This window comes from Vigna umbellata, chromosome 10 (assembly GCF_029865625.1).
Source record: "Vigna umbellata cultivar VRB3 chromosome 10, Vumbellata_1.0, whole genome shotgun sequence".
Classification (NCBI taxonomy): domain Eukaryota; kingdom Viridiplantae; phylum Streptophyta; class Magnoliopsida; order Fabales; family Fabaceae; genus Vigna; species Vigna umbellata.
Window position 1 is genome coordinate 22,420,165 of NC_142174.1, and position 72,089 is coordinate 22,492,253.

Below are 72,089 nucleotides of genomic sequence, written 5' to 3' on the forward strand. Positions count from 1 at the left end.
TTGCACCTCTCCCCCTAGATAGGGTTTGAGACGTTGACCATTCACCACCCAACTTCTCTGTGGATCATCAGCAGTTGGATTAAATATTTCAATTGCTCCATGCGGATGCACTTCTTTTATCACATATGGTCCTGACCATTTTGACTTCAGCTTCCCAGGAAATATCTTCAATCTTGAATTGAACAATAGTACCTGTTGTCCTGGATTGAAAACTCTATTCACCAACTTCCTGTCATGATAAAATTTAATTTTGTCTTTGTAAGCCTTGGATGAATCATATGCATGTAATCGCATTTCTTCAAGCTCCAAAATCTGCCGTCTGCGTGTGCATTGAGTTTCATAAGGATCAAAATTCAAGAATTTCAAAGCCCATAATGCTCTATGCTCCAATTCTACTGGCAAATGGCATGCTTTCCCATAGACTAATTGAAATGGTGATAATCCCATAGACGTCTTCATTGCTGTCCTATAAGCCCAAAGAGCATCATCCAATTTGAGAGACCAATCCTTTCTTGATGAAGTCACTGTTTTTTCCAGGATCCTTTTTATCTCCCTGTTAGACACCTCAGCTTGTCCATTAGTTTGTGGATGATAAGGTGCAGCTACCTTATGTTTTACTCCATAGTGTTTGAGTACTTTCTCTAGCTGATAATTGCAAAAATGAGATCCTCCATCACTGATCAACACTCTTGGAGTGCCGAAACGTGAGAATATCTGCCTCTTCAAGAATTTAATTACCGTGCTAGCATCATTTTTAGGACAAGCTAATGCTTCCACCCATTTACTCACATAATCTACTGCTACCAGAATATATTCATTGTTGAAAAATGGAGGGAAGGGTCCAACAAAATCAATACCCCAACAATCAAAAACCTCAACCTCTAAAATACCTTGTAAAGGCATCTCATGATGTTTAGTGATTGTCCCTGCTCTTTGACATTTATCACAATTTCTAGCATGATTATGGGCATCTTTAAACAAAGTTGGCCAATAAAATCCTGATTGAAGAACTTTTGCTGCTGTTCTTTCTCCATTAAAATGTCCTCCATAAGGTGAATCATGACAATGCCAGAGAATTCCTTCTGCTTCTTCATTTGTAACACATCTCCTCAGAAGATTATCTGCTCCAATTTTGAACAAATAAGGATCATCCCAAACAAACTGCTTGGCATCATGCAAAAATTTCTTTCGTTGTTGCCAAGTTAAGTCTTCTGGCGTGACCCTTGCAGCTTTGAAATTAGCCATATCAGCAAACCAGGGTCTCTGCTGAATATACATGAGTGATTCATCTGAAAAAGATTCCCAGATTTCAGACTCCTTGCTAGTTACCTCATTGTTGACTAACCGTGACAAATGATCAGCAATTAAGTTTTCACTTCCTTTCTTATCACGGATGTCTACATCAAATTCTTGCAATAGTAATACACATCTAATCAGACGTGGCTTAGAATCTGGTTTTGTCAACAAATATTTGATAGCTGCATGATCTGTATAGACACTCACCTTGGACCCAATAAGATAAGGTCTAAATTTCTCTAGAGCATACACAATAGCAAGAAATTCTTTCTCTGTGGTAGCATAATTCAATTGAGCATCATTCAGAACTTTGCTAGCATAATAAATTGGATGAAATTTTTGTTCTTTCCGCTGGCCAAGGACAACTCCTATTGCATAATCACTTGCATCACACATTAATTCAAAATTTTGATTCCAATCTGGCGCTACAATTACTGGAGCTGACACTAACTTCTTCTTCAATGTATCAAAAGCTTTCAGACATTCTTCATTCATTACAAAAGGCGCATCCTTCATCAAAAGATTACTCAATGGTTTAGCAATTTTTGAGAAATCTTTGATGAATCTTCTATAAAACCTAGCATGACCAAGAAAACTTCTAATCCCCTTTACATTTGTTGGTGGAGGTAGTTTCTCAATGACTTCTACTTTAGCTTTGTCTACCTCAATTCCTTTAGCAGAAATTTTATGCCCCAATACAATTCCTTCAGTTACCATGAAATGACATTTCTCCCAATTAAGAACAAGATTTGTCTGAACACATCTTTTGAGGACAGTGTTCAAATTAGCCAAACATCTTTGGAAAGAATCTCCAAAAACTGAGAAATCATCCATGAATACTTCAATGCATTTTTCTAAGAGATCTGCAAAAATTGCCTGCATACACCTATGAAACGTAGCTGGAGCATTACATAATCCAAAAGGCATCTTTCTATATGCAAAGATACCAAAAGGACAAGTAAAAGTCGTCTTCTCCTGGTCTTTTGGATCTACCACAATTTGATTGTGTCAACACTCAATTTTGTCCGGGTTGTAAAAAAATTCTATTTTTATTGGTTATTTATTATTTTCCTTTTTATTATTTTACCTTTTTGTTTTATTCTATTTTTATGTATTTAGATTTTTTGTTTTTAATTCAATTTCTATTTTTCTTATTTTCAATTTGTTTTAATAGAGTTAATTAATCAAAATAATTAAAAAATTGAAAAAATAAAATTAAAATTGAAAACAATTAAAAAATAAAATAAAAATTAAAAAAAAGGGGGAAATAGAAAAAGAAAAAAAAAACGTGGAAAAGGGGATGCGAGGACGTGTCTGGAAGGGGGGGACAAGGTCGTTACAAGGAATATTTTCCAAGATTTTAGGAGGGGGATTTTGGTTGGGATCAGAGGGAGAAAAAGGAGGTTTTGAGAGCTCGGTTGATTATCTTGGATCATCCATCGCTGAGGAATTTTGGACCATTTTTTCTGCACCGGCAGAGAACGAAGAACGCCAGCTACAAAGGTGAGAGATCATCGGAGACGAAGCAGAAAAGGCAAGCAGAGCTACAAGAGGTAAGCACTCACTCGTGTGGATGTAATCATGTAAGTTTGCTGCATTATGCTTCATTTTTATGCTTGAAGTCACCTTGCTTGAATATGTATCGTGGTAGGAGTCTTCCCCTTTCTCTATTCTACATTCTCACTGAAAATTTTCATCACCTTTCTCTAAGAACCCCTGCACATTGGAGCTCTGAAAATCCCTTTGGTGTCAATCCATTTCAAAATACTTGAGCATCACGAGTTCTCCCAATTTCAACATTCTTTAATGCCTCTGTTCACCCCCCAACCAACAACAAGATTGAACCATTAAGCAGAAATTCATACACAACCTATAATTCCTTTCCTCTGCAAGAAGAAGAAACAACCACCACACTGGTCTCACATAGCCAAAAAGCTCCAACTCACTCACTTCCGAGCCTCCACTAGGCTCCCATCATCATCTCGCCAACCCATTTTTACGTATGATCTTCCTAGAGTTAGTAGAGATCTCACACAGAGCACCGCGAAGAGTCATCCCAGGTAGTGCGTTTTCGTCATTCACGAGAAGGGAAAGAGAGAGTTGAACGCCGCAACCGGCGGTAGCTCCGGTGGAGTGTGGTGTCGCTGGCGACGTCGAGACTAATAGAAGGTGGTGTCGCGGTGGCTGGTTCGAAGGCATAGTAGTGCATATGCGAAGGAGGTGGGGAAGCAGAGCTTGGCCGCTGTTAATGGCGCTACGATGTTGAGTTCCGGCGGCCTGGGCTGTGAGGGAGGTGGCCGAAGAGGTAGACGGAGATGCGGCGCGGGGAGGTAAACCCGTCCCTGGGTTGGCGTTTTCGAAGTGAGGAGTTCAGGTTGTCACCGGCGAGGCCAAGTCGTGGTCTTGGCAGAGGTGGCGGTGGCTGGTTCCAGCCGGGTTGGCGGCAGCGTGCTTCCCAGATTTAGGGTTTTCCTGGTCAGAGAGAAAGAAACTTGGGTCCATGGAGAGTGTGTGAGATACGAAAGGGAGCTTACGGAGGGTGTTGGGTCTGAGTGGGTGAGGAGTGAGAATGAGGATGAATCTCTGAACCCCTAGGAAATTCTAGGTTAGAAGCATTGGACTGGGCCAAGCCCAGAAATGAACGTACGTCTAGGAAGCTTTGGCCTTTTTCGAACGTTCGTCATCCCTCCTCATCTTCCCAACGAACGCTCGTCCATAACGAGCGTTCGTCATCCAGCCTAATCTGCCCAACGAACGCTCGTCCCAAACGAGCGCTCGTCATTCGTTAACCATCCAGCCCATATCCTCCCAACGAACGCTCGTTAATAACGAGCGTTCATCATCCAGCCTCATCTTCCCAACTAACGCTCGTCCAAACGAGCGCTCGTCGTTCATCATCCAGCCTCATCTTCCCAACGAACGCTCGTCCAGACGAGCGCTCGTCGTTCGTCATCCCGCCTCATCATCCCAACGAACGCTCGTCCATAACGAGTATGCGTCATCCAACCTCATTTTCCTAACGAACGCTTGTCCCAAACGAGCGCTCGTCATTTGGCCTCCACTCACCTCATCTACCCAACGAACGCTCATCCCCAGCGAGCGTTCGTAGACTAGCCTCCTCTTCTCAGCGTCCGTTCACTATCTTTACCAATGAGCGCTCGTTATTTTGCTTTCGATCCAAGCGCTCGTTATTTTGCTTTCGTTCAAAACGTCCGTTCGCCACATTTCTTGAATGAGCGCTCGTTATCAAGCTTTCGTTCCAAGCGTTCGTTCGCCATTTCCACAACGAGCGCTCGTCATTCAGCCTTCGTTCCCAATGCCCGTTTGTAATTTCAACAACGTCCGTTCGTTTTGTCTCTTAACGAACGTTCGTTTCTTGCACCGAACGTTCGTCGTTTCAGTGCACATTTTTAAACGTCCGTCCGTTATGTTCCCCAATGGACGTTCGTCCTCTCCCCCAACGAACGTTCGTTCCTTACCTAACGAACGCTCGTTATTCTGATACTGTCCCCAACGTTCGTTCAACCTCTCCCATTTCTTTTTTTGTTTGTTTATTTTATTTTTCTTTATTGTCTTATTTTATTCTATTTATTTATTTTAAATATCTACTTATTTTAAAATATATATTTAATAATACAATATTTATAGTTTAATAAAAAAATTACAAAAATATTTTAAAGGTTTAAGCACACGTGTGACCGCTCGCGTCGTCCTTGTGCTAAAAACCTTTTCTTCTTTTCTTAAATAAAATTTCAAAAATATGTTTTAAAGGTTTAAGCGCACGTGTGACCGCTCGCGTCGTCCTTGTGCTAAAAACCTTTTCTTCTTTTCTTAAATAAAATTTCAAAAATATGTTTTAAAAGTTTAAGCACACGTGTGACCGCTCGTGTCGTCCTTGTGCTAAAAACCTCTTCTTCTTCCTTAAATAAATTTACAAAAAGTATACGTTTTGAAGGTTAAGCACACGTGTGACCGCTCGCGTCGTCCTTGTGCTAAAAACCTTTTCTTCTTCTTAAATAAAATTTCAAAAATATGTTTTGAAGGTTGAACACTCGTGTGATCGCTCGCATCGTCCTAGTGTTCAATACCTTTCTCTCTTATTTATGTAATATTAAACGAGGGTATGAGTGCTCGTGCGATCGTCCGCATCAGCCTAGCACTCAATACTCTCGAATCTTCCTAAATAAGTAAATAACGGTATGAGTACTCGTGTGATCGTTCGCATCGGCCTAGTGCTTAATATCGTTATCTCTCTTTTCAAAAATAATTAAAAATATTTAAATATCATTTTAAAGGTATGAATACTCGTGCGACCGTTCGCGTCGGCCTAGTACTCATTACCTTCTTTTTCTCGAAAATATTAAAAACATAAAAATCTCCAAAAATTAAAAACATCTGCTTTTCAAACAAACAAACAGTCTTTCAAGCTAGAACTACGTAACCCTGATTTCTCATTTTGAATGAGAATACGTAGGAGCAAGGTCAATCCTTGTCGGGCCCAAAAAACTAAAAAATATGTTTTGTTTATTTAGAATTTTATTTTAGGGGATAATTAAACATTTTGAAAACCACATCATATTCGCGCATTTAGTTAAAGGTACTGCCTTAGGGCAGGCGTTGTGGGGTGCTAACACCTTCCCCACGCGTAACCGACTCCCGAACCCAATCTTTGGTTTTCGATGACCGTGCTTTATCGTTTTGAGGTTTTTCCATAGTTTTCCATAATAAACTATGGTGGCGACTCCAAATCTCTTTTTTTAAAACCCGTTTCTTTTTGGATCGTCGTCCCGTCGCGATTCCGGTTGCGACAGATGGCGACTCCACTGGGGACATCTAGAGAGTCGGGCCATTTAATTAGATGCGCGAATTTGGTGTGGTTTTGCTTTGTGTTTTTCTTTCCCTTTTCTCTATCTATGGATGATATTTAGAATAACTGCAATAACTGTGGAATATTGAACCCTAGGGTAGACAATATGTTTATATCTGCTTGGGAATTTTTCTGGTTGTTTTGCAGGTGAGGGTTCGGGTGTGCATAATTTCCTCCCTTCACACACACACTTTTGGCATATCATGAGTGGGGCCCTATACCCGGGTCTGAGCGTAGCTTAGAATTAGAGGAGTTGTGTAGCGGTGTCACTCTGGGATGTACTTCCTGTTTGGCTATCGTGAGAACTCCAGCTAGAGTCTGTTCTCTTCATATGTGTTTTCACACCTAGTTGATTACTCGACTGTTGTGGAAATGCTATGAAGGGGGCCATAGCTCTAGTGACCTTTGACCTTTAGGTTCAGGGAACCATCCTTGTGAGATTGCATATACTTGACCTTGAACTCAAAGCAGTGAACCTTTGGTAGGGCACGATGGGAGGAATATATGCTTCTGTAACCCTCACGCTGTTCGTTTTTTTATGATATTACATTTCATATCATGCATGTGTTTTGTTTTGTCATGTTATTTTATTATCATGCATCATATTCATACATCATTTAATAACATGTTAATTTTAAGGGAAATCACAGGTACTTACTTGACTTCATACGAGATGGATGTTAACACAAGATCTGATGCTACACGGCACACCGACTCTTCCGATTTAAGAAAGAAGTATAGTCTAAGGACTCATGTGGGAAACTTGACCGGGCTGATAAATTTGGGCAAAAGGCTTAAGACGATAAAGAGAGAAACCTTTCAGAGAAGATATGGAAATTTGTTGAATTTAATGGAGGTTGAAGTACAAATAACCGCTATCACAGCCTTGGCACAATATTATGATTCTCCGCTTCGATGTTTCACATTTCAAGACTTTCAGTTGGCACCAACCATAGAAGAGTTTGAGTATATCTTGGGTTTGCCACTGGAAGGCACCACTCCCTATCAACATTTAGAGCATCATGCCTCTATACCCACTATTGCTACCATCATGAAATTACATCCCAAGGAGCTTGAAGACAGGATGATGATGAGGAATCAAGTGCATGGGTTATCACAGGGATATCTAGAGCAATATTTACATCACTTGGCTGATAAAGAGGATTGGGAAACTTTCATAGATGTATTAGCCCTCACCATATACGGCATTGTCTTGTTTCCCAAAATAGAAGAATTTGTGGATTACACCGCGATAGACGTCTTCGTGGCGAGTAAAACCAGGTCAGAGAATCCTGTAACAGCAATTCTTGCGGATGTTTATGGGACTTTGAGTTTTTGCCATGAGAGAAAGGGAAAGAAGATTCTATGTTGCTTACCGGCGTTGTATACATGGATGACAACGCGCGTGTTTAGGGAAATGGTCGACGTTAAGAGTCTATCGGAGACTTTGTCACACCAAGGGCTTAAAGGTAAAGGAGGAAACGATTGGGCCCGATTCCTTGCCGGCTTAAGCGAAAGAAGTATAAAATGGCGCCTTCCTTGGCTCGGAAATAAACTGGCTATACAACATTGTGGTAGTTTTCCTAATGTACCTCTCATAGGTGCCCGGTACTGTATCAATTACCACCCTCTTTTGGTGCAAAGACAATTTGGGCATCCTATAAAAGGGGCACCTTCATCAGATTACCTTGCTACCCTATTCATTTATTACGAAGACGGGCATTTCATCGAACTGTTAAGAAAGGTTAAAAGCGCCTGGGAAAATGTTGTTCGAGCAGAGAAGGACTTGAGGGATGGAGTAGGGGATAGCAAGGTTAGTTATCACACATGGATTCTGGAGAGAGTGAAAGTGGTCAAGTTGCCTTTCAAGCCAATCAAGGATCAATCAGCTAGTGAAGGACCATCCCAAGCTCCAGAAAGTGAAGAGGTGCAACAATTGAAGGCTGAGATGAATAAATTGAAAATGAGAAATGCTAAGTTGGAAAACGAATTACAAAGGGCGCGTAATGATCTTGTGGATATGAAAAATGATAATGAAGAAAAGTCGCGGGCTTATGAAAACCTTGTCAAAAGCCAGAAGGCTGAGAGGGATTACACATTTCGAGTGAAACAGGATCTAGCTGCCGCGAGTAAGGAATTATCCATGAGGGTAAATGAGAAGAAGGTGGCTTTAGAAGAGGGAAAGGAGTGGAAGCACCTCTACGAAGAAGCCAAAAGAGATAAACGAGAAGCCCTGAAGAGATTAAGAGAAGCGCAGATTCAGATAGAAAAAGCGGGGCATGAGATGAAAGAGATGGCCATGTCGTTTGAGGCGGATATGAATAGGGAGCGTTGGAAGCTAACAGAAGCAGAGGAAGAGCATCGAACTCTGATAAAACAAATGGAGGAATATATCGAGGAACAGGAGGAGCGATGGAGGTCGATAGATTTTGAAGAAAGGCATCAGGCCTTGATAAAGCGAATGGAAGAGCACATCGCCGAGCAAGAAATGGCTGTAAAGCACTGGAAGGAAAGATTCTCTCAGTTGGCTGCTTTGGCAAACGGGGCAATTGAAGACATCCCCAGGATGGTGTCGAATGCTGAAGCAAGCACTCATTTTTGTAACTCACCAGCGGAAATAGAATTGTTTATTAATCATTGTAAATGGTTGGTGGGAGAGATGAAATCTTTCATTGCCCGGGCACGGGATTGATGTACATCGGAATTATGTGTTTTGTTCCTTAGACTATGTAATGGATCAAATTTCCTTTAAATGAAAGATAAGGGATGTTTGTTGGTATCGGCTTGTGTTAATTTTCCATCAGTATCGTCATCGTTATCCTGTGATTTCCACTTATCACTAGCATGCATCATGTTTTCTTTCGTTTTGCATTTTTCATCGTTATCTAATTTAATTTAATAAAAAAAAATAAATAATAATCGGCAGTACAAGTGAGAAAACAACGGCAAATTTTCCACGACATCCGTACAGGACCAGAGCTAACTCGAAGGTCATGGAGAATTGGGAGCAGTCACACGAATCTATTAAGGCCGATGTCAACCAGTTGAAGGATCAGATGGCCCAAATTTTGGCGGCTCTCGAAGCCCTGAAGACTACGGGAGGGGCGACGCCTGCGCAAGTCGAGGGAAGTGCTCAATATTACCCTCCGGTGTTCAGTTCTGGGAGCCAATCTGTCCCGTTCCCAATGTATGGATTACCTCCAGGTTACACCCCACCTGTGGGAGAATACGCAGAAGGGGAGCAGACTTCATTCTCTTTCCCTACCACTGCTAACGTACCGCCAATCAGTACTCAGGGACCTGTCATAATGTCCGCACCTATGGTAAACGAGGGAATGCATGCAAACATGTCTGATGGAATACGAGTAACTCCGGTGCCACCTGTGATTACCGGAGAGGGCTTTTCTACAAGGGCTGCGCCATATACTTCTTTTCAGGGGGTAACTAGTAATGTTGATGGGGCAAAGGATAAACTGGAGAGCCTATAGGCAAGGTTGAGGGCTGTTGAGGGGTATGAAAGTTATGGATTTGGGGATGTTTCTAGATTGAGCTTGGTTCCTGGCGTCAAAATTCCACATAAGTTCAAGGCGCCAGACTTTGAGAAGTATAAGGGAAATACATGCCCAAAGAGCCATCTAACCATGTTTTGCAGAAAGATGGCTGCATATGCTTATGATGAGCAGCTGCTCATTCATGTTTTTCAAGATAGTTTGGCTGGAGTGGCATTAAATTGGTATACCCATTTGGAGCCGGCTCGAATTCGTTGTTGGGCGGACTTGGCTGATGCTTTTGTGAAGCAGTATATATACAATACACATGTGGCGCCTGATCGTTTACAGCTGCAAAACATGTCTAAGAAAGACAACGAAAGTTTTAAGGAGTATGCTCAGCGGTGGAGGGAATTGGCTGCACAAGTTGAGCCACCTTTGTACGATAGAGAAATGGTGGCAATGTTTGTAAATACGCTCCAACCACCATTCTATGAACATATGGTGGGAAATGTATCTTCAAATTTTGCCGATATCATCGTGATAGGTGAGCGGATAGAGATCGGGTTGAAGAATGGGAAGATTGCATATGGCTCGTCGGCGGGTGCAAACTCCAAAAAACCCAATTTCAACTCAGGGAAAAGAAAGGAGGGAGATGTGCATGCAACATCTGCAACCCCCGTGTGGAGAGGTCAAGCTCCCACCTATAACTATCGACCATACTGGGGTCAACATCCACATGCAGCTAACGCGTCATTTGGTCATCAAATTAGGCCTCAACAACAACCGGGGTACTATCAACCACAATACATCCCGACGAATAATTGGAGGGGAGGGGCAAATGTAGGTTCCAATATGAATGCGGGTCCCAATACTTATCCAAGAAGGAACCAGGAAAGAAATTATGTTAACTTTACTCCAATTCCTACAACTTATACGGAATTATTGCCTCAGCTTATCAAACAAGGGCTAGTTGTCGTTTGTCCCCTGAAGCCTTTGCAGCCTCCGTACCCAAGAGGCTATGATGCAGAGGCAAAGTGTAGTTATCATGGAGGGGCCGCTGGTCATTCCACTGAGAGGTGTCTGGCTTTCAAGCATAAAGTGCAGACTCTAATTGATTCTGGGTGGTTAAAGTTCCAAGAGGATAAGCCTAATGTCGAGGCAAATCCTTTATCTGGGCATGGAAGTGCTTCGACGAATGCTGTCGAAGTGAAAGAGCATGAGCTGGTGAGAAGTGTGAAAGAAGTCAAGAGCTCTAGGAGGTTTATTTTGGAGGCGTTGCTGAAAATGGGTATCTTGAAGGGTGATTATGATGAGAGTATGGCATGCGCGCTCCACCCAGAGGCTGAGCACTCTATTGAGGAGTGTATTAAGTTTGAAGAAATTCTGCAAGACTTGCTAGATCGTGGTCTGATGCAGGTATGTTACAAGAGGGAGGAGGGAGATGTATTTGCACAAACTGGTGATGAATCCGGCATGATTGTACCAGAACCATTGGTGGTTCGTTTCACTAAGACTACCTCTATTCCACCAACTCAAGGAAGGTCGCCTGTGGTTATCCATGTACCAGCCCCTTTTCCTTACAAGAATGAAAAAGCCGTCCCATGGAGATATGGGACGTATGCGTCAGGCGAAACGCAAAGCGTTGACCCTGTCGTCAAAAACATATCAGGGATAGGGGGAATGACTAGGAGTGGTCGAATTTTCACATCACCTGAGTTGGCACGAGAAAGGGTTAATGATAATGAAGCAACGATGTCCGCGAAGGCAAAAGAATCCTTAAAGGGGAAGGGGGCACAGACAGAGGAAATCCCCGACAAGGAAGAGAAGAGAGAGGTTTCTGAAGAGGAGGCTATTGAATTTTTAAAATTCATACAACAAAGCGAATATAAGGTGGTGGAACAGTTAAACCGTATGCCTGCTCGCATATCCTTGTTAGATTTGCTCATGCATTCGGCATCACACAGAAAGTTGCTAATGAAGATACTCAGTGAGGCACATGTGGAGCAAGGTATTTCGTTGAATAAATTCGAGGGTATTGTTGGCAATATTGTTGCTAATAATTATCTCACCTTTACGGATGGAGAGATACCTGCTGAAGGAAGAGGGCATAACAAGGCTCTTCACGTCTCTGTGAAATGCCTGGATCATGTTATGGCGCGTGTTTTAGTGGACAATGGGTCCTCCTTGAATGTCATGCCGAAAGCAACTCTGGAAAAGCTACCTTGCGAAGGAATGCATATGAGGCCGAGTTCAATGATTGTGAGAGCGTTTGATGGTAGCAAAAGAGAAGTGATGGGAGAAGTGGATTTACCAATGCAAGTTGGCCCATGCGTTTTTCAAATAACATTCCAGGTTATGGATATCCTGCCAGCTTATAGTTGTCTGTTGGGACGCCCATGGATTCATTCGGCGGGAGTTGTGCCTTCTACACTACACCAGAAGTTGAAGTATGTGATAGGAGATAAGCTGGTGATAGTATCAGGAGAAGAGGATCTTCTGGTGAGTGGACCATCATCCACGCGCTACATCGAGGCGGCTGAAGAAGCTCTCGAGACAGCCTTCCAATCATTGGAAATTGTGGGAAATGCTTGTGTGGAACCGTTTCCAGTAAATCCTCGCCTATCATGTGCGTCTATTATGATGGCTAAGATTATGATAAAAGAGGGCTATGTATATGGGGAAGGTTTGGGCAAATATCAGCAAGGGCGAGCATTCCCTCTGGAGGTCGTTGAAAACAAGAACAGATATGGCTTGGGGTACAAACCTACCAAGGAAGATAGGAAAAGGATGATTGAAGAAAGAAAAGAGCGCAGTCTGGCCCGTGCAGAAAGACGAGGGCCCAGAGAGAGCAAAATTCACATCGTTGACATCAAGGAAAGCTTCCGCAGTGCTGGGTGGATCAACACTGGCCAGATAGCAGCCGTGGAGGATGAAGAAAGGCCTCAAAGTTCGAGCTTTGTGTGGGCTTGCTCCCCTGATACTCAACTCAACAATTGGGAAACACTGGATTTACCTGTGATGCTTAATGTGAACAAAATGTAATAGTTTTAATTAAGCTCATAGTTTCGATTGGGGCTTTAGAACTAAAGTTTTGCGGATTGATTTTTTTTACTTTTCACTCAGCGTGATAATAAAGTTGCATTTCATCATCATTTGGCATTTTTCTTTGTTTATCTTATTTATTTATACTTTTTCATAAATTTAAATGATGCAGATGTGACAATGATTGTTTTGAAAATAATGATATCAATGTTCCTAATTTCGAGCACCCTATCAATAATACGGAAGATCATTTCGAAGATGATGTGGAACCCTCTCCAGAATTATTGAGATTAGTGGAACAAGAGTCTAAGGAGATAAAACCCCATCAGGAGGAGATTGAAATACTTAACTTGGGAGAGAAAGATGAGATAAAGGAAGTGAAAATCGGTACTAGTATGAAAACGGAAGTGAGGGAAAGATTGCGTGCCCTATTGAAGGAGTTTAAAGATGTGTTCGCATGGTCTTACAATGACATGCCGGGTCTGGATACCGATATTGTGCAGCATAAGCTCCCACTCAAGCCAGAATGCCCTCCAGTCAAGCAAAAACTGAGAAGAATGAAGCCGGAAATGTCACTAAAAATTAAAGAGGAGGTCCAAAAGCAATTTGACGCAGGATTTTTGGCCGTGGCAAGATACCCACAATGGGTAGCGAATGTTGTACCAGTGCCTAAGAAGGATGGGAAGGTTCGAATGTGTGTTGACTATCGTGATTTAAATCGTGCAAGTCCGAAAGATAATTTCCCATTACCACACATCGATACTCTGGTTGATAATACGGCCAAATTTTCGTTGTTTTCGTTCATGGATGGATTCTCGGGATACAATCAAATTAAAATGGCACCGGAAGATATGGAAAAAACGACCTTTATCACGTTATGGGGAACATTCTGCTATAAGGTTATGTCTTTCGGACTCAAGAATGCTGGGGCAACATACCAAAGGGCAATGGTGACACTTTTTCATGATATGATGCATAAGGAAATTGAAGTTTATGTGGATGACATGATTGCAAAGTCTGAATCAGAAGAGGAGCATATTTTCAATTTAAGGAAATTATTTGAGAGACTGAGAAAGTACAAACTCAGATTAAATCCTGCCAAATGCACGTTTGGAGTAAAGTCTGGAAAATTGTTGGGCTTTATTGTCAGCCAAAGAGGGATAGAAGTTGATCCGGACAAAGTAAGAGCGATAACGGAAATGCCTGCGCCCAGAACAGAAAAGGAGGTTCGAGGTTTTTTGGGAAGATTGAACTACATTGCTAGGTTCATCTCCCAATTAACTGATACTTGTGAACCAATGTTCAAGTTACTACGGAAAAACCAGGCCGTAGTCTGGAACGAAGATTGTCAAGTTGCTTTTGAAAAGGTCAAACAATACCTGCAAGACCCTCCTGTATTGCGTCCACCTATGCCAGGAAGACCGCTCATTTTGTATTTGACCGTATTGGATAATTCAATGGGTTGTGTATTGGGTCAGCATGATGAAGATGGAAAAAGAGAGCATGCTATATATTACTTGAGCAAGAGATTCACAGATTGCGAACAACGATATTCGTCGTTAGAGCGAACTTGTTGTGCACTGGCGTGGGCTACTCATCGCCTAAGGCAATACATGTTGAGCCATTCTACTTGGTTGATATCCAAGATGGATCCTATCAAGTATATTTTTGAAAAGCCTGCTCTCACTGGAAGGATAGCTGATAGGCTGTCGTTGAAGCTATCAAATTAATACTACTTTTCAAGGCAACTTCAGTATTGCCAAGTAGTATTCAAGAAGGTAGATAGGGCTAAAGTAACCCTGAGTCGTCTCCCAACGAACACGGAATTGCTTTTGAATATCTGACTCTTATGCTATGCAATGCTTATGAATAAAAATGATGTTTGGAGAATGTTTAAAGAACAAATAATAAACTTAAAAACAGTTATGATTAAATAGGCTAATTCCACTGCTTTTCCAAGATAGATTCATCATCGGTTATTCACGGATAATTGTTCAATTGATTATTGTTTAAGTTTCAAATTAATTAAAGTACATTCTTAATTAATTTGAGGGCGATCATGCATTTAACCAAAGTAAATTCTCAATCAAATGCAAAACCTTTCTAGATTATTCACAATAAATTCAACCAAAGTACATTCTCAATCAAATTCTATTGTGTTTAATCATGTCTATTCTTAAATCTCCTAACCAAGTTAAAAGTTAATCAATCAAAGTAAATTCTCAATTGATTATAGTTGAAATTATTACTACCAACCAAAGTACATTCTCAATTGATAGTAAAAACCATTTAATCATATGAAAGTTCCTAAATTAAATCAAAGTAGATTCTCAATTTAAACCTAGAAACCCTAAAACTCATATAATCAATATGCATGTAGATTCAAACATATTATGATGCAAAAATCTTTGCTTTTAACAAGATAGAGAGATGAAAGACATAGAGAGAACAACTTAAATCAATAACCAAAGTAAACAATTGCATTAACTGAACGTAACCTCAGAATCCGTCATGAAATTACAGCAGAATAGCCCTAGATGCTTAGCTCTCCATGAATGGAGTTGAATACAAGATGAAAGAAAAGTGAGAGGAGTATGAGAGAATGAATGTATGAAGTGAAGTCCTCTGGGTCTCTTTAAATAGGGCTTGATTGGGCTTGGACTCTGAATAGTTTGTTGATAAGATATTTTCTGTTGATATATGATATCTTTCAAATATTCATTAGATTAAATCAGTTTTAAAGAATATTTGATAGATATTAACTTAATTATCTTATATCCTATATCTTCCAAATAACTAAAATATTTAGATAATGATAAAATTATTTGGAAGATATTTTCTGTTGATATTCCCAAATTAAATTCAACAACTGAATTTTATCTTTTAGATTTTCTGACTTTCCAAAATTGCACAAATGCCCTGAAATTTCTTCTATCTGCACTTTAGCCCGTTCTGAATTTTCCAAATAAAATCTGATTTTGGGCCTTGAATTGCCATTTGGACCAATAAAACTTATATTCTCAGCTGCACAAATAAACATTAGAACATCCAAGAATAATTTATGCGCTAAAACTCACTTTTTACGTCTCTTTATTTCTCAAACCCAACAATTCCAATCATCACAAATTCACTTAGAATCAACCATTTAAGCACAATTATCCCATCAAAAATTTGAATTTTAAAGCATAAATGTGGGCATAAATATGCACTCATCACACCCCCACACTTATCCTTTTGCACTCCTGGGCAAAATTGATTAATTCCAAGACTTTGTTCTGAGTCATTTTATTTCATATTTGCACTTGGATCAAAAGAAGGAGTAGCACTAGATATAGATCAATCATTTTAGGCATTACTTTGTCATGGACATGCAAATGGAATCACTTTATTCTTCACACATGAGTTAACCTTTTTGAATTCCCAAGAAAATCAAATATGAAAGACAATACTCAAGTCAACATGTATCTATTTCTCTCCAATTCTCTCAAGTGTTTTTGGCTTGTGTTTACACTCAAAATACCCATGTAAGTAGACACCCTTGATATTTAGCATGACTCTAACATTCACACACTTCAGTAAACATGCAATTATTGATCATGAGGGCTTTTTAAGGTTTTATTGAGGCCAAGGTAAAGGTAGGGAATTTTTCTGGAATTTCTGAGTTTTTGAAATTGACATAGAAAGAGTAATGATATTTGATTTCAAAAACAAATCTATTTCTTGCTCTTTTAAGGAAGATTTACTTTTCTTTCTTCTTCTTTTCCTTTTTTTTTTTTAACTTCAATTTTTCATCTTCCTTTTTACCCTTTTTATTGTTTTGTGGGTGAGATGCTCACCCACACACTTATTCATCACTTACTTCTAACAGAATCCATTACTCCTTCTTCTTTCCTAAGGTAAGGAACATATGATTTTTCTTCTTTTTGTTTCATTTGACAATGACTGGGAACAAGAGAAAAAAAAAAAAGCTTAAGGCTCAAAGAGGGTTCCAATGGATTAATGTTAGGACAAGTTTATTTGGCCAGGTAGATAAAACAAGAAATGCCTCAATCATATCAAATCATGCATATTCTCCTTAGTTGCACAACACAGAATCAAGCTAACTATTAGAGTATCAACAAAACATGGGCAATTCACACAAGAAAAATAGGTATGGCACATGGTGGTCCATCCTTAACATTAAGTTCAAAACTCACATGGTTCAAATTTCTTTCACAAAAGATTTAATCGGGAAATTCTCAAGTCAACTCAATCAGCAAATCATAGAAGCAATCCACTCATATCAACATGACTCATTTTTTTTTTTCCTCTTGAATTCATGATCATTCCAGTTACTGATTCAAACTCTCAAATCCAATGCAAATATTTATTAAAAACAAACAAAATAGGGAACAAAATTAATTGTTTCCCCACACCCCCACACTTAAACTATGCATTGTCCTCAATGTATGCCTTATATATAAAATGCAAAGAAAAAGTATGAGGGAACTTACCTCCTTCATGGTGGAAGGAATGTTGGAGTGGTCAAATTCACTCCATCCATCGTCTTGTTCAGCATGTCTTGATTAAATATCCGCAGACGATGGCCATTAACCTTGAAGATTCTATCAGAAGATTCTTCCTTGATCTCCACTGCTCCATAGGGAAACACTTGTGTTACAATGAATGGACCTTCCCATTTGGAGCGTAATTTACCACTCATAGGTCCTACCCTGGATTTGTACAATAACACCTTTTGACCTATGTTGAAATCCTTCTTGGTCACAAGCTTTTGATCATGAAATTTCTTGGTTTTCTCTTTGTAAAACTTGGAGTTTTCATAAGCTGTGAGCCTAATCTCCTCTAGCTCTTGCAGTTGGAGCTTTCTCTCTTTCCCTGCTCCTTCCATGTCCAAGTTACAAGCCTTTACAGCCCAATAGGCTCGGTGTTGAATCTCCACAGGTAAATGGCAAGCTTTTCCAAATACAACCCTGAAAGGTGACATACCTATTGGTGCTTTGTAGGCCGTCCGATGTGCCCAAAGTGCATCATCCAATCTTGCGGCCCAATCCTTCCTATTTGGCTTCACTAGCTTTTGTAATATCTTCTTGATCTCTCTGTTAGAAACCTCAGCTTGTCCATTAGTTTGGGGGTGATATGGTGTAGCAATGCGATGCGTCACCCCATACTTTTTCAACATATTCTCTAACAGCTTATTGCAAAAGTGGGTCCCCTGATCACTAACGATGGCTCGTGGTATTCCAAACCTACAGAAAATGTTAGATCTGACAAAACTCATAACAACTCGAGCATCATTAGTCCTTGTAGCTATGGCTTCCACCCATTTGGAAACATAGTCTACAGCAAGCAAAATATAAGAAAACCCAGAAGAAGAAGGAAAAGGACCCATGAAGTCAATACCCCAAATATCAAATACCTCACAATATAGCATGGGTTGTTGAGGCATCTCTTCTCTCCTTGTGATGGATCTAGCTGCCCTCTGACATTGTTCACAATTTTCATATATCCTCCGTGCATCTTTAAAGATGGTAGGCCAATATAATCCACAATCCAACACCTTTCTACCTGTCCTTTGCGTGCCATAGTGTCCTCCAAAAGGTGATGAATGACAAAATTCAAGCACATAAGGTATTTCTATATCAGGAACACACCTCCTTACAACTTGGTCACTACCAATGCGCCATAAGAATGGTTCATCCCAAACATAGTACTTCGCCTCACTTTTCAGTTTGGCTTTCTCAGATTTGGAGAAAGATGGAGGAATAGCTGAAACAGCCAAATAGTTAACAATGTCAGCAAACCAAGGTTCAGGATACATACCTTTTACAGAAGTTAATGCTAGCAAGACTTCATCAGGAAAGTCATCTTGAATAGGAATTTCATCTTCTTCTTTTTCAATCCTACTAAGATGGTCTGCTACTAGATTATGGGCTCCAATTCTGTCCCGAATCTCAATGTCAAACTCTTGGAGCAGTAGCATCCATCTGATCAACCTTGGTTTGGAATCTGCTTTCTTTAGAAGGAATTTCAATGCAGCATGATCTGTATAAACAATTACCTTGGATCCAAGTATGTATGATCTAAATTTATCCAAGGCAAATACAACAGCTAGTAATTCCTTCTCAGTTGTGGTATAGTTTGCCTGTGCAGTATCCAATGTCCTGGAAGCATAATATATCACATGTGGTAGCTTCCCATTTCTTTGTGCAAGTACCGCTCCTACTGCAAAGTTTGATGCATCACACATCAACTCGAATGGCAATGTCCAATCAGGTGGTTGAATGATGGGAGTGGTAGTGAGTGCCTTTTTCAAGGAATCAAAAGCGCCTTTGCACTTCCCTCCAAAGTCAAATGTTACATCCTTCTGAAGTAAGTTGGAGAGAGGATTAGCTATCTTGCTAAAGTCCTGTATAAACCTCCTGTAAAACCCTGCATGACCAAGAAAAGATCGAACCTCTCGTACAGAAGAGGGGTAAGGCAATTGTGAAATAACATCAATTTTAGCAGGATCTACAGATATACCATTCCTGGAGACAACATGACCCAAAACTATACCTTGTTCCACCATAAAATGACATTTTTCAAAATTCAAAACAAGGTTAGTTTCCTCACATCTCTGCAAAACTCTTGCAAGGTTAGCCAAACAATTATCAAAAGATGAACCATACACACTAAAATCATCCATGAAAACCTCAATACAATGCTCCAATAAGTCTGTAAAAATACTCAGCATACATCGCTGAAATGTACCAGGAGCATTGCATAAACCAAATGGCATTTTCCGATAAGCATATGTACCAAAAGGACAAGTGAAGGTAGTCTTATGTTGGTCTTCCGGGGCTATACAAATTTGAAAATACCCGGAGAATCCATCTAGAAAACAGTAATGTGACTTACCTGCCAAACGGTCTAGCATCTGATCCATGAATGGCAAAGGAAAGTGGTCCTTTCTAGTGACTTGGTTCAATCTCCTATAGTCAATACAAACCCTCCAGCTATTCTGAATGCGAGTAGGAATCAATTCCTCCTTCTCGTTTTTAACCACTGTAATTCCAGATTTCTTGGGAACCACATGTACAGGGCTCACCCAAGTGCTGTCAGAAATGGGATATATAATACCTGCTTGTAGCAACTTGGTTACCTCTTTCTTGACAACCTCCATCAGTTGAGGATTTAGTCTTCTTTGAGGTTGTCTCACTGGTTTAGCATCCTCCTCCAAAAGTATTTTATGCATGCAAAAAGAAGGGCTAATACCAGGAATATCTGCTAAAGTCCAGCCTATTGCTTTCTTGTGGTCTTTGATAACCTGTAATAGTTGTCTTTCCTGCTCATCAGTAAGCAATGCAGATATAATAACAGGGAGTTTCCCATCCCTCTCAAGATAAGCATATTTCAAATGGGATGGTAAAGGTTTTAACTCCAAAATGGGTGGCTGCACCACAGATGGCAAAATTTTACTGCCTAAGGTAATCTCAGCCACCTCAACATCACACTCGGACGCCACAGAGGTATCATCTATTAATACCGCGTCCTCAATATCACCTGTTTTACAATTTTCTTCGTCGTCCAAAATCAGGCACGACATGTTTGAAAAAGAAAAATCCAAAGATGGAGAAAAAGTTGAAAAAATGTCCAAGAAACTAACAGAAAAATTATTTACAATTTCACTTAATAAATCAATACAAAACAGAGAATGCTCTTCAATTGGGTGCTTCATGGCTTCCAATACATTAAAATGCATCTTCTCATCACCTATCTCCATGGTCAGTGTGCCTGCATGCACATCTATCTTGGTTCGTGCTGTCATCATGAAAGGTCTTCCCAAGATAATAGTGGATGACTTGATTCCATCTTCATCCTTCATATCCAAGATGTAGAAATCGGCAGGAAAAATTAGCTTGTCTACTCGGACAAGGACATCCTCGAGCACACCTGCAGGGTTAACTATGCTACGGTTGGCCAGTTGAATGACCACACCAGTAGTCTTAAGAGGTCCCAAAGATAGAGAAGTAAACACTGATAAAGGCATTACATTAATGGAAGCCCCTAAATCTAGCATGGCATTGTCAAACTTTAAATTTCCAATAGTACAAGGAACAGAAAACATACCTGGATCTTTGCATTTTTGTGGTAGTTCAATGTGTTTCTTAACCAAGCTTGACACATTTCTTCCCAAATTCACAATCTCATTATCCCTAATACGCCTTTTATTTGTGCAAAGTTCTTTCAAAAACTTGGCGTACTTGGGGATTTGTTTAACAGCATCAAGCAAAGGAATGTTGATCTCTACCTTCTTGAAAGTATTTAAAATCTCTTGGTCTAATTCCTCCATTTTTTTGTTTCTCGGTTTTAACCGATTTGGATATGGAGGAGGTGGAGAATGAGATGAAGAAGAATTTTTAGAAGAGTTAGAAGATACTAACCTGGATTTTTCAGTGGTAGATTCAGGTGATGGCTCACTTGTTCCTCCATTGTCATCAATTTGTGCTTCTTCTTTCTCTTTATCTTCATCCTCTAGGGCTCCTTCAGGGCCTTCTACCTGCTTACCCGTTCTTAAAGTAATAGCATTTACATTTCTCGGGTTGATCACTGTTTGTGCAGGCAGTTTATTTGATTCTTTAGCCTCTAACTTATCCACCCTCTGAGTCAACTCTGTAATTGATTTCTTTATTTCTGAATTTTGCTCAACTATTGTTTTCATGAAATCTTGCATTGACATTTCAGGCTGAGATTGCTGCCTTTGTTGAGGTGGAACATAGGGTTGTCTGTTCTGCTGATACCTATTGGAGGACGAATCATGATAATTCTGGTATGGTCTATTTCCTCCAATCATGTTTGCAGCAAAAGCTTGAGATGAGTTTTCCACAGTGGTTTCCACCAAGCTAGGACATTCATCAGTATAATGGTTAGTTGAAATGCAAATTCCACACTTCTTAGCAATTTGTGGAGTTGAGGTTTTAAACAAATTTGCAATCTCGTCAAGTTTGCTTTCTAGCTTATTTAATCTTTCATCTATCTTCTTCCCATCAACTGCACCATTTTCAATTTCATGCACTCCCTTCAGCAAAGTCACTGAATTTTCTCTTGTGCCATATTGTTGATTGTCTACTGCCTTTCGTTCTATTAGATCTATACCATCTTCTGGTGACCTGTCTAAGAAAGATCCTCCACTTGCAGCATCTGCCCATGACCTATCAGTAGGACTTAAGCCTTCATAAAAGCTTAGAATAAAATCTTCCATTTGGAGTTGAGGGCATGAAGAACATAATTTCTTGAATCTTTCCCAATATTCACTAAGATTCTCTCTATCTCTCTGTCTCATATCTTGAATTTCTCTGCGGATAGCTGATAATCTGGATGCAGGAAAATACTTCTCAAGAAAGAGTCTTTCAATAGTTTCCCAATTTGTAATCCGTGCAGAGAGATAATACCACCAATCTTGAGCTGCGCCTTGAAGAGTAAAAGGAAAAGCTCTCATTTTAAGGCTCTCTATTGTGATCCTGGGAGATCTAAAGTTTTCACACAACATGTGAAATTGTCTCAAGTGCTTGTGTGGATTCTCCCTTGATAACCCATTGAACTTTGGTAAGGCATTTAACAGGTCAGGTCTCAACTCCCACTCCTCATTAGGGTATTCAATGTTACTTCGGATAGCTGTATTGTGGGAGGTGGCTAACTGTCTGATGGTTCTTTGTGCCATATTATTTGGGTTAGGATCAGGTAAAGGATTGGATGATATGTTTGTGACTGGAGATAATGAAGGTGGTATGACTTCAGATGTAGGAAGTGTTCCCTCAGTAGAACACCCAAATTTCAATCTTCTCCGCAGCTTACGCAAATTCCTTTCAACTTCCGGGTTAATTTGATAAAATTCTCCCGGGTTAGCTCTGGTCATGCACTACGCAATCTGCTGGAAATTGTTCCTCTGTTACTTATCTTTTTCTTTTGTTCTTGCTTTAGATAAAGATTTCAAATAAGAGATAAGAGAGACTTGTTGGGTCCACTCCCAGGAAAGAGAGGTGCGTCACACTGGACAACTTAAGTACCAAGTCTTTCCTAGCCAGAGTGTATTCAAACTAGCCTCAAGTATTTCTCAAAAGAAATTCTTAATAAAAACAAGAACAAAGATTTTTTCCTAAAATAAGAATGACTAAAGGCTACAAAATAACTCAAATTAAATTAAATGTATGTGCGTTAAATAAAACAAAATAAAGATGAAAAAAAAAATAAAAAAAAAATAAAAAAATAAAAAAAAATAAAAAGAAAAATCAAAATAAGAATCAAAATATTTAAAATACTAACCGTATTCCCCGGCAACGGCGCCAAATTTGATAGGCTGTCGTTGAAGCTATCAAATTAATACTACTTTTCAAGGCAACTTCAGTATTGCCAAGTAGTATTCAAGAAGGTAGATAGGGCTAAAGTAACCCTGAGTCGTCTCCCAACGAACACGGAATTGCTTTTGAATATCTGACTCTTATGCTATGCAATGCTTATGAATAAAAATGATGTTTGGAGAATGTTTAAAGAACAAATAATAAACTTAAAAACAGTTATGATTAAATAGGCTAATTCCACTGCTTTTCCAAGATAGATTCATCATCGGTTATTCACGGATAATTGTTCAATTGATTATTGTTTAAGTTTCAAATTAATTAAAGTACATTCTTAATTAATTTGAGGGCGATCATGCATTTAACCAAAGTAAATTCTCAATCAAATGCAAAACCTTTCTAGATTATTCACAATAAATTCAACCAAAGTACATTCTCAATCAAATTCTATTGTGTTTAATCATGTCTATTCTTAAATCTCCTAACCAAGTTAAAAGTTAATCAATCAAAGTAAATTCTCAATTGATTATAGTTGAAATTATTACTACCAACCAAAGTACATTCTCAATTGATAGTAAAAACCATTTAATCATATGAAAGTTCCTAAATTAAATCAAAGTAGATTCTCAATTTAAACCTAGAAACCCTAAAACTCATATAATCAATATGCATGTAGATTCAAACATATTATGATGCAAAAATCTTTGCTTTTAACAAGATAGAGAGATGAAAGACATAGAGAGAACAACTTAAATCAATAACCAAAGTAAACAATTGCATTAACTGAACGTAACCTCAGAATCCGTCATGAAATTACAGCAGAATAGCCCTAGATGCTTAGCTCTCCATGAATGGAGTTGAATACAAGATGAAAGAAAAGTGAGAGGAGTATGAGAGAATGAATGTATGAAGTGAAGTCCTCTGGGTCTCTTTAAATAGGGCTTGATTGGGCTTGGACTCTGAATAGTTTTGTTGATAAGATATTTTCTGTTGATATATGATATCTTTCAAATATTCATTAGATTAAATCAGTTTTAAAGAATATTTGATAGATATTAACTTAATTATCTTATATCCTATATCTTCCAAATAACTAAAATATTTAGATAATGATAAAATTATTTGGAAGATATTTTCTGTTGATATTCCCAAATTAAATTCAACAACTGAATTTTATCTTTTAGATTTTCTGACTTTCCAAAATTGCACAAATGCCCTGAAATTTCTTCTATCTGCACTTTAGCCCGTTCTGAATTTTCCAAATAAAATCTGATTTTGGGCCTTGAATTGCCATTTGGACCAATAAAACTTATATTCTCAGCTGCACAAATAAACATTAGAACATCCAAGAATAATTTATGCGCTAAAACTCACTTTTTACGTCTCTTTATTTCTCAAACCCAACAATTCCAATCATCACAAATTCACTTAGAATCAACCATTTAAGCACAATTATCCCATCAAAAATTTGAATTTTAAAGCATAAATGTGGGCATAAATATGCACTCATCAATAGCTCGATGGCAGATGCTACTATCGGAGTATGACATTGTATATGTTACTCAGAAATCTATCAAGGGTAGCGCTTTAGCGGAATATTTAGCCCATCAGCCCATTAATGATTATCAGCCAATGCAACCTGAATTTCCTGATGAAGATATCATGGCTTTATTTGCTGAGAATAAAGAGGACAAAGATGAAAAAGCGTGGACGGTATTATTCGATGGGGCCTCGAATGTAATGGGGCATGGAATAGGGGCAGTGCTTATCTCTCCTAAGAATCAATACATTCCAATGACGGCAAGGTTGTGTTTTAATTGCACGAATAATATCGCAGAATATGAAGCCTGTGCCATGGGAATTCGAGCAGCTATAGAGTCTAAAGCAAAAATTCTGGATGTATATGGAGATTCAGCTTTGGTCATCCATCAATTGAAGGGAGAATGGGAGACTAGGGATACTAAATTAATTCCATACCAAGCTTACATCAGGGGATTAATTGAGTATTTCGATTCCATCACGTTTAATCATATACCGAGAGAAGATAATCAATTAGCAGACGCATTGGCTACCTTGTCATCGATGTTTGAAGTTGATCAAGATGCAGAATTGCCAATGATTGAAATGAAGAGTCATGCAAAGCCAGTGTATTGTCATTTCATCGAAGAGGAGGTAGATGGTAAACCTTGGTACTTTGATATCAAGCATTATCTTAGGACCCGAGAATATCCAGAGAAGGCATCAGAAAACGACAAAAGGGCGTTAAGGAGGTTGGTTGGTAGTTTCATTTTGAGTGGGGATATTCTATATAAGAGGAATCATGACATGGTTCTCCTTAGATGCGTAGATGCAAAAGAAGCCGACCTGATACTAAAAGAAGTACACGAGGGTACATTTGGCACGCACATGAATGGGCACTCAATGGCCAGGAAGATATTGAGAGCGGGGTATTTTTGGTTGACTATGGAAAATGATTGCTATACACATGTGAGAAAGTGTGAGAAATGCCAGGTATACGCAAGTAATATCAATGTTCCACCCACGACTTTGAACGTGTTGTCTGCACCATGGCCCTTTTCGATGTGGGGAATAGATGTCATCGGAGCTATAGAGCCAAAGGCGTCAAATGGACACCGTTTCATATTAGTCGCAATCGACTACTTCACCAAGTGGGTTGAGGCTGCTTCTTATGCTAATGTGACTAGAAAGGTGGTGACCAAGTTCATAAAAAGGGAGTTGATTTGCAGATACGGACTCCCTAACAGGATCATCACTGATAATGCCACTAACTTGAACAACCAGATGATGACAGAGTTATGTGAGGAGTTCAAAATTCATCATCTTAATTCTTCTCCTTATCGTCCAAAGATGAATGGGGCAGTAGAGGCTGCTAACAAAAATATCAAGAAGATTGTGCAGAAAATGGTGGTCACGTATAAGGATTGGCATGAAATGCTTCCTTTTGCTTTACATGGTTATCGCACTTCGGTACGAACATCGACTGGGGCAACGCCTTTCTCGCTTGTATATGGAATGGAGGCAGTACTTCCGTTTGAAGTGGAAATTCCGTCCTTACGAGTTTTAATGGAAACCCAATTAGAAGAGGCGGAGTGGGTTCAAGCTCGTTTCGACCAGCTCAATCTCATTGATGAAAAGAGACTAACAGCAGTATGCCATGGACAATTGTATCAAAGAAGAATGAAGAAGGCATTTGACAAAAAGGTACATCCAAGAGAATTTCATGAAGGTGAGCTGGTGTTGAAGAAGATCCTACCTATACAAAAGGATCATAGAGGCAAATGGACTCCAAATTATGAAGGGCCATTTGTAGTGAAGAAAGCATTTTCTGGTGGGGCACTAATTCTCACAAGAATGGACGGAGAGGAGTTACCATTGCCAGTTAATTCTGATGCAGTAAAAAAGTTTTACGCATGATGATTCCGTGATAGTGGTTGCTACTAAAGGGATGTTGATATTGTCTTTAACGCTTATTGTACTCTGTGTTTTATTCCCTAAATAAATTTCACATGAGTTCATTCATATTTTGGTTGTTTGCATTCCATCTGAAATATTGCATGTCACGCTGAGCTGTTAAGTAGTTAAGTGAAAATGAAAATGAAAATAAGTAAACGCGTGTTGATAAAAGCATCACAGGTATATCAGGTTGGCGAGCTCGGTCCTGGAGGATGTCGGAAAGGAAAAACGAAAAAAAAGGAGTTACATGTTGAATTTGTTGTTAATAAAGTTGTCAAAGACATAGTATTTTCGAAAAGAGGGTTTTGAAAAAATACCGTTGGTGAGCCCTTTCCTGATTTAAGGTTTTGGGTGTAACCGGTGTTTCTTTTCTTGATAAAGCATCTGCATTCACATTACTTGAATCCTAATTTTTCGTTTCCCATAAGACGAAAGATTTCGCCATATGCCTAATATTGGGGCAGTTTTCATCATGTTACTATCACCGATAATCCGTTGATTAGGGAGATATTAAAAAAAAAAAAAAAAAAAAAAATGAAATTGATGTGTCAAGCGCTACGTAGTTTAGTTTCAGGGTTAAATTCAAGAGAAAATCAGACAAACAAGATCGGAGTGACGTGTGGCCGTTTTTCGTTATCCAATCGTCAAAAACAGTTCATCCAATTGCACCCCTTTTGAGCCAAAATGCATAATTGTTTTCATCACCTTAGACAAGAATCATTAACAGGTCGACGTCAATTTAAAAGGGTACATCATAAGCATCCAAAGATAAGAAAAAATGAATGAAAAGGAAAGTATCATAAAGGATCACAACAGGGGCAACAAAAAGAATGATCCAAAAGGAAAGAAAAAAGAAAAAAAAAAAAAATAACAACAATAAAATATGCTTGAAGTTCAAATCCCTAAGGACAATTGACTGGGCACCCTGCAAATGATTCTTGTTTAAAGACTTTAACCGTCAAACACTTATTTGGGCCTTTGTTATCCTTTCTTTCAAAACCTTTTGACCTTTAGCCACGGTACAAGCCAATAAAAGTCCACACTGACTGAAGATTGTTGGTCCTAATCTTTCTCACGAATTTAACTTTGAAACAGAATAATGTGGTGAACGACACAATTCAGTGTTATTTTCAAAAAAAAAAAAAAAAAAAAAAAAAAAAAAAAAAAAAAACGTCTCCCTGTCAATCGAAGATCATCCAATTTGGGGGAATCCTTCATACCCAAATCTTTTCACTTTTCCATTGTGCAAAATTGGGGCAGTATGGGAGCACAACATGTTAATAGCACTTTTCCCCAAAGGAGGGACACACATACGTTAATCATTATTCATTTGTTTTTCATAGCCATTCTTCCACATTCTACAGGGTTCAAATTAATTTGGATTGCAAAAAGCGATAAAAAGAATTTTAACTCAGGGTTACACTTTCTTCCTGCTCATCAAAGGGTTCTATACCTATCAACGTTGTTTTTAGGAATGCGTTTTGAACGTACATTGTGTTTGATGACAATATTAACAATGGATTCCAAGCATGGAATTTTCAAAAAAAAAAATAAAATAAAATAAAATAAAATAAAATAAAATAAAATAAAATAAAAAAAAAAAATGATGAAAAGCGAGAGTAAAAGAAAAGACCAAAATGAAGGTCTCATGTGTCCATGCATCCATGCATCATCATGGCATAACATCATCTTAGAGGAAGCGAGGAGAGTTGTTTGCAAAATCTTCATGTTTTACTCAGCATTTATCAACTTTTCAAAGTTACAAATCAGGTTTTAGTTTTTTGTTATCGACCCTCTGCATGGCAATGGTCGGATTTAAATCTCTGTTCTGTGAGTTTGGCCCTCTGCGAGGCAATGGTCAAATCCAGGTTTTAGTTTTTTGTTATCGACCCTCTGCATGGCAATGGTCGGATTTAAATTTCTGTTCTGTGAGTTTGGCCCTCTGCGAGGCAATGGTCAAATCAGGTTTTAGTTTTTTGTTATCGACCCTCTGCATGGCAATGGTCGGATTTAAATCTCTGTTCTGTGAGTTTGGCCCTCTGCGAGGCAATGGTCAAATCCAGGTTTTTAGTTTTTTGTTATCGACCCTCTGCATGGCAATGGTCGGATTTAAATTTCTGTTCTGTGAGTTTGGCCCTCTGCGAGGCAATGGTCAAATCCAGGTTTTAATTTTCTGTTATCGACCTCTGCATGGCAATGGTCGGATTTAAATTTCTGTTCTGTGAGTTTGGCCCTCTGCGAGGCAATGGTCAAATCCAGGTTTTAATTTTCTGTTATCGACCCTCTGCATGGCAATGGTCGGATTTAAATTTCTGTTCTGTGAGTTTGGCCCTCTGCGAGGCAATGGTCAAATCCAGGTTTTAATTTTCTGTTATCGACTCTTTGCATGGCAATGGTCGGGTTTAAATTTCTGTTCTGTGATTTTGGCCCTCTGCGAGGCAATGGTCAAATCCAGGTTTTAATTTTCTGTTATCGACCCTCTGCATGGCAATGGTCGGATTTAAATTTCTGTTCTGTGAGTTTGGCCCTCTGCGAGGCAATGGTCAAATCCAGGTTTTAATTTTCTGTTATCGACCCTCTGCATGGCAATGGTCATTTGGCATCGTGATTTGAATTATTTTGTTCGTTTTCTGTCATGATTGAAACCCGGACAAAATTTGTGTTTTTATCTTTACTTAGCTTTACTTAAATAATACGAAAAGATTAAATTTTCATATTATTTAGTAATATCTAAGTAAAGAGGGGCAGCTGTCAACACTCAATTTTGTCCGGGTTGTAAAAAAATTCTATTTTTATTGGTTATTTATTATTTTCCTTTTTATTATTTTACCTTTTTGTTTTATTCTATTTTTATGTATTTAGATTTTTGTTTTTAATTCAATTTCTATTTTCTTATTTTCAATTTGTTTTAATAGAGTTAATTAATCAAAATAATTAAAAAATTAAAAAATAAAATTAAAATTGAAAACAATTAAAAAATAAAATAAAAATTAAAAAAAAGGGGGGAAATAGAAAAAGAAAAAAAAAACGTGGAAAAGGGGATGCGAGGACGTGTCTGGAAGGGGGGGACAAGGTGGTTACAAGGAATATTTTCCAAGATTTTAGGAGGGGGATTTTGGTTGGGATCAGAGGGAGAAAAAGGAGGTTTTGAGAGCTCGGTTGATTATCTTGGATCATCCATCGCTGAGGAATTTTGGACCATTTTTTCTGCACCGGCAGAGAACGAAGAACGCCAGCTACAAAGGTGAGAGATCATCGGAGACGAAGCAGAAAAGGCAAGCAGAGCTACAAGAGGTAAGCACTCACTCGTGTGGATGTAATCATGTAAGTTTGCTGCATTATGCTTCATTTTATGCTTGAAGTCACCTTGCTTGAATATGTATCGTGGTAGGAGTCTTCCCCTTCTCTATTCTACATTCTCACTGAAAATTTTCATCACCTTTCTCTAAGAACCCCTGCACATTGGAGCTCTGAAAATCCCTTTGGTGTCAATCCATTTCAAAATACTTGAGCATCACGAGTTCTCCCAATTTCAACATTCTTTAATGCCTCTGTTCACCCCCCAACCAACAACAAGATTGAACCATTAAGCAGAAATTCATACACAACCTATAATTCCTTTCCTCTGCAAGAAGAAGAAACAACCACCACACTGGTCTCACATAGCCAAAAAGCTCCAACTCACTCACTTCCGAGCCTCCACTAGGCTCCCATCATCATCTCGCCAACCCATTTTTACGTATGATCTTCCTAGAGTTAGTAGAGATCTCACACAGAGCACCGCGAAGAGTCATCCCAGGTAGTGCGTTTTCGTCATTCACGAGAAGGGAAAGAGAGAGTTGAACGCCGCAACCGGCGGTAGCTCCGGTGGAGTGTGGTGTCGCTGGCGACGTCGAGACTAATAGAAGGTGGTGTCGCGGTGGCTGGTTCGAAGGCATAGTAGTGCATATGCGAAGGAGGTGGGGAAGCAGAGCTTGGCCGCTGTTAATGGCGCTACGATGTTGAGTTCCGGCGGCCTGGGCTGTGAGGGAGGTGGCCGAAGAGGTAGACGGAGATGCGGCGCGGGGAGGTAAACCCGTCCCTGGGTTGGCGTTTTCGAAGTGAGGAGTTCAGGTTGTCACCGGCGAGGCCAAGTCGTGGTCTTGGCAGAGGTGGCGGTGGCTGGTTCCAGCCGGGTTGGCGGCAGCGTGCTTCCCATATTTAGGGTTTTCCTGGTCAGAGAGAAAGAAACTTGGGTCCATGGAGAGTGTGTGAGATACGAAAGGGAGCTTACGGAGGGTGTTGGGTCTGAGTGGGTGAGGAGTGAGAATGAGGATGAATCTCTGAACCCCTAGGAAATTCTAGGTTAGAAGCATTGGACTGGGCCAAGCCCAGAAATGAACGTACGTCCAGGAAGCTTTGGCCTTTTTCGAACGTTCGTCATCCCTCCTCATCTTCCCAACGAACGCTCGTCCATAACGAGCGTTCGTCATCCAGCCTAATCTGCCCAACGAACGCTCGTCCCAAACGAGCGCTCGTCATTCGTTAACCATCCAGCCCATATCCTCCCAACGAACGCTCGTTAATAACGAGCGTTCATCATCCAGCCTCATCTTCCCAACTAACGCTCGTCCAAACGAGCGCTCGTCGTTCATCATCCAGCCTCATCTTCCCAACGAACGCTCGTCCAGACGAGCGCTCGTCGTTCGTCATCCCGCCTCATCATCCCAACGAACGCTCGTCCATAACGAGTATGCGCCATCCAACCTCATTTTCCTAACGAACGCTTGTCCCAAACGAGCGCTCGTCATTTGGCCTCCACTCACCTCATCTACCCAACGAACGCTCATCCCCAGCGAGCGTTCGTAGACTAGCCTCCTCTTCTCAGCGTCCGTTCACTATCTTTACCAATGAGCACTCGTTATTTTGCTTTCGATCCAAGCGCTCGTTATTTTGCTTTCGTTCAAAACGTCCGTTCGCCACATTTCTTGAATGAGCGCTCGTTATCAAGCTTTCGTTCCAAGCGTTCGTTCGCCATTTCCACAACGAGCGCTCGTCATTCAGCCTTCGTTCCCAATGCCCGTTTGTAATTTCAACAACGTCCGTTCGTTTTGTCTCTTAACGAACGCTCGTCATTGCAACAATGTTCGTTCGTCCTCTCCTTGCGAACGCTCGTCATTTTGTGCCCTTTACAACGTCCGATATCTTCCCCAACGAACGTTCGTTTCTTGCACCGAACGTTCGTCGTTTCAGTGCACATTTTTAAACGTCCGTCCGTTATGTTCCCCAATGGACGTTCGTCCTCTCCCCCAACTAACGTTCGTTCCTTACCTAACGAACGCTCGTTATTCTGATACTGTCCCCAACGTTCGTTCAACCTCTCCCATTTCTTTTTTTGTTTGCTTATTTTATTTTTCTTTATTGTCTTATTTTATTCTATTTATTTATTTTAAATATCTACTTATTTTAAAATATATATTTAATAATACAATATTTATAGTTTAATAAAAAAAATTACAAAAATATTTTAAAGGTTTAAGCACACGTGTGACCGCTCGCGTCGTCCTTGTGCTAAAAACCTTTTCTTCTTTTCTTAAATAAAATTTCAAAAATATGTTTTAAAGGTTTAAGCGCACGTGTGACCGCTCGCGTCGTCCTTGTGCTAAAAACCTTTTCTTCTTTTCTTAAATAAAATTTCAAAAATATGTTTTAAAAGTTTAAGCACACGTGTGACCGCTCGCGTCGTCCTTGTGCTAAAAACCTCTTCTTCTTCCTTAAATAAATTTACAAAAAGTATACGTTTTGAAGGTTAAGCACACGTGTGACCGCCGTCCTTGTGCTAAAAACCTTTTCTTCTTCTTAAATAAAATTTCAAAAATATGTTTTGAAGGTTGAACACTCGTGTGATCGCTCGCATCGTCCTAGTGTTCAATACCTTTCTCTCTTATTTATGTAATATTAAACGAGGGTATGAGTGCTCGTGCGATCGTCCGCATCAGCCTAGCACTCAATACTCTCGAATCTTCCTAAATAAGTAAATAACGGTATGAGTACTCGTGTGATCGTTCGCATCGGCCTAGTGCTTAATATCGTTATCTCTCTTTTCAAAAATAATTAAAAATATTTAAATATCATTTTAAAGGTATGAATACTCGTGCGACCGTTCGCGTCGGCCTAGTACTCATTACCTTCTTTTTCTCGAAAATATTAAAACATAAAATCTCCAAAAATTAAAAACATCTGCTTTTCAAACAAACAAACAGTCTTTCAAGCTAGAACTACGTAACCCTGATTTCTCATTTTGAATGAGAATACGTAGGAGCAAGGTCAATCCTTGTCGGGCCCAAAAAACTAAAAAATATGTTTTGTTTATTTAGAATTTTATTTTAGGGGATAATTAAACATTTTGAAAACCACATCATATTCGCGCATTTAGTTAAAGGTACTGCCTTAGGGCAGGCGTTGTGGGGTGCTAACACCTTCCCCACGCGTAACCGACTCCCGAACCCAATCTTTGGTTTTCGATGACCGTGCTTTATCGTTTTGAGGTTTTTCCATAGTTTTCCATAATAAACTATGGTGGCGACTCCAAATCTCTTTTTTTAAAACCCGTTTCTTTTTGGATCGTCGTCCCGTCGCGATTCCGGTTGCGACAGATTGTATCCCGAATATCCATCTAGAAAACAATAGAAAGCCTGCCCTGATAACCTTTCTAACATCTGATCCATGAAAGGAAAAGGAAAATGATCTTTCCTAGTTGCTTTATTTAACTTCCTGTAATCAATGCACATACGCCAGCCAGTAACTGTTCGAGTAGGAATAAGTTCATTCTTATCATTATAAATTACTGTCATCCCACCTTTCTTTGGAACCACCTGTACTGGACTCACCCATTCACTGTCAGAGATTGGATAGATGATACCTGCTTCTAGTAGTTTCAACACTTCTTTTCTGACCACCTCCTTCATAATAGGATTTAACCTTCTCTGTGGTTGAGCACTTGGTTTATAATCTTCTTCCATAAAAATCTTGTGCATGCAATAAGTTGGGCTAATACCTTTGAGATCTGATATTGACCACCCAATTGCTTCTTTGTTGGCTTTCAAAATTTCTATCAACTGCTCTTCTTCTTGTAGAGATAAAGAGTTATTGATGATGACTGGCTTTGTTCCATCTTCCTCTAGAAAAACATATTTCAGATGTGATGGCAATCTTTTTAATTCTGGTGTCTGTGCTTTGACTGCTTCTTCTTTATCAATTATTTCGAATATTGGATCTTCCTCCGGACTCTTTTTCAATGTTTCCAAGTCCATCAGACATTCATCAATCAATTTCTCTTCTTCTTCATCTAAATCTTCACATGCATTAATGAGAGTTTTTTCCAATGGAGAAATATTTCGCACCATCCTTTCTTGCACCATACAAACTTCATCAAGTTCATCAAATTGAAAACATGCTTTGTCATCATTTGGATATGTCATGGCCTTGGATACGTCAAAAGTGACTTCTTCATCATCAACTCTCATTTTAAGCTTACCATTCTCTACATCAATCAGAACTCTAGCAGTCTTCATAAAAGGTCTCCCAAGAATAAGAGGAACATCACTATTCCCTTCCATCTCCATCACAATAAAATCCACTGGGAATACGAATTTGTCAACCTTTACTAGAACATCTTCAACCACTCCAGATGGATATTTAAGAGACCTGTCCGCCAATTGAAGAGCCATTCTGGTTGGTTTAATTTCCAACCCCTGAATTGTTCTGCACATGGATAGCGGCATTAGATTAATGCTAGCTCCCAAATCAATCAATGCTCTTCCAACTTTCACATCTCCTATGGTGCATGGATTAGTAAAGCTTCCTGGATCTTTAAGTTTAGGAGGTAGTTTTTGTATGATTGCACTGCAGTTACCCTGTACATTGATAGTTTCCTTTTCAATATACTTGTGTTTCTTTGTGAGGAGTTCCTTCAAAAACTTTGCATATGCTGGCATCTGTTGCAATGCTTCAGAAAATGGTATGGTGATCTCAAGCTTCTTAAACAACTCCATGAATCTTTCCAACTGCTTTTCTTTCTCCTTCCTTGAATAACTCTTTGGATAAGGAAGTGGCTTTTCATACTCTTTTTCTTTTTGTCTCTCCTCTCTCTCTTCTTCTTTTTTCTTTTTCTCTCTCTCAACTCTTTCTTTCCACTCACATGTTTCTTTTTCACTCTCACTCTCATTTTCTTTCTCTTTTCTTTCTTGTTTTCTCTCTTCTAACACTCTACCACTTTTGGTCACAACAGTTTTACACTCCTTTCTGAGATTATCATGTTTCATCTTGTCAATTATTCTCTTAACATAAACCTCCATATTTTTAAATGCAGCATCTACATTCTGACAATAAGACGCATTTGTCTTCAAGAATCTTTGGAAAGTCTCTTCAAGTTTTGTTGTTTTCTCAATTGGAGTAGATTGCATTTGCCATTTTTGTTGTTGCACTTGAACCATTGAGACCTGTTGTATTTCTTGTGTTATTTGAGAAAGCTTCATAATTACCTCTTCAAGCTGTTGAGATATAATTCTATTTTGAATAAGCAAAGCATCATTTGACTGTAACAACTCCTTCTGACTATGATATCCTCTTTCAATGTTGAATTCGTTGTCACTAATAGCCATATTTTCAATAATTTCAGTTGCTTCCTCTGGAGTTTTCCATTTAATGTTTCCTCCTGCTGAGGCATGAAGCATCATCTTAGTTTGTGAACCAAGACCTCCAAGGAAAGTTAGGACTACTTCTTCTTCTTTGAAACCATGCATGGGCGTTTTTTGTAACAGGCTTTTATATCTGTCCCATGCATGCCCCAGTGATTCTTCCATGCCCTGCTTAAATGAAGATATCTCTTGCTTGCCTTTTATCCTCTTAGATTGTGGAAAGTACTTGTTTAAAAACTTTGTCACCACTGCTTCCCAATCTGTGAAACTTCCTTCTGGAAAAGAATTTAACCAAAGTTTAGCATTGCCTCCCAATGAGAAAGGAAACAAGCTAAGTTTGATAGCTTCGTCTGGCACCCCATTAATTTTAACTGTGTTGCAAATCTCATTGAAGGTAGTGAGGTGCTCATATGGGCTTTCATGAGATAACCCATTGAATTGGTTGCTTTTAACCAGTTGGATCAGTGCTGGTTTGACCTCCATGTTAGCTGCATTGACTCTAGGTCTAGCTATACTGTTAAAGTTCTCTAGATGTTCGGATTCTTCTCCTCCGTCTACTCTCGTCTAGACCTTCAAGAAGAGGTTCTGCTGTTTTCTTGCTCCTAGTTCGAATTGCCTCCTGCATACACAAGAACACAAAACCCTAGAATATTTGGTTAGCACAAAAAGATATAGGAGAAGATAAAAACAGAAAACAGAAAATAAAATAAAATAAAATAAAATAAAAACCGAAAAAATAAAAACAGATAATAAAAACAGAAATTCAAAATTAAAGTCAAAGATAATCAATAATCACACAAATTAACCAGTTAAACCACGAGTCCCCGGCAACGGCGCCAAAAACTTGGTGGACAAATTTATGAACACCAAAATATGATGTCACAAACTTGTTTTTCAATCGGCAAGTATGACCGAATCGTTCAAGTAATAAACTTGGTAAGACCAAGTATCGTTCTTCCCAAAGGACTCACGGCCTAGTTTAGTTGTGTGGTTTATTGATTAGCTAAGACTTAAAGACGAAATATTTGGATTTTTATATGCAAAAAGACGAAAATTAAATATGTATGCATGAAGTTTTGATCAATGGCAAAAAGCAAAAGATAAACACTTTCAATGAAATATGAATATGTTGTTGGGGGTCAATTTCATCTTATCCACTCTCATATATTTTAGGAATTCAACATTCAAATCATCATTGTTAATGCCACTCTCTAAAATACCTTTCAAGAAGGCTTCTCTCTAATCACGAGTTCATACAATTCCTAGCATTCCTAATGATTAGTTCATAAGTGCAGGAGCTTAACGACAACCAATATAATATTGGGAGAAATTCCCCGGATCTAGACTTCCCCGTACGCGCCCGTATCGACAAAACCAATAATCATGCATCGAATGAGTTAAACAATGCAAGCATTACGCAAAGAGGAAAAACCCTAACTAATGATGAAAGAAAGCATAGATCTTAAATAAAAGATGTAAAAACAAATTCCATATATGAGAGCTTCAAAAGATTACATTGATTCCCCAACAAACATACAGAGTTTAGTTCACCATATTCATGCAACAAACATACAGAGTTTAGTTCACCATATTCATGGTGAACCTAGATGAATAACAATGAAAGAATGAAAGATAAAACCCTAAAAAGGTGAAGAGGAAGCCTCAGCATCCAAGATCCTCCTTCAAAGGGGTTGAAGAGAGAGTGTTTGCTTCGTTCCAGCCAAAGATACCTAACCCTAGGAAACCCTAAAGCTTAGATATTATTCGTAAATTACAGAAAATTAGGTCCAAGCCCATAAAAGTGCCGCTCAGCGGTAAGTGCGTGAGACGTTTCTTCCCCTCAGCGGTCATTTTGCCCCTTAGCGGATCTCCCGTAAGCTCCTGAGTGCCGCTCAGCGGTAAACTGCCGCTGAGCGGTGACTTCGGCTTCTCTTTTTGCACTTTTTGATGTCTTTTCTGATTCCATCTCTCACCTTCTTCACTTCTTTCACCAAATTCACCTTAAAACCTGCACAAAAACACTGAAATCAAGCATAAACCTGTCCAGCTCTCTTATTTCTGAAAATATGAAGAAAAGCATGATTTCAAGCTAGTTTCTAAGTGTAAAGGTTGCTTTTAGTGTCAATTTTAATCATGAAAATAACAGTTTTTCAACTGTTATCACTCGACCTTCAAATACAACCACGAGCCCTAATTTCTCTAATTTTCCCAATTTCGCAGATTTCCCCAACTTTGAAGACACGAGCTACCTAACCCCAAAATAGGAAACATTGTTTTGGTTTGGTTTAATGAGTTATAATTAAACCACTAAAATTCATTTAGCTTTTATTTTATTTGTGAATGATATAAAAATGTTATAAATCCACCTATACAGCTGAAAAGGATGCCACCTAGATGCCTTAGCTTGCCACTTGATAACAAAGATAACATCGTTAACTCCATTTAACGATGATCCTATTATTGAATCAGATTGACCAAATTAGGGACTCAATTGATCAGTTTCATAATTGGAGGATCCAATTGAAACAAACCTGCAAATATAGGGACCTCCGAACCTATTAAACCAATCTTTTAAAATACAAAGACACAGTAGAAGTGATTCGAAAGAGGAAGAAGAAGAATGTGAACATAAGTGAAAGTCTTTATGATACGTGAGAAAAGTCAACACGGATGCAGAGAAAAGCCGGAGAAGTCATGATAAACAGATTCTTTTGTTGATGCTGTCTATGACCTACACTCTACAATAGATTGCAGATTGCTGGCAACCACTTTCTTGTTTCCCTCTTTTTTTTTTTTTTACCTTTTTTTTGTCTCCATCTGTACTGTTTACAAGACATCACTTTTCAAAAAGTTATGCTCCCAGTCTCAGGGATTCCCCACACTTCTAAAACATATTATCTCACCATTATGTAACTTGGCTTTTGTTCTAATAATGTATCCAAGGTTCCTCCAACCCTCCTTCACTCACTCCAGTTCGTTTTTCATCATCTTCTAGTTATTCGTGAAACAAACAAACCCGGAAACATTTCTCCTACCAAGATGGCAGCGAGCAACAATGTGATTGTATGCATAAACCTCGTGGCCGTGATCCTCTCAATCCCAATCATCGGTGCCGGAATCTGGCTATCAAACGGCCAAGCAGATTCCTGCGTCCAGTTTCTGCAATGGCCCGTCATCATCCTCGGAGTTCTCATCTTGGTGGTGGCTCTCGCAGGTTGCATTGGAGCCTTTTTCAGAATCACGTGGCTCCTCATAGTGTACCTCGTTGTCATGCTCGTGCTGGTGATACTGCTAGTGTGTTTGGTGGGCTTTGTTTACACGGTCACGCTTCGAGGTCATGGCAACATTGAAGCTGACCGGGCTTACTTGCAATATCATATGAACGACTTTTCTGGGTTCCTTCGTCGAAGGGTTAGAAGCTCCTTCAAGTGGGATCGCATCAGAAGCTGCATTAGCCAAACCAACGTGTGTGCTCAGCTCAGCCAGAGTTACAGAATGGCCGAGGACTTCTTCGACGCACATCTAACGCCCATGCAGGTAAATGCTTCTGATGAAAATTAGGTGAAAGTTCAATGCTTTTATTATGTCTCAACCAAACTAACCTTATACCTTTATTCCAACATGTTTAAAAACAACATGGCTTTGGTTTGAAGCATTTGTTCTTGAACTTTTTTCAAGTTACCTTAATTTTACATTTTTGTTGGTTGGATCATTTGCAGTCAGGGTGCTGCAGGCCACCAACACAATGTGGGTATACTTTTGTGAATCCAACCTATTGGATTAGAGCGTTCAACCTTGCAGCAGATATGGATTGCCTGCAATGGAGCAACGATCAAACACAACTTTGCTACAACTGTGACTCGTGCAAGGGTGGTTTATTGGCTAATCTTAGGAAGGAGTGGAAAAGGGCCAATGTGATATTAATCATCACAGTCATTGTTCTAATTGTGGTGTATTTGGTAGGGTGCTGTGCTTTTAGGAATGCCAAAACTGAGGACCTCTTCCGCAAATACAAACAGGGGTATACTTGAGAAGGATCAATGTGTTTTAGTTGAAGTTAGTGGTAAAGTTTCTTCTTGGCTACTTAGTTTAAATCAACTATTTGAGTCCGTGTTTTGAAAGACATGCTTGTATGAATTTGTCTCTTGCACTTATTTTAGCAGAAAAAAGATGGTTGGTTTTATATGGGATGGGTTAAAGGTTGAAACTTGATCATATAAGGTGTTAAGAGGTGAGCGTGATTTGTGGAGCAGAGCACCGAAAGCTGAATACTCGACTACCGAGGCACCAATTAAATTGGCCTGGAATCATTTTAAAATGTATACTACCACCTTCGAGGCATTTTGGCGCTCCAAAAGTGCACCTTTTCAAATTCAAATCAACTTTAATTAATTCAAGTTCCCAATCATTTCAGAAAGGATTTATATTTTAGCGGAATTTGTATTTTTAGATGAAACATTGGACATTATAGTCTGTATTTTTAGATAAACATTGGACATTTGCATTTGAGGATTGATAGTCATGATCCTTTAATTTTAAGAAAAGGACTTTTACATTCATTTTCGTGAAAGTATATGATTACTGCAATCATATATTCAAAGCCGTTTACCATCATAGTCTCAAGTCAAGACACCTGAAATGAACATGAAATAATATAAAATTGTAACGACACTAATTCTTTCTATTGATATTTATCTTACATTTTCTTCTTAATATTAAAGGATCACGAATATATGTTTGTTAGTCTAACTTTTAACGTTATCAAGAAGGCAAATACTATTCGATAAAATATGCCTTTGTTCAAGAAGAGATCTAGATGAGAGGAAAGAGGTTATCTTTAATCTACTGGAGGAAGAACATATTGTTTTTCCTATAACGGAGAATGTCAGAGAGTTATGACAAAAGAGTCTCGGCCTCATTATCAAGGATTATTATTGCTTCACTAGTACACTAACACAATATGACACCGGTTACTTTTGGTTATAGGTACCGATTCTACAACCGGTGTATATACCAGCGAGGTAAAAAAGGTAGATTTTATGCCTCGGTTGTGAACTGGGTTAAAAAAGATAGAATTTATGCCTCGGTTTTTGAATAATCGAGGCAGTAACATGTTTGTTTTTTAATTTTTTCCACCAGCCTCTGAGCCTCTGTTCCTGGAACTCTCACGCAGAAACCCAAAAATTGAACAGTAAAAAATTTGAAGTGAACAAGCAGATTCAGATACCAAAAATTGAAATAAAAATTGAATCAGGAAATAGGGAACAAGCAGATTGATTGTTCTTGTGATCTTCATCACAGATGAATGTTTTTGAATCAGCAATACATGAATCCTGTTCAAATCCCTAACCCCCAATCCAGTCAAAACCCCTTCAAATCCCTAACCCCCAAATCCAATCAAAACCCCATTGAAATCCCTAACCCCCAAATCGGATGACCAACAACCGCAGAGACGCTTTACCGTGACCACCATTGGCACCAGAAGAGGGCTGGACCGGAAGGGGGCTGGACCGGGTGGAGTGAGATCTGAGATCGCGTCCGGTGGTGGAGTGAGATCTGAGATCGCGTCACGGGTTGGGGTTGCAAGGTGGGATGCAGCCATGGCTTTGGGCAGCGAAAACGGAGCGGCATCGTTGAAGGAGAGGTGGCGACGGCGGAGCAACGGAGTGGTGGCGACGAAGAGGCGGAACGGCGGAGTGGTGGCTTTGAGATTTGAGCGAGAGAGAAGAGAGAAGAAGAGGAACTGTGAGAAGGAGATCTGAGCGCTTGAGAAAAAGAGGAAGAGTGAGAAGGGTACCGTGAAGCGGCGGAGCGGCGGCGAGGCGGAGAGGCGGAGAGGCGGAGTGGCGGAGCAGCGGAGTGGTGGCTTTGAGATTTGATCGAGAGAGAAGAGAGAAGAAGAGGAACTGAGAAGGAGATCTGAGTGAGAGAAAAGAAGAGGAACTGATATAGCGTGTTTAGGCACCGGTTCTGCGTCGAGCCGAGACGGTATCCCCATCATGACAGTTTTATGCCTTGGGTAGTTTAGACAACCGAGGTAGTAGCACTTTTAGGCACCGGTTCCCCATTAACCGAAACATATAAGTTTCCATTAATTACAAAAACGCCACCGCGTTCGAATATGCTTCGGTTTTAGAAAAACCGAAGCGTATTGGGCGCCTTTAAAAGTTGTTTTTTTACTAGTGCTTCAAACAAAAATATTAGTGAAGAGTCTACCTAATTTAGAAGTTCATCTTCCCCATTGCCAAGCTTGTCAATTTGAAAAGCAACACAATTTTTTATTCCCAAAAGTAAGCAACACAAAAGCTTCAATTGGTTGATTTTGATTTATGTAGACCACAAAGAACGTCATCTTTCAAAGGTAGTATTTACTACATAGTGTTAATTGGTGTTTTTACTAGATTTTGCTGAATTTTCTTTTAAAATTCAAGTCAGAAATGGCTGGAGTGTTTTGAAAGTTCAAAAATATGATTCTCGAATGGGCTATAACATTCAAGCTCTATGGTCAGACAACGAAAAAGAATATGCCGTAGGAGAATTTAATTGGTTCTGTGAGGATGGTGACATAAAACACCAATTAAATGCTCTTTAGATTCCACAAAAAAATGAAGTTAGTTAGAGAAGCAACAGATACATTCTGGAAATGGCAAGATGCATGCTACATAAGAAAAATTTACCAAAACAATTTTGGACTGAGACAACAAATATTATTGTTTTCCTTCATATCAGATTTTCGACAAAGACAATGAATGATCTAACACTATTTGAAGCTTGACATGGATATAAACTATCTCTAAAATTTTTAAAAGTGTATGGTTGTTTGTTCTTCACCTATATTCTATAGGTTAAGTGTGAAACTAGAGAAGAAGGCAATACAATAAATCTTCGTAGGCCATTGCACAATATCTAAGACTTACAAAGTATTTTAGCCACAAAAAGGTAATATTGCCATAAGCAGGGATGTGAACTTTGTGGAGAATGAAAATGGAACCGGGAGCAAAGAGATAAATCCTTAAAACAACCAAATTTTCCTATTGCTTCAACAACTAAAGAACACAGAGAAGAAGATCGAGAAAATGAGATGGTGGATGACATTCCAGTCAAAGGCACGAGATTACTTTGATATTTATCAATCTTGGAATATTGGCTTTTTTGAACCAGTAAGTTTTCAAGAAGGAAAGAATGATCAAAACTGATGACTGAAATGGAGGAGAAACTTCACATGATCGAAAAGAAACAATACATGACAACTTGTAAACAAACCTCAAGATAGAAAAGACAGAGGTAAAATGGGTGTTTCAAACCAAGCTAAACGCAGAGCATAAGGCAAAACTTGTGATTAAAGATTATGCTTAAGTTTTTAAAGTGGACTACTAAGAAAATTTTGCACCGTTGCTAGGCTAGGTATCATTAGTCTTTTACTAGTTATTGCAATATAAATGGGCTGGAAAGTTATTGATTGGATCTTAAATCAACATTTTTGAATGATTTCTTACATGAAGAAGTTTATGTTGAGTAACCTAAAGGATTTGATAAAAAAAAGGAGAAAAGGGCAAGGTTAATCTCTTGGTTCTGTTCGTTTCAATGGATGATATTGTTTAGATGTTATAGGATATTATTAGTAGTCAACCGAACGGTGGAATGTAGGAGAGGCCGAGCGATGAGGGAGACGAAGAAGGGAACCGAACGATTGAAGGCGGTAAGGTTACCGAGTGAGGCCGAGCAGTGAAAAAGAAGGAGGCCACCGAATGGCTGAAGGCCAACCGAACGGTGGAAAGCAGGAAGAGGTCGAGCGATGAGGGAGAAGAAGGGAATCGAATGGCTGAAAGCGGTGAAGCTACCGAGCGAGGCCGAGCAGTGAAGAAGAAGGAGGACACTGAACGACTGAAGACAGTGTTACCGAACGGTAGAAGCACGAGAGCAAATCGGTTGAAGAGTTATAGAACATTATTTAATAGCCAGATAATTCTGTTAGTTACAGAATTAACTAAACTCTGTAATCTTTTGCTATAAAAACAATTGTATTCTGTAAATTCAGGACAATGAATGAATAACATCAAAATTCTCCTATTCTTCCAAATCTATTCGCTTGTGTTCAAATTCCTTTCTCTTATCTGGATTCCCTACGTCCTGGGTTCTTGTTCAAGACATCCGTCTTCCTAGAAGAACCGTATCAATTGGTATCAGACAGTGACCTTCCAACCACACGTCATTCCAATGGCTGCCAACACTCGTTCTGTACGTGAAGATTTTGATCACTTCAAAGATTCAACGGAGGCTCGCTTCTTGGAGTTGGGAACATCGCTAGAGGCTCGCTTCATGGAAATTTGTGCATCTTTGAAGAGAAATCTTGCGGAAATAATTGGTAATCGTGAAACACATTTTGTCGCCAATAATGGTAACCATTCTCGACCTTATTTTTGTAGTACAAGATTGGCTAGGTTAGATTTTCCTCGTTTCAATGGAGATGGGGTGAAACAATGGTTAATTCAATGTGAAACTTTCTTCTCCGTGGCTGGCACACCGGATGATTACAAGGTCCGCTTAGCAGTCGTCCATTTTGAAGGAAAAGCTTTGCAATGGCACAACACATATGTCAAGAATATAGGGTTATTTAATCTTCCTTCTTGGGAGTCTTATACTAAGATCTTGATTGATAGATTCGGGGAGGTTTGCGAAGATCCTATGGCTGATTTGATGAGGTTACATCAAGAGAGTTTTGTCCAAGATTACCATGACACCTTTGATCGAATAGTGTCGCAAGTTGAACTCTTTGAGGCTAATAAATTATGTTTTTTTCTGGGCAGGTTGAAGCAAGATGTCCAGATGATGGTTCGTATGTTTCAGCCTACTTCCGTAAGGAAAGCTTTCTCACTAGCCAAAATGTATGAATCTGCTAACACCACCACTTCGCATGGGAAGCCATTCCGCATGCAACTCAAACTGTCTTTGTTGCCTAACCCTACCCAAAGCGCGGAAGATCCTTGGCCAAAACCATTCTCCATGAATCTAACACCTGCTTATATGAATGAAAGAAAGGCTAAAGGGCTGTGCTAATTCTGTGATGAACCGTTCACACCAACCGATAGCCTAACCCATAAGAAACTCCAGATTCATGTCTTGGAATTGGAAGACGACACCATTTCAGATGAAGACACCACACCTCCAGTTGCAACAAAGGAAAACAGGAGGGAAAACCCATTGATTTCGGTTAACGCGTTGGCAGGAGTTGCTAGTTTCTGCACTATGCGAGTTACAGGTCTTTGTAGAAAAAAACCTCTACATATCCTCATTGATAGTGGAAGTCCACATAATTTCTTGGACGTTCACATAGCCAAGAAACTGGGATGCAAAATTGGGACCATGGATCCTTTGAGTGTCACAATGGCAAACGATGCTAAGGTCAAGATTAACAACAAGGTTAAAAACTTTTCTTGGATATTACATAATGCACCCTTCAAATCAAATATGTTGTTGTTACCATTAGGATGTCACATGGTTCTTGGTGTAGAATGGCTGATTACCTTAAGGAATATCAAGTGGAACTTTGAAACTTTAATTATGGAATTTACGGTGCATGGAAGGACACTTGTTTTGAGGGGAACAAAAAGTGCAGGCCCCAAAACCGTTAGGAAACAAAGCCTACATAATACGCTTTCTTCAGGAGTCCACATTTCAATGATACAAATGTGTGATAAGGGCGAAGGTACCTTATTACACTCCTTATCAAAAAATGCAGAATCCAGCAATATTCCTGATAACATTGAGAGGTTGCTGCCGGAAGTGAAAGCTAAGGTGGAACTGGCTGACAGAAGTCTGAAAAAACAAGAGGAGATCCTTAAGTTAGCTAAGTTTCATACGAAGAGAGCACGAGAAAGGATGAAACAGTTGGCCGATAAACATAGATCTGAAAGAGAATCCCAACTTCAGTCCTTGAGGACAAGGACTTTTCAGGAGGAGGGGATTGTTATAAGATATTATTAGTAGTCAATCGAACGGTGGAATGTAGGAAGAGGCCGAGTGATGAGGGAGATGAAGAAGGGAATCGAACAGTTGAAGGCGGTGAGGTTACCGAGCGAGGCCGAGCAGTTAAAAAGAAGGAGGGCACCAAATGGCTGAAGGCCAAGCGAACAGTGGAATGCAGGAAGAGGCCGAGCGATGAGGGAGAAGAAGGGAACCGAACTACTGAAAGCGGTGAAACTACCAAGCGAGGCCGAGTAGTGAAGAAGAAGGAGGACACCAAACGGCTGAAGACAGTGCTACCGAATGATAGAAGCATGGGAGCAGATCGGTTGAAGAGTTATAGAACATTATTTAATAGCCAGATAATTATGTTAGTTACAAAATTAACTAAACTCTGTAATCTTTTGCTAGAAAAACAATTGTATTCTATAAATTCAGGACAACGAATGAATAACATCAAAATTCTCCTATTCTTCCAAATCTATTCACTTGTGTTCGAATTCCTTTCTCTTATCTGGATTCCCTACGTCCTGGGTTCTTGTTCGAGACATCCGTCTTCCTAAAAGAACCATATCATTAGACCAATTGTCATGGACGAAAATGCGAGATAAAGTGTGTTCGAATTTAGAGGAAGAATGGAGGAGCTGATTTTGGGGATCTCCTCTCTCATGGATCTCACTGAATGTGATAGGATTTATGGGTAATTCAAGTATGTTTACTATATTGTCCCGGCTTAGGGTTAAACTTAAGCTTGTACTTTTCACGTGTTCAAGTTGAGGGTGCACACTTTTTGGAGAATCACTTAATTCTCAAAGCTGGAAATGTGGTATTCATTATTTGACTAATAATAATTAACTAATAATAATAATAATAATCTTAAAAAAATATTTTGTTTTAATTATTTGTTATTTTTCTAAAATTCTAATATTTTAAAATAATGTTTATAAAAAAATATCTTATTCACAAATATCATTTTACATTACTACCATTAAGGACATTTTGGTAATCTTTATTTTTATTTATCACATTAATCAAATTTTACGCAAATTTTTACAAACTTTACCTCTAAATTCACTCTCAATCCAAATTCCTTAAAAAATAAAGCATACTTTACTCTCAAATCCATTCACCCACTCTCTCTCAAATCATTTCACTTAAGTGAACACACCCTAAAGAAAACACTTTATGGATTGAAGCAAGCTCAACGATCTTAGTACAACATAATGGACAACCATTTATTAAATATAGGCTTTGTAAAAAGCTTATATAAATCCACTCTTTACAATAAACACTATAAAGTTGATATTGTCATTATTTCTCTTTATGTTGAAGATATTTTAGTGAACGAAAATAATACAATCTTATTTGATGAATTTAAGATGGAAATGATGAAAGTTTTTTTAAATGAATGATCTTGGATTGAAGTCTTATTTCCTTAGAATGGGGGTTAAGAAAAGTTAAGATGAAGTTTTCGTTTGTTAAGAAAAGTATTTCAAGTCAATCGTAAGATGTTTCATATGGAAGAATTTAAATCTGTGAGCATTGTGATAACAGTTGAAAAATTGTTATTTTTATACTTAATTTTGACCTTAAAGACAACCTTTATGACTTAAAATCTAGCTTGTAATCATGCTTTTGCTTATGTTTTGGAAATAAGAGAGTTGGATGGATTTTATGCTTGGTTTTCCTTGTTTTTGCATGTTTTAAGATGAATTGAATGGAAGAAGTGAAGTAGCCATAAGTTGGAGTTAGAAAAGGAAGAAAAAGTGCATAAAAGAAGAGCCGCAAGTACCGCTAAGCGGAAATTACCGCTGAGCGGCACTCTGAAGTCCCGCAGTCACCATTGAGGGGCAAAACTACAGCTGAGTGTCAAATAGAAGAACCGCACTTACCGCTGAGCACCATTTTAATGGGCCTTGGGCCCTTTTTCTGTAATCTTTAGGAGTCTATATAAGGTTTTAGTCGACCTAGGGTTAGTATCTTTTGGCATAACGAAGAAAAATCACACTTTCTTCACCCCTTGGAGGAGGATTTTTGATACTCAAGCTCCCCTCTTCAAATTCTAGGGTTCTATCTTTCATTCTTTCATTATTTTTCATCTAGTTTCACCATGATTATGGTGAACTAAACCTTCATTGTTGTTGGGGAATCAATGTAATCCTTTGAAACTCTCATGTATTGAATTGGTTCTTTAATTCATATGCTTTCTTTCATTAATTGTTAGGGTTTTTCTTCTATACTCTATACATGCTTTGTTTAACTCATTCAATTGTATGATCATTGATTTTATTTGTATGGACACATATAGATAAATCTAGACATGAAGAAATTCTCCAAATAGTAATATTGCCTAGACATAGGGATAAGAGGATTGATTGCCTTTAAGCTTCTGTGCGAATGTAATGCATGAATAATTGCTAGGGAGATAAGACATTGTAAACTAGTAATTAGGAGTAGGCTTTCTTCACCAAGACATTGGGTTTAAGGTAAATTAGAAAGTGACATTAACATTAATGAAGAAGATGAATTCTTGAATACATGAGAGTGGATAGGATGAATTGAAAACCCCCAACAACATTATCATTCCATATATCTCAATCACGTTTTGTTTCTTTTGTTCAATTGATCAATACATGCATTCATATTTACTTTTAGTATTTGCATTTAAATCTACAAAACTTTGTTCACAAGTCTAATTTAATCAACAAATCACATAACTGTTTAGGCTGTGAGTCCTTTGGGAAACGATACTTGGTCTTACCATTTATTATTACTTAATACGATTTGGTTACACTTCCCGAGGGTTAACAAGTTTTTGGCGCCGTTGTCGGGGACTCGTGGTTTAACTATTCTATTTGTGTGATTATTGATTAACTTTGACTTGATTTTTGAATTTTTATCTTTTTATCTTTTTTGTTTTTATCTTCTATCTTTTTGTTTTTATCTTTTTTATCTTTTTCTTTATTTTTTTTATCTTTATCTCTATCTTTCTAGTTTTTATCTTCTTATCTTTTTATTCTTTTTATCTTTTCATTTTTCCTTTCTATCTTCTATCTTTCTATCTTCTTTATTTCTATCTTCCCATTTATTATTACTTAATACGATTTGGTTACACTTCCCGAGGGTTAACAAGTTTTTGGCGCCGTTGTCGGGGACTCGTGGTTTAACTATTCTATTTGTGTGATTATTGATTAACTTTGACTTGATTTTTGAATTTTTATCTTTTTATCTTTTTTGTTTTTATCTTCTATCTTTTTGTTTTTATCTTTTTTATCTTTTTCTTTATTTTTTTTATCTTTATCTCTATCTTTCTAGTTTTTATCTTCTTATCTTTTTATTCTTTTTATCTTTTCATTTTTCCTTTCTATCTTCTTTATTTCTATCTTCCTATCTTTCTATCTTTTTAATTTTTCTTTTTATCTTATTAGTTTATCTTCTCTATCTTTTTGTGCTAACAAATGTTTTCTAGGGTTTTGTGCCTAATGCTTGCAGGATGTAAATCGGACAAGAATTTAACTATATGGGCACTCAATTATTCCAAGGTAATCTAAACTACTGATGGGAACCTCACTCAAGCATGGATCAAAGTCAGTTTTGGCAAGCTTCCGGACAATTTGAGAACCAACCACAACAATAGTGGAAACAACAAAGCTCTCTATCAAAGCTGGATGACGTCTTTCAACAATTTATGCAAGAGTCCATCTCCACTCAGAAAAGCATTGAAGCATCATGTAAAAGGATGGAGATGCAGCTTGGTCACATGATTCAGAAATTGAATGCTTTTGGGGTTGATACTGAGGTTGATACTGGAGTTAACCCTAGGGAGGAATGTCAAGCCATTATCACTGGAAGTGACAAGATTTTAGATGAGAAAAAGATAGAGAGAAAAGAAAAAGAAGAGTTGAGTGAAAAAGATAAAGATGTAGAAAAAGAAAGAGAAGTGGTTGACAGAGTGAGGGAAAAGAAAATTTGTGTGAAGATTAAGAAATTGAGTAGAAAAAGAGAAGAAAAAAAGAAAGTAAGAGAAAAGAAAAAGAGGACGAGACAAAAAAAAGAAAGAATCATATGAAAAACCTCTTCCTCATCCAAAGAAGTATCAAAGGAAGAAGAAGGAATTTGAGCACTTTATGGAAATCTTCACGAAATTGGAGATTAAAGTTCCTGTGATTGAGACATTGCAACAGGTTCTTGGTTTTATCAAATTCCTGAAGAAGTTCAGTAAGAAGAAAAAAAGAAGAAGATGGAACTTGAACTTTATTGGGTCAAACTAGTGACATTAAAAGAGCGCTTGCTGGGAGACAACCCAATGATTTAAGAACTTTTAATTTTTGGTTTGGTGATGTAATTTTGAACTGTTGGTATTTTTGTTTTGGTTATAAGTTTGTTACAGGGTTTACATCTACTAATGGATGTTAGGTGGAAGAGTATCTACTGAAGGATACTATGCTATCATACACTTACTAATGAGTGTTGATGAAAAAGGTATACACCTACTAATGGGTGTTGGTCAAAAAGATTTGCATCTACTGAAGGGTGCTGGAGGATTTTGGGTCAGGCTCGTGATGTTAAACAAGCGCTACCTGGGAGGCAACCCAGTTGATTGAATTTATCTTTGTTTGTTTGTTTGGATTTTGCTCTAGTTATAGGGATTGAATGTTTGAGTGATGTGAGAAACTAAATGCATTGGGGGTAGCGAGAGGCATTGGTAAAGGACACCTAGGGAAAGCTAGGAAGTAGAAGAGTTGGTGCAGCAAATGTCGCTCAGCGGTAATTACCGTTGAGCGCGACCGCTGCAGATTGGGCTGACTGGTTTGTTTTATTTGGGCTCAGCGGGATGTGGCCCATTAGGTATCTGTTATACCCTAGGGCGTGTCTTGGCTGCCACTTTCAGATATCCCTATTTCCACACACTCTCAAGCACTCTCCAAAGAGTTCTTTACAGTTTTTCCTCCTTTCCCCTTCACAAAACTTCTCTTTCAACCATTTTTGCATCAAGTTTCCATCTAAGTTTGGGGTTTGGTGAGAGCATTGCTGTTAGGGGCTGATTTCTTCATATTCCTAGAGCATTCTAAGATAAGGATTGTTTTAGGGAGTTGTTTGTGGTTTACTAATGCTTAACAATGTGTCTTGTGGTTTTGTGAATTGTGTTTGATGCAGGGATGGCCTCCTCATCTCAGGCAAAAGAATCAAGACTATAGGATCCAAGAAGAAGGAGAGGAGGAAGATTCAGATGATAGCAGGGGTTGATGAGGAGCTGAGATAGCATCTACTGATGGATGCTATTGTTAAACCCTCGACAAGTGTAACCAAATCGTATCAAGTAATAAACCTGGTAAGACCAAGTATCGTTCTCCCAAAGGACTAACGGCCTAGACAGTTGTGTGGTTTATTGATTAGCTAAGACTTGCAAAACCGATTGATTAAGATTTAAATGAAAATACTCAAAAGTAAATATGAATGCATGGTTTGATCAATGGTAAGAAGAAACAAAACACGTGAATTGAAATATATGGATGATTATGTTGTTGGGGTTTATCAATTTCATCCTATCTACTCTCATGTATTCAGGAATTCATCTTTCTTCATTAATTGTTAATGTCCCTTTCTAAATTACCTTAAACCCGATGTCTCGAAGAAGAAAGCCTAATCATAATCACTAGTTTACAATGTCTTGTCTCCATAGCAATTAATCATGCATTATAGTGAACAGAAGCTTAAAGGCAACCAACCATCATATTCCTATGTCTAGGTTTATAATACTATTGGGAGAGATTCCCCAGATCTAGATTTCCCCATATGTGTTCATATCGACAAAATCAATGATCATGACATCGAATGCGTTAAACAATGCATGCTTTGAGCAAAGAGGAAAAACCCTAACAAGTAATGAAAGAAAACATGTATCTTAAAGAAGATTTTGAAGAACAAATTCCATACATGAGAGTTTCAAAAGGATTACATTGATTCCCTAACAACAATAAATGTTTAGTTCACCATATTCATGGTGAAACTAGATGAAATACAATGAAAGAGTGAAAGATAGAACCCTAGAAAGTTGAGAAAGGAGTTGTAGCATCCAAAATCCTCCTCCAAGGGGTGAAAGAGTGTGTTTCTGCTTCGTCCCAGCCAAAGATACTAACCCTAGGAAGACTAAAGCCTTATATAAACTTCTAAATATTACAGAAAAGTGAGCCCAAGCCCATAAGAATGTCGCTCAGCAGTTTTTACCGTTCAACGGTAAGTACGACACTTCAGTTTTGCCCCTCAGCTGCTGTTTTTGCCCCTTAGCGGTGATTTCGGCACCTGAAAAGTGGCGCTCAGCGGTAATTACCGCTCAGCACAACTTTTTTTGCCTCTGGTTGACATTTCTGCATTCTGGTTGACTGGTTGACTTTTCTGCATTCCGACCATTCGGTACTTTAACTCTTCTTTCAAATCATTCCAATAACCTACAAAATCAAAGGAATCTAGCACAAAACCATTAAATTCACCTTCAACTCTCTTATTCACAAAACTAAAGCAAAAACATGAGTTAAAGCAACTATAAAAATAACTATAAAATGGTTGATTGATTATCGAAATTAACTATAAAAATAACGATTTTTCAACCGTTATCACAACCCCAAACTTAGAACTTTGCTTGTCCTCAAGCAAACAAGATGTAACTTAGCTTTCAACCAATCAATGCAATGATTCGACACATTTCAAAACCTTTTCTTTTAAGAGAAGTAATTGCTCAAATCAGCTTATCATAAAGAATATCAGTCAAGATGAATACATGCCTTGATTCAATTAAGCTCATTGCGGTGATCAGATAATCACAGAATATTCAACAGATGCTATGCTCATGAATGATCAATTAACCAAGCAAAGATGTAATCATGGAATCTTTCTTCACCAGATAAAGTGTTTCACTCAAACACACAAGTGTATAAGAGGTTACTCATTCACTCCACTATCACAATGTCACATGAATTAACTTTGCCTTTCATTTAACCATAATTAAATATACTCACAAGCAATTATCATCACAAGGGCTTTTCTATGGCTTGTAATATGGCTGGGCTAAGAAGAAAAATTGGTTTTTCTGGATCACAAAATCCTTGAGTTAAGAAAGTCATTCATACTTTCATCATTTAAACACAACCATTCTTACTTATTCCCAACTTTCCCTTGCATTGAGCTTTTCTTTTCTTTCTTTTCTTTCCTCTTTCTTTTGCTTTTCACGTGCTTAGCTCTTAGCTCAATGCTTGTTATTTTCCCTTTCTAGACTTCCCAACAACCCTAAACTTGAACCTTTATCAATACCACAAAATATTCTCAACTCAACTCAAGGTAAAGATTTTCACAAAGGGTTTTCAAATCATGTTCAAGGCTAAAGGTTCAAAGGATAGAACACATAGTGCTCTCTTTTAATAGGCTAAATTCATGCATTTTGGCTAAAAAGGGTTAACAATAAATGGCCTTGATCATATGACACATACAAGCAAGTGAGTCAATCATAGAAAACCTGAGCAAAGTCATTCATGCTTTCAAAGTAATAGCACTCACTCACAAAAACTTTGGAGTTCAATCCTCACACAAGATAAATCAAATTGCAACATTTAGATAAACATCATGCTCAGTATCATAATCACAATCACAAGCCATCATGCATCTGTTTCAAAATATTTTGAGCAACCACCTGTGTATCAGCATCATGCATCATCTTAACATCAATCAATATAATCAAGATCATGAAGCAATACTCATCACAAACATCATAGCATCAACAAACCATTGCACACAGATAAAGTTTTAAGCCAAGTACATCAAATCCTATACTAAAAACAGAAGCAAATAAATTCAATAATATAAAACAGAAGATAAGAAAAATCCTGCTTTAGTGCTGATAGCATCCATCAGTAGATGCTATCTCAGTTCCTCATCATCTCATGCTATCATCAGAGTCTTCCTTCTCTCCTTCAGCATCTTCAAAATCATCATCCTCATCATCTTCCTCCATAGCTAGAGCTTCAGCTCTATTGGCCTGTGCCTGCTCCTCTTGCCATGCTATCTTGGACAATGAGGAAGTGTTGCTCCTGCTTACAAGAAAGGAACTTGCTGGAATAGGGTTGATTTGGTTCCTTCTCCTTCCTTTTGAATATTGTAGTCTTGAATCTCTTGCCCGATGAGGAGGTCATCCCTACATCAAACTCAATTAACAAAACCACAAGACACATCATTAAGCATTAGTAAACCAGAAACAACACCCTAAAATCATTCCTCTCATCGCTGAGAGCAATAAAAAACCCTTTAGTGCAACCTATGCAGCAAAACCGGCAAGCATAATAGTGAAGAATGCTCTATGAATGTGAAGAATTCAGCCCCTAATAGCAATGCTCTCACCAAACCCCAAACTTAGATGGAAACCTAGTGAGAAAGTGAGTGGAAAAGAGGCTTTTGTAAAGGGGGAAGAGGAAAAATGGAGAGAACACTTAGAAAATTGTTTGAGGGTGTGTGAGAAGAGTAAGATCTGAAAATAGAACCAAAACCGCACCCTAGGGTATAAAAATACCTAAATGGGCCTAATCCAGCTAAGGGTGAATAGACCAACCCAAGTCTGCAGTGATACCGCTCAGCGGAAATTTCCGCTGAACAGTACTTGCGTGACTTGCTTTTCTTCTTCCTAGCTTGCCCTAGGTGCCTTATACTCATGCCCTAGGTGCCTTAATATCAAGAAGTTAGAACCCATAAAGGACAGAAAGAGCATCAGAAGAGAAGGCTACAGAAGGCCGCATATAAAGACTTGCACGTCCTAGAGGGGGTATCTTTTGACAGAAGGGACGCAAATTCTTTTTGACAGAAGTGATGGGGAAGTGCATACCTAGAGAGAATATACTAAATGACATTTAAGAGAATGGGAAAGAAATTAAAAATTGGAAGAGATTAAGGAAGAGGAAACTTATGATTTGAAGATGCGCCACTTGAAGGAAGCTCCAAGATAAGCATCAAAGGAGGACCGCCACTTGCTTGAGCAAGATAAGGTCTGCCCAAAATAGGGACTTTGGAGACAGAATACTATCTCAAAGAAGATTGCAAAAGTGCAAATCAACTCAAAATTCAATTGATTCAAGGTAAGGTACCAAAAAAGGAGACCCCTAAGCCTTCTTATATAACCTTTGGAGTGAGCTAGGATGCAAGATCTAGGAGATGTGGGACATATGAGTGTGGAGGCTGTCCAGCAGCTGCTGCAGTTCCTCTAGGGACTTTTGAGTCCCACATTGCTCAATTCTCTCCACTCCAAAGGGTTTATAAGGCAACTAGTTCTCCTATAGTTCAAAACATAAAAGCTAGCTATGCTACCTTGCGCTACAAGCTAAGACGCCTTCTTTCTCTTCTTTTCTTTTAAGACCAAGCCATGGAAAGTCCCACATTGCTTGTGCTTAAACGAAAAGAAAGGTTTATAAGCGTTTATTCAACTAGAACTAACGAAAAGAAACAAAGAGGCAAATACAAGCCTATGAAATCTATTCTACTCTTTTTATGCTTGTTGTCACTTTGAAAACTCTTCATTGTTGCCCCATTTATGATCACATCAAGAAGGGATGCAAATTCATATTCTTTCAGCTCTCTGGAGGCAGAATTGGATGCAGAAGCTCTCCTTTTCGGTTTTTAGGGTTTATCTTTCATTCTCATTCCATTGTACATCTAGTTTCTCCATCACAAGGGGGAACTAAATTCATTTGTTGTTGGGGAAGATGTAACCTCTAAACTCTCATGTATTTGAATTGATTCTGATTTATATATGCTTCTTTCATTAATTGTTAGGGTTATTCTACTTTTCTCTATGCTTGTTATGTTTAACTCATTCATGGCATGATTTTTGGTTTTCTTTGTTATTGACAAATACCCAGAAACCTAGAACTGGGGAATTTCTCCCAAGGGAACTATTGCCTAGACATAGTGATAAAACGCTTGGTTGTCTTAAGCTTCCGTTCATAATGCAAAATTAATTATTAGGGATGCAAGACATTGTGGTCTAGTAATTAAGGATACGCTTCTTTCGCCGAGACATCGGGTTCTAATTAATTTAGAAAGTGACATTGACAATTAATAAAGAAGAAGAATTCTTATATGCATAAAAGTGATTAGGTGAAATCTAAACCCCAACAACATCTTCATCTCATAATATCAACATCATCATTCACTTTTGCATTTCTCTTCAATTGATCAAAAATTGTATTCATATTTACTTTTTTTTTTTACATTTAAAAACCCTAAATATTTCTTCAAGGTCTTAATTAGTTAAGTAATTACATGACTGTTTAATGTCATGAGTCTTTTGGGAAACTATACTTGGTCTTACCATTTATTATTACTTGATACGATTCGATACACTTGTCGAGGTCTTAACAGCTTCCACGCTTCCAAATAATACTATTACCAACTACCACTATTAGTTCTACAGCACAGTAAGAAAGATACTTAATTAAATATACAAAAAAGCCAAGATTTGATTGATTGAGAAGACTTTCTTTTAGCCTATAAATTTTCTAATAGGTCAAAATCTGTATATCAATAAATCTAACAACATCATCTTAGCCTGGGCAATTTTGATATATACCTGCAATAAAGAATTTTAAAATAACAATGAACCAAGAGCTCCCTCAAATCTCCCTCAATTACATATATAATCAAATTATAATATGTAAATAAGGTGTTCATTTTTGTAAAACTGAATTAAAATTAAAGTATTTTTTAAGACAATATCAAAAACTTTCTTAATAAAGTGTGGTGTGAGGTGTTATGAGGCCAACTACCAATATTTGGTCATAGTGTGGCTAGTAGTATAGTGGGCGTTGCTCCCTCCATCACCATAGTATGATTCCTACACCTTCCCAATTTTCTTTAATTCCAATTCTATCCTTAGGTTAATTTTTTTTACTTTTACCATATTTTAATTTATTTGAAACCCTGGTTCTCCTACTTTACTCTCCGCAGCTGCACCCCAATCTCTCTTTCCATTTTTGTTTCACTTTCCCTGCACCCCCAATCTCACGAATCTCTCTTCTTTGTTTCACTTGCCCTTCTCCATTTCTTTATCCTTGATTTGTTTCTTCCTCATTTTCCTTTTGGTTTCAAAGCTTCCATTGTTGTTGATCTCTAGTGTAGAGGAGCGTGGATCCAGTTTCTTTGTTGTCGTCTTCAGATTGTCCAAGTTGGTTCTCCGCTCACCATTTTTGTAGTTTTATTTTATGTTAGGCAGTTTAATTTAGGGTTTATTATTGTTTATGTGCTTTGAATCTTTGAATCTGTGTTGTTTGTCACTGAACTGTTGTGCTGTTGTCGCTGTTTCGCCGTGCGCCGAATGTTCGATTGTTTCTGGCCTAAACAGAACTCGCGAAAGGTCAAAACGGATGTGGGATATCCGTTTGGCCTTCAACGGATATTCGACTTCCGTTGACGGATGTGGGATATCCGTTGAAGGCCAATCGGATATCCCACATCTATTTCGGTCTTTCCTAGTGTTGTATTTTTTTTCTTTAATATTTTACTTTTTTTTTAATTTATAATTCGAATATATATTTGATATATTATTCTTAATTGTTATTAAACAATAATATACTTATAATATATAGAGTTATTTGATATCTTTTTAGATTTTTTTTAACGTTTTAGATTATTCATTTAATATTTTATAAATTTTTCTATTTATAGTTTTTAAATGAATTTATTAAATTTAAATTAGTTACGTAATTTTTTTATATATTTAAATTATTTTTATTTGTTGAAATAAATATTATTAATTGAATTCTAGTTAATGTTAGTAAATTTTTATTTGTATTTAATTTATTTATAGTAAATTTGTATTTGTAATTAATAATTAATTTAATAATAATTATATCGAAATGTATTTAAATATTTTTTAATTAGGGTTAAATATGTTTTTAGTCCCTAAACTATTGGTCGTTTCTGGTTTTCGTCTCTCTTTCAAAATAAGGTACAATTTGGTCCTCTTTCTTTTCGAAACTTTGGTTTTAGTTCTCGAAAACTAACACCGTTAAAAATGTGCTGACGTGGCTAACGGTAGACTGACACACGATTTTTTTTTTTCAAGTGTTTCTCGCTTTTTCTCCCCTTCTCTCTCTTCCTTCCATCTTCCACCCAACTTCATCCCTGGTTACATCTTTTTGAGTCTACATATCAATGCTTTACTGCATCATTGGCATTGTAGTAAAAGGTTGTTTAAGTACTTGTCATAACATGGAGCTCTTTATACGTCTTCCCTCCCCACTATTCAACTTCCTTCCCCATTTTGAAAGAAGAGAAGGAGATGACATTAACACCTTTAATCAATTGTCAAATTAAGTGCAGCATGAAGATTCCGAAAGGATAATTTTTCTAAGCTCTCATTCCATAGATAGAGAATCCATCTGCTAAAAATTCCAATATAACACTCTTAATATCGGGGTTCAGTGTAGTATTAAGATTAACAGAGACACTAGGAGTATTGTGTTAGTAGGACGGGTGGTAATAGAATATTACAGTCATAAGGATTTATTAATGGAAGGTTATCTTGAATAATGCGAAATCCCTTTGAAGCAACTATTTGGGTTCGAAGGAAACAAGTACCATGAAATATTCGAAGTAGAAGTTTGAGTTTTATGTAGGGAAATTGAGATGTATAGATCTAGTACACCACGTCATGCGTATTTTCTTAAATTTTCTAATGGGGGAAGCGGAGGAAAAAATAAAGTTGCATCTAGCAAGGGCTTTAGTAGAAATGAACAACACCCGGATGATTGATGAGAAGAATCTGGAGCTTACAAATGAAGGATCGAGTCCTGCATTGGGAAGTGGAAGCATAAATTTTCCATCTTCCAGAAAAATATTGGTGGAAACGGTATTGATATGCAGACTCAAAAAGATGTAACCAGGGATGAAGTTGGGTGGAAGATGGAAGGAAGAGAGAGAAGGGGAGAAAAAGCGAGAAACACTTGAAAAAAAAAATCGTTAGTCAGTCTACCGTTAGCCACGTCAGCACATTTTTAACGGTGTTAGTTTTCGAGGACTAAAACCAAAGTTTCGAAAAGAATGAGGACCAAATTGTACCTTATTTTGAAAGAGGGACGAAAACCAAAAACGACCAATAGTTTAGGGACTAAAAACATATTTAACCCTTTTAATTAATTAGCATAATTGTTTATTTGATTTAATTTTTTTTTGTTGTTAATAAATTAATTATTATTAGCTTAATTTATTTTGAATTGTATTTTTTTTATATTTTATTAATGATATTTAAAACAATAATTTTTTTAATTTTTGAAATGAAACAATTAAATTTTTGTCAGAAATGGCAAGAACACGCGGTGCATCTTTTAGTTCTCGAGGTGAGAGTTCTCAAGGAGAGAGTTCAGCGCAGGGCGAAGCTCGGAAATGACCTACCGCTTACGCTCGTAGAAGTCGTGCAGCTCCTATTGAGGATGACCCTATAGCTGAGGAGCGAGCCTTTGAGGAGCAGGCATATAAGGCTTACGAGACTCATGGTCAAGAGGAGGCATTTAAGGCCCCTAACAAAGATGATGAGGAGGAGGAGCATGCGAATGTTCCTGAGATACAAGAGGATGTCGGTGGATTTGCTGGAGGTCCACGTGATGGTTCATTGCTAACGCACTATGTTCAGCATGTAGCTTATGCTATTTCACAGGACCAGGTGAGTGGAAAAATAAAATTTTAATTATTGTTTTTTTTAATAGTAATTTTATTAAATATTGATGTGTAAGATCAAGGGGACATGCTGATGTTGATCTCCCACGGGAAAAAAGTAAATAAGTTAGGACCGTGCCACGAGGGTGTTGAATTCCAGTTTGATGCCTCTCATAGAGATTTGTTATGATTACGTCGATAAGGGCTTACTCCTCGGATTCATAGAGAGGTTGTGTTTCGAGACCAGTAGTTTTCATCACCCTATAGGGGAGATGTTTGTTACTCTTAGTGACGTCTCGACATTACTTCACCTGCCCGTGATGGGACAAATGTGTGATTTGGAGGAGTTCGAGTTTGAGGAGGCTCGTACAGCCCTTATGGAGTTGTTGGGCGTTGATGGTGGCACAACTAGTGCTGAGATGGAGGAGGCATGTTGTTCGAAAGTCATACTCAGCTGGCTTAGAGAGATATATGTTCAGAGGTGTCAGTCGCAACATTGGGACTATGCTGCCAGAGCATATTTGTTGCATCTAGTAGGATCACGACTTTTGCAAATAAGAGCGCCACTTCTATACGTGTGTCTTACTTACTATTATTTAGAGACGTACACGCGTGTGGCAGATCTGCCTAGGGCGTTGCTGCACTCGCCCATTTGTACGAGCAGCTCGGGGATGCGAGTCTCGCCTCGACGAAGCAGATGGCCTGATATTTGACTCTGTTTCAGGTACACTTATAACTTTCACATTTATTTCATGTACTTATTTCCATGTTCGAAGATGGATGAAATTTAATTGAATAATTATTTTTTTAGAGTTTGATATACGAGCATTTCCCGAGCATGGGAAATAGGCGGTTGCTGACTTCTTACGATGAGTGATAAACAAATTTTTAATCCCCGAAAATGGAGTCAAAAACTTGTTAAGACCTCCGCAACTGTACCGAATCGTATCAAGTAATAATAAATGGTAAAACCAAGTATCGTTTCCCAAGAAACTCACGACACTAAACAATTATGTGATTACTCAACTAATTAAGACTCTAAAGAACAAATTTTGGGGTGTTTGGATGCAAATGTAATAAAATAAACATGAATGCAATTTGATCAATTGAGGCTAAACACAGGAATGAATGGATGAAGTTGATAATATGAGATGAATATGTTGTTGGGGTTTAGATTTCACCTAGTCTACTCTCATGCATATATGAATTCATCTTCTTCATTAATGTTAATGGCACTTTCTAATTTACTTTAAACCCGATGTCTCGGTGAAGAAAGCCTATCCTTAATTACTAGTTTACAATGTCTTGTCTCCCTAGCAATTAATTATGCACTACATTCACACAGAAGCTTAAAGGCAACCAAACCTCCTATCCCTATGTCTAGGTAAATATTGCTTTTGCGAGAGTTCCCCATATCATTATTTGTAAGATATCTCTCAATAACAATCTAGGGAGAGAGAAGAGGAGAGCTGTCACATCCCCAAATCGTCCAACCTTAGGAGTACGAAATCTCCTTATACTTAGACAAATCATAAGATTTATGCCATCACCATCTCCAAATCCACCCCCAAGGGGTGAAAAGTGTGTTTCTATGCTCAAGCCATCAAAAGATATATTCCCTAGGACGTGCAAGTCCTTAAATAGACCAGAAAAACAACAGAAAACAGGTCCAAGCCCACGTCGTCGGCGCTCAGCGGTAGCTTCGACACTCAAAACTGGCGCTCAGCCCCAACTGGCGCTCAGCCCCACTGTATTGGTTGACTTTTTTGCAGTGGTTGACTTTTCTGCATTTTGGTTTACTTTTTTGCATTCCAACTATTTGGTACTTTAAATCTTCTTTCAAATCATTCAATTAGCCTACAAAATCAAGGGAATTCAGTGATAAAATCAACAAGTATAACCTCAAGTCTCTTATTCACAAAACTAAAGCAAAAACATGAGTTCAAGCAAGCGCTTCTAAGTCAAAAAAGGTGTTTTTAATATCAAAATTAAGTATAAAAATAACGGTTTTTCAACCGTTATCGCAACCCCAAACTTGAAACTTTGCCTGTCCTCAAGCAAAACAAAACCTGGCTTAAATAACATAGTCAAACTACAATGGTCTAGCACACCAAAAAGCATTTTTCTCTTAGGACAAGTAAATCACTCATGAATGCTCATCACAGAAAGATTAATCAATATATAATGATGCTTTTGCCAATCAAGCTTCAATTATGGTGCTCACATAATCAAGACATACACAATAGATGCAAACCTCATGAATAATCAACCAACCAAGCAAGAATGTTATCATATAGTGCATGGAACAATTCCTCACCAAAGACAATGTTTCACTCAAGCACTCAAAAGTGTTTCACTCGAGCTCAAAGGTGTATAGTGAGGTGTCACTCTTACACTCTACCATCATAATGTCACATGAATCAACTTTGCCTTTCATTTAACCACATATCAAACACACTCACAAGCAAGTTATCATCACAAGGACTTTTCAAGGCTTGTATTGAGGCCGGGCTAAGAAGAAAATTGGTTTTTTCTAGAAACAAAATCCTTGAGTTAAGAGAGTGCACAATTCATTTATTCATATTAACAATAATCTTTCTTTCTCCTTTTATGTGAGAAACCAAATCTTCAACTTATTCCCAACTTTCCTTTCATTAAGCTCAACCATTTCTTTTCTTTCTTTTCTTCTCTTTTCTTTTTCTTTTTCTTTTTGCTTTTGCTCAATGCTCTTTGATAAAGTTCTTTCCGGTTTCTCACCACCCCAAACTTGAACCATTCTCCATTACCACAAAACATATTGTACTTAACTCAAGGTAAGGATTTCAAAAAGGGTTTTTTCCACTTTTCAAATTTAGGCTAAAGGTGCAAAGGTTAGAGAAAACATTGATCTTTATTGGGTTCACCTATAAACATTGGCTCTAAGGGAGAAGAAAAACATGGCCTTGATCATTTGTAACAAGAAAACAAGTGGTTCAATCATAGAAAATTAGGCAAAAACTCTCGAGCCTAATCTCTCACAGGTTAACTCAAGTTCCACAATTTGATAAACATCCTGCCCAGCATATTAATCACAATTGAAAGGTTTAATGTCTCAATAGGTCCCTATTTTTGTTCAGAATTTGAAATAGGTCCCTTTATTTTTTGGCGTCTCAATTGGGTCCTTATTTTTGTTAATTTGATGCAAATAAATCCTTTCCGTCAATTTCATCAAACGGTGTTAATGAATGTGTGACGTGGCCTGAGGATAGTATTGACACGTGTAAGGCCACGTCACACATTCATTAACGCCGTTTGATGAAATTGACGGAAAGGATTTATTTGCATCAAATTAACAAAAATAAGGACCCAATTGAGACGCCAAAAAATAAAGGGACCTATTTCAAATTCTGAACAAAAATAGGGACCTATTGAGACATTAAACCCAATTGAAATCATGCATCTGTTTCAAATAATTATGAGCAACCACCATTTGTGCTTAAAAACTAAACAATCATTATCTCAACATGCATCATAGAACAATAGAGCAAACACAAGAATATTACTCATCACAAACAACAGTTTATCACATCATACCAAACCATTGCACACAACTCATTAAACCAAGTACATAAGAAAATAAAAATAAAACAAAATTCAAATAAAATAAAGCAAAAACATAAAAATTCTGATCCACCAGCATCCATCAGTAGATGTCTAGTAGCATAGCATCCATCAGTAGATGTTATCAATCATCATCCTTATCATAACAACATCCATCAGTAGATGTTGTCATCTGAGTCCTCCTAGCATCCATCAGTAGATGTTGTCCAACATCCACCAGTAGATGCTATAATTCCTGGAAAGCAAATTCAAATCCAAACGAAAAAGTCAGAAATTGGGTTGTCTCCCAATAAGCGCTTGTTTAACGTCACGAGTCTGACACCATTAAGCACAATATGCATCTATGATGTTGGTGTTCCTTTTTCTTTCATCACACCAACTTATCTACAACATCTTCTTCTTCACCATCTTTACCCTAATTGAATAAGGAGCCTCAATCTCAATAACTCCATTCTCTTTGATATTTTTAACCACTTCATGCACAGAACTTGGTGAACATGACACTTGAAGGATGGCGCTCAGCGCCCTTAGTGGGGCGCCCAGGCGCGCCCTACGACCTTCTTCAACCTTCTTCTCTTGATGATCTTCTGCTCCTAGTACAAATTTTTGAATTTTATCCTGCAGACACTAAAGAACACTACACTAGAGCACTCAATTAGCACAAATAGATAAAAGATTAAAAAGATAAAAAGATGAAGAGATAGAAATATAAAAAGATAAAAAGATAGAAAGATAGAAAGATAGAAAAGTAAAAAGATAAAAAATTAAAAAAAAATGAAGAGATGGAAAGATAAAAAGATAAAAAGATAAAAAGATAAAAAGATAAAAGGATAAAAAGATAAAAGGATAAAAAAAATAAAAAATAAAAAATAAAAAGGTAAAAAGATAAAAAGATAAAAAGATGAAAATATAAAAAAAAATAAAAAGATAAACAAATAAAAAGAAAAAAAATAAAAAGATAAAAAAACTAAAAAGATAAAAAAGAGAAAAAGATAAAAAGAGAAAAAGATAAAAGAGAAAAAGATAAAAAGATAGAAAGATAAAAAAAAAGATAAAAAAAATAGAAAGATAAAGAGTCTAATCGGTTAAGAATCACACAAATAGAATAGTTATACCATGAGTCCCCAACAACGGCGCCAAAAACTTGATAAAGAAATTTTTAATCCCCGAAAACGGAGTCAAAAACTTGTTAAGATCTCGACAAGTGTACCAAATTGTATCAAGTAATAATAAATGGTAAGACCAAGTATCGTTTCCGAAGAGACTCACGACACTAAACAGTTATGTGATTACTCAACTAATTAAGACTCTAAAGAACAAATTTTGGAGTTTTTGGATGCAAATGCAATAAAATAAAAATGAATTCAATTTGATGAATTGAGGTTAAACACGGGAATGAATGGATGAAGTTGATAATATGAGATGAATATGTTGTTGGGGTTTAGATTTCACCTAGTCTACTCTCATGCATATATAAATTTATCTTCTTCATTAATGTTAATGTCACTTTCTAATTTACTTTAAACTTGATGTCTCGGTGAAGAAAGCATATCCTTAATTACTAGTTTACAATGTCTTGTCTCCCTAGCTATTAATTATGCATTACATTCGCACAAAAGCTTAAAGGCAACCAACCCTCCTATCCCTATGTCTAGTTAATATTGCTTTTGGAAGAATTCCCCAGATCTTGATTTGTAAGATATCTCTCAATAACAAACCTAGGGAGAGAAGAGGAGAGTTGTCACATCCCTAAACCGTCCAACCCTAGGAGTCCGAAATCTCTTGATACTTAGACAAATCATAATATTTATGCCATACATGAATAAAACATCACAAGCATTTGAGCAAAGAAGAATATCCCTAACAATTAATGAAAGAAGCATATATCAATAATAAGAATCAATTCAAATATAAGAGAGTTTAGAGGTTACATCTTCCTCAATAACAAATGAGATTAGTTCTCCATCGTTATGAAAGAATTAGATGAAGAATGGAATGAAAGAATGGAAGAGATAGAAAAACCCTAGAAAGAGAATGGGAGAGTCATCACCATCTCCAAATCTACCTCCAAGGGGTGGAAAGTTTGTTTATGTGCTCAAGCCATCAAAAGATACATTCCCTAGGACGTGCAAGTCCTTAAATAAACCAGAAAAATAACAGAAAACAGGTCCAAAGCCCACGTCGTCGGCGCTCAGCGGTAGCTGCGGCACTCAAAACTGGCACTCAGCCCCAACTGGCGCTCAGCCCCACTACACTGGTTAACTTTTCTACAGTGGTTGACTTTTCTGCACACTGGTTGACTTTTCTGCATTATGGTTGACTTTTCTGCATTACAACTATTTGGTACTTTAACTCTTCTTTCAAATCATTCAATTAGCCTACAAAATCAAGGGAATTCAGTTATGAAATCATCAAGTATAACTTCAAGTCTCTTATTCACAAAACTAAAGCAAAAACATGAGTTCAAGCAAGCTTCTAAGTAAAAAAGGGTGTTTTTAATATCAAAATTAAGTATAAAAATAACGGTTTCTCAACCGTTATCAATGAGACCACATCGCTGCCATTAGGTGGTAGACCCTAGGCAGAGTTCCACTATCGCAGAGGTTTGGTCATAGTTGGATGCGCTGACATACAGTGGAGTTGTATGCATCCGTATAAGGGGCATTGGGGCATTCAGCCATTCTTCAGCATCTGTATGTATTTTGGATGGATTCGGATTGGTGACACCCTTTGTCGTTATTTTCCTGAGCGTGTGCTAAGGCAATTTGGGTTTTAGCAGGACATTCCACGATCACCCATTGCGATTCCAGATGCAAATATAGTGGCCATTGATCATGCTTGGTTTCACTTAAGAGGTCACGTTATGAGTAATGTCAGACATGCAACATCCCCTTATGACTGTGTCGATGGGTACATTCAGTGGTTTAGGAGGGTTTCAAATTCTTATATTATTGCTGCTGTAGATGACGCGCGTCCGGCTCTTGCGCCTAAACAGTGCCCCGATGTTCCACAGGAGGCACGACCCCATCGTAGACCGTCTTCACCTTCACCATTTAGCACCCTAATATGTTATTTTTCATTGCTTATGTTATTAAATTTTCTTCACCTTGTTTATTTAATTGTTTGATATAATTATAATGCAGGCTAGATTTAGGCGAATGGCGAGAATGTTACAGTCCTTGATACCGTGTCATCATGTGACCGAGGGTACTATTGCACATCAGGTGTCGGTGGACCTGCTTCAGATTGCTAATGAGGGCATCGACGAATATTCCCCGACTAGGAGAGGACAGAGGCATGTGTGTGGTAGACGGTCGACGTCTATTAGATAGGACTTTGTATTTCATAGTTTCATTTTCATTTACATGTTCTTTTATATTGGTTATATAGATGATTCAATATTTACATGAATATTGATATCGCTTTCACTTTTTATTAACATTTTCTTTTTCATTTACATGTTCTTTTATTGTTTATAGAGATCATACGATATGCTTTAGAGTAAATGAATAAGTACTTAAATAACAAAAAGTAATAGTGTATTTTTACATATCTTCATACATAATATAAATATCACGAATCACCTAAGTCAACATATGATGTCTTTACGCCCATCAATTGTGCAAATGCTTTAATCCTACTAGTATAAATAGATGAGCACGTTCGTGCCTCAAGATAACATTGGGTTGAGGAGATGATATTCACCATGGACAAAGGACAACCTTCTTGTACCTTAACCTGCATTATACAAATTACAATAGTTAATTGAGTGATAAGTAATTTTAAAATGAAATCACAAAATAATACAATTACCTGCACGAAATGACATCCATGAACATGTCCTATACAAATTAAGCGATGTTGAGTTATATCAGAAGGTGGTGTGGACTAAGACTGCACCAACAAAGAGTTCCTCAGTTCTTCTAGTCTATCATAGCTTCCTACTACGCTTGCATATTCATCACGCATTCACTGAGTTCTTTGTACAAATCATTTCTGATAACGGGCCATGAATCTTCTCCGAGTCCCAACGACGCAACAATGCATCTATATCTACGGTGACCATCAGCCACAACACCAACAACGTCCATAATGAAGGGGTGAGTAGTAGAATGAAACTGGTCTATGATTGGAACTCTCACTTTCTTCATTGCATTTGGCTTTGATTGTAATTTACTTCTCACAGATGAAGATTCTATGGTTGAATGAAAGGCGTCCACATGCTCAAAATATGATGGATCCCGTGTAGTAGACCTTTCTCTTCGTTGAACTTTACTTTTTTGTGCACCCTTTGTCTTGCTTTATGTAATGTAGGGACCATTGATGTCAATGTAGGACAAGTAATGTCAAGTAACTTCTGCTTGATGGTGACTTTACCGCCAATGTCAACCTCATTGAATGGTTCTTCTACTTGTTTCAACTCATCTTTAATGGATAACTAGGGCTCGGTTTCATTTAATTCAACATTTGAGAAATGCAATCTTCGCCACATGACATGAAATTCACTCACAGGGATCATACTAGGATCATACCATGTTAATTCACATGAACAAGGGACACCAAATGTACGTCTCAATACACATCCACACTTTGATGAGTCCAATCCTATCTGCTGCACTCTTTCCAATTCCTCAGCAATGAGATCCAATGCATATCGAGAGACACACCCAATAAGTTTTCTATATTTGTATCCTTTGAAAGGGTCACTCGTGAGCAACAGACTTCTTTCAAATGACACCTTAATCTTGTTGTGTTGTAGGATAATGACGTTATGAATACTATCCCAACAAGAACACAAATCACTCATACTATTGCCCAGAACTTTCTTCAGGCTCCAATGAGCAGACTCAACCTTGAAATAAATAAAAAAACCATCAACAAGTGCAAATAAATATTTATCTACAAAACAAATAAATAAAATAACATTACAACATACCTATTTGTGGTTGTGTTCCCTAAATGCATTACTCTATTCGTCCAGAACTTTACAAAGTATGTACTGTACGGAATAATCCAAGTCTGATTCACATATTCAAAGAACAAAGGCCATGAATTGCTCACATATTGAAGACCATTCACATACTCAACAAACAAGCTCTCATCACACAATCCATAACATTTTCCCATGCATCCATCAACACATCCCAAACCTCAGTAGAATGAACTAACATTTTGCATTTAGCTTTAACATTTTTAAGGATGTGGAATCGACATAACATCTAATATGACTCAGTGAATACATTTGCAATGGCATTCCTCAAAGCCAAGTCTCGGTCAGTGACAATGACTTTAGGATCACCCTCAAATGTTAAAAATAAATCTTTCAGCTTTTCCAAAGCCCATGTGAAATTACTCTATCTTTCAGTAGACAAGAAAACAAATGCGGTTGAGAAGGTTAACCCTGTAGACGTCATGCCCACAATCTCAAACAATAAAAGTCTATATCTATTTGTTTTATATGTGGAATCCAAAAAAATACAACATTAAATGAGTTTAACAATTTCACCGCATCAGGATGTGTCCAAAACAAGTCAGTAACGACCTTTGAATCGTCGGCACACCTACTCCAATGAATGTACTTATCTCGGTCCAACAACATCATAAGCTATTGTAGTTCAGTTCTGGACCCTCTCAATGATCATTTATACGCTTGCCTTGCGTTGTAGAATTGTTTAATCGTTGTGACATTTCTATCATTATTTTGTTCGAGGGTTAATAAAATATTTGCAAGTGTAACTTTACTCTTTGTCATATCAACCAGTAATGATTGCTCACTCATATTTAACCTGCCAGCATAAGGGTGACCAACTAAAGTTTCAGCCAACTCATGGTTGTGATGTCTACACATCACCTTCAACGCCCATTCGTCCCCATTTGAACATGGTTTACCCTTTAATCTAAACGGACACTCACATTTACGAGTGTCGTATACACTAGCCATCACATCGGCTTTGTATTTCTGATATTTCTCCCCTCTTTCACATCCAAGTATGACGAACGTTTTTCTTTCCAGTACACTAGTAACTATGTCAAATCTTACTATTACCATAACAAATCCAAAATCATAAGTCATCCCTCTTACCCATTTAATTAAATGCTCCCGTGAACGAAATATTTCATTTGTGGTAAATTTATTTGTCAAATCTCCCTCTACAACTTCGCTAATGAATGAAGAGAAATCAGATATCAAACCAGAACCAATTTGAGAATCCATATGAAGATATTCATCCATTTTAAACAATAATCACCTATATAAAATTATAATGAGTCTTATTAACATAATTAATAACTAATCAAACAAATATAAAAATATTAATATAATTAAATTATATATTTCATATAATTAAACTAATAAGTAATTTTTTATATAATTATAAAATTATTAAACAATTAAAGAATACAAAAATCATATATAAAAAATATATATTATACAAAAACATTAAATTTAAAAACTAATTATATATAACGTGCAAAATACAAAAATATAAATATAAACTAATAACAAGATCTTCAAAAATACATTATTAAAATACATCAAAAATATATTAAAAAATAATACATCAAAACATATAAATTACATTATTAAAATATCTCCAAAATTAATATAAAAGAATAAATTAATAAAAAAAAACCTAAAATAAAGAGGTAAACGTTAAGCAGATGTGAGCATCCTTCAGCGGATGTCAACATCCGTTTAAGGTAAAACAGATATCGACATCTGTTTTACGCTAAACGGATGTTGAATTCGCTGACGGTGGATGCTCACATCCGTTAACGTTTACATATTTATTTTAGGGTTTATTACACACCTAGACGAAGCTTTGCACTACACCTTCACCCTTTCACCACTGCACCTTCAACCACCACCAACCTTTGCAACCTCCCACTATACAGACCACCTAATGAAACTCCACCACACTCTCACAGCACAACCAAAAAATGAAAGGAAGAAGTCGAATGTTAAAAAGAAAGAAGAGCTTGTGTGCTTGCCACTGCATGCATATGTAGGTCATTACTAGAATGTGTAGGGAGTGGGTAAAAGTTTAAAAATATTAAACCTAAAATAAAATTTTACTGAAGGACAAAACAGTAATGTGAAGGTGGAGGGAGTAAAAGGTGGTGATGCAGGGAGCAACGCATCAATATAGTTCACGTAACAACTTTCAACATTGGGTGCTAAATTGGGCCACTTCATTTATTTTGGCTCTTCCCATATCATGGGCTGGATTTCATTCGGGCTTAGAAGTGTATCAGGTGTGGGTTAAAACCCAATGTATACACACTTGTCTAGAATCGGGTATAATTAGGAGAAGTTTAAATTAATTTAAATTAAGAAAAATTAATAAATAAAAGATGATAAATATGATTCACTTTAATTTTAATTGAATTAAATATATGTATATTATTTTTTAAACAACTTGATTTTGTCATTTAATTTTGGTTTCGTAAAAGCTCAGATTTACTTTAAGGATATCATTGAATAGTTTTATAGCATACTTTTACTCTGTCTTATCCTTGAAATTGATTTCGTACAAATACATACACATAATGTCAGAGTTTTGAATAATAATGACAATAACAATCGTAACAACAGTAATTTATAATATAAGTTAAGAAACTTTTTCACTTAATTTGAAGTATCATTCTTCTGAGAACTATGATAGGATGTTTGGTTTTGCTTGTAATAAGGGTGAAGTCATGAATTGTAGACTGTGTTCGTTTGGGTAGATTTGGGGGAGATGATTTGAATGAATTTGAGTGGATTTGAGGGTAATTTTTTAGTTGTTTTTTTGAGTGGATTTGTGAGTAATTGAGAGTGAATTTGGAAGTAAAGTTTGTGAGAATTAATGTAGGATTTGATTGATGTGATAGATTTTAAAAATTAGTTTAATTGATAGAAATTAAAGATTACCAAAATGCCCCTAGTTATAAAAGTGATATAAAATGTTATATTTAATTGTAAAAATGTTTATAAAAAAAATTATGAATAATTTATAAAATTAATGTTTAAAAATTATAAAAATTAAATAATCAACTTATTTTTAATAAATTAGAAAATATAATATACCTAATTTTATTAAAATGTATATCTTTTTAAATTATAATATTAAAATAATTATTAAAAAAACTGAAAAATATATACACGTTCGCGTGCAAGCAAAATTCATTCTTTTCTGTAACCGGTTACACTCTGCTGTAACCGGTTATTAATGTGCATTTTTATGTTAAGCATGGCTGAACGGTGTGCTTGGAAATTTGATAATAGTACAGGGCAACGCAGTCTTTTCTGTCCAAATCAGCGCAAATCTTCTCAAATTAGCGGAATGGTGATAATGTGCAAATCTCGCAAATCTTCGTTTTTTCCTCCGTTCAAATCGTCGCAAGCGAACATCAATTCTATATGAAATCTGTCTTCGGTATTTCACCTAAACAGCGAAATACCTTCAAACGAACAAAGCCGTAAAGAAGATGTTATGTTTGTATGGTTTGTTGAGTCCATGTTGGAAGTGGCAGACGAAACGCAAGAAATGAGCAAAAGGAGAGAACAATGAAAGAAGAGAGGGAGTGTTTGAGATTTGTGACATATAAGCATGAAAATTCCCACCCATTCTGCGCGTGTCAGACAAAGTCATGGTTTGCCCATTCATCCGATACACTCAAGATAGATACGTCGATAACTTTACATCACAACTCTGTCCCACCAACACAAACTCCAAATTATAAGGATTGCAACTAAGCAACACCAAACACGCCTTATTCATTCTATCACTTCAAATTCAATTCTTTAACAATGCTAAATCAGTCTTCAAAAATCTTTAACTATTTCTTTTCAATCCATTAGATTATAAACCCAGTCTATGCAGATGAGATTCAGTATTCGTTAGAGTATGAGGATAATTGGAAATTGGAAGGAGAGTTCCATGAAGTGGCCTTTTCAGAATTGAAGCGTGTGTCTTTTTGAGTGGTTGGGTGTTGGTGCCCAAACAAAAAGGCTAGTCTAGGTGGTCCTATATTTCGCATTTATGGTTTCTGTCTGCCTTGCACGCTTGCTACACTAACGCATTCATACCTTCGTAGTATTCATTTCCCACTTCTTAGCTAAAATTAATCAAATTTCCACCCATTGCTAACAACCCATCTATTCTTGGTTTTTTTCCCTTATAGTTATGCATAAGAAGTAACTTTAAGAAATAAAATTAAATTTGGACAAGTTGACATAACTTTATAAAGAATAACTTTCATAAAAATAAGTTTTTAACTAAAATAAAATCATATTAAGTTAAGAAGACCTTCATACAAAATATTTTTTTCTGCAATTTGATATAACTTATGTGTTTTATAGAATATAATGAATTTATATGATGATATAATGACTTTATTTTTTTTTTATAAAAATGTGTTAAAATAATATCACGCTGTAACAATTTTAGTTTTTTTTTTTTATAAAATGTATTAAAGTCGTTTTACGTTATAATTACTTTAATTTATTTTTGTAAAAGTTAATTTGACACAATTTTATTTCAGTTAAAATGACACATTTTTTTAAGTTGAGTCCACTTAACAATTTACTTAAGTTCAATTTTTGTTTTAAAAAAGTTATTTTATTATTGTAATTTTAGAACAAAATTCCATCAGAATGACAAAAAAATACCTT

At 37.5% G+C, this 72,089-nt stretch overlaps 3 protein-coding genes across 3 annotated transcripts; 2 read left to right on the forward strand and 1 right to left on the reverse strand.

The window, feature by feature from the left end:
• Window positions 1-9,483: 9,483 nt before the first annotated feature.
• On the forward strand, window positions 9,484-26,465 carry LOC148192189 (uncharacterized). Its single transcript, XM_088100042.1, is given in 5 exon segments — window positions 9,484-9,528; window positions 9,601-10,683; window positions 10,786-12,614; window positions 12,869-14,389; window positions 24,542-26,465. Coding segments are annotated over 5 exon segments (6,402 nt in total).
• Window positions 26,466-37,883: 11,418 nt separating this feature from the next.
• LOC124843770 (protein TORNADO 2-like) lies at window positions 37,884-39,741 on the forward strand. Its single transcript, XM_088100890.1, has 2 exons — window positions 37,884-38,719; window positions 38,902-39,741. Exons 1-2 carry the CDS (start codon window positions 38,222-38,224, stop codon window positions 39,211-39,213), a joined length of 810 nt encoding a protein of 269 aa, XP_087957016.1. The 5' UTR covers window positions 37,884-38,221; the 3' UTR covers window positions 39,214-39,741.
• Window positions 39,742-66,872: 27,131 nt separating this feature from the next.
• Window positions 66,873-68,666, reverse strand: LOC148192190 (uncharacterized). The gene is made up of 2 exons (XM_088100043.1): window positions 68,193-68,666; window positions 66,873-67,286 (listed from the first exon to the last, which is right to left on the reverse strand). The coding sequence occupies exons 1-2, from the start codon at window positions 68,664-68,666 to the stop codon at window positions 66,873-66,875; spliced, it is 888 nt and encodes a 295-aa protein (XP_087956169.1).
• Window positions 68,667-72,089: the final 3,423 nt, after the last annotated feature.

Bases quoted from the DNA above. Each gene is read 5' to 3' on its own strand.
- LOC148192190 (XM_088100043.1), bottom strand. From the start codon at position 68,666: ATGGATGAATATCTTCATATGGATTCTCAAATTGGTTCTGGTTTGATA. The intron at 67,287-68,192 runs GTTGATATGACA...ATTTATTTCAAG, and splicing joins TGAGTGAGCAATCATTACTG to GTTGAGTCTGCTCATTGGAG.
- LOC124843770 (XM_088100890.1), top strand. From the start codon at position 38,222: ATGGCAGCGAGCAACAATGTGATTGTATGCATAAACCTCGTGGCCGTG. The intron at 38,720-38,901 runs GTAAATGCTTCT...GATCATTTGCAG, and splicing joins CACATCTAACGCCCATGCAG to TCAGGGTGCTGCAGGCCACC.